The 71,053-nt window shown below is 51.2% G+C and overlaps 1 protein-coding gene across 2 annotated transcripts; it reads right to left on the minus strand.

The window, feature by feature from the left end:
- Positions 1-1,774: 1,774 nt before the first annotated feature.
- On the minus strand, positions 1,775-31,747 carry SMAD7 (SMAD family member 7). Of its 2 annotated transcripts, none has more exons than XM_043889095.1 (4): positions 29,529-31,747; positions 28,127-28,180; positions 22,413-22,484; positions 1,775-3,785 (listed from the first exon to the last, which is right to left on the minus strand). In XM_043889095.1, the coding sequence occupies exons 1-4, from the start codon at positions 30,142-30,144 to the stop codon at positions 3,247-3,249; spliced, it is 1,281 nt and encodes a 426-aa protein (XP_043745030.1). In that variant the 5' UTR covers positions 30,145-31,747; the 3' UTR covers positions 1,775-3,246. The 2 variants fall into 2 exon arrangements, with proteins under 2 accessions (XP_043745030.1, XP_043745029.1); XM_043889094.1 differs by having other exon boundaries at positions 22,413-22,487; positions 29,529-31,744.
- Positions 31,748-71,053: the final 39,306 nt, after the last annotated feature.

Consider the following 71,053-nt stretch of genomic DNA (forward strand, 5'->3'; position numbering starts at 1 on the left):
TGCCACAGCTCCTTCCTCTGGACTCAGAGGCCTTGCCCATGCAGCTCACCCGGCCCACAGCAAGGGGCCCACCTCCGCCTGCTTTGAGACACCCCAAATAACATCTCTACAGAATATAGACTAAAAAGTAGGGCCAGAATTGGGCCCTGCCCCCCACCCCAAGCTCTTCCTCACCAGGTGAACTTGGACAAGTCCTTTAACCTCAGAGCCTTCAGTTTTGCAGGGGGTCCTAGTGAGGATTAAATAATTCTCTTAAATGCTTAACATCATGCCTGGCAACCAGCTAAGCATTCAATAAATGGTAGCTATTATTATTATTAAAGAGCTTCCCGGCATGCTGATGCAAGTTAAGAGCAAACAAAAATGCCTTTGACAGCTCCCTAATGTAACACCTTCCACCCCACCCCTCCTCCACCACTACCACCCGGGAGTTAATTAGAGCCCTCCTTGGGTGTTTTCCAGACATGGGATTTTACACTTATTCCAGGTTGCAGAACAAGAATAAACGGAGGCAGGTTTCAGTTCAACTGATAAAGAGCTGCCATGAGTGGTGGTGAGTTCCCCATCACCTCATGGAACAAGCTGGCCCGATGACCATCTGGCTTCCCTGGTGACTCAGACGGTAAAAAATCTGCCTGCAATGCTGGAGACCCGGGTTCGATCCTTGGGTCGGAAAGATCCCCTGGAGAAGGGACTGGCTACCCACTCCAGTATTCTTGCCTGGAGAAACCCACTGGATAGAGAAGCCTGGTGGGTTACAGTCCATGAGGTCGCAAAGAATCTGACATGTCTGAGTTATTAAGCACGCACACACACATCTCTCGCTGCACAATTGTAGAATTCCCTTGAATTAAAGTAGCAGTGCCAGTAGGCTGTAACGCTTTGCATCATTTGGCAAAATGAAAAATTGGCCATCCTACTTTGGGCCCCCAAAAACTTTTTTCTGAAATTGTATCAGTTTGTGATATCCAAAATCTTAAGGTTCAAGACTCTCAGAGACATGAAAACAGCCTTGCTTGGTGCCTGATTTGGACCTATTTCTCGTGCGAGAGGCCTTGACTCCAAAATGTAGCTCAGCTCTAGCAGTGGAAATCCCAGGGGCAGTCCTGAAGGGGCAGTTTACCAGCAGATGCCACTACGGCTAAGCTGGGCCAGGCCGAGGGATTAGAGATCTGGAAGAGTGTTCACAGAGGCACTCCTTCCAGCCAACTCCAGCTCCCCAAGTGCCCAGTACAGAACTTGGCAGACCTTGGAGAGACCTCCGCCCACCACCAACACTCAGCCCCCGCCTCATCTCTACCCCAGGGCCTCAGCCCTCAGGGAATCTGTCCTGGAACCCAGGGTGGCAGTGACCTTCCTCTGGGAAAGTTGCAGTATTCTCAGGATTTAATGTAAATCGAGGAGTTAACAAGCCCAAGTGCTTGGGGCTTTACCTCGTTTCTCAGGGCAAGCTGATCCCCATCATTTGAGATGACATCCCCTTTTCTCAACTCTTCAGGCTTTGAAAAATCAGCTGCCTTTGCAACTCAGGGCTCCCCAAGGTTGACCCATTACAAATTGAGGACACCCACCAGCTATACCCTAGGGTGACTGCCTAAGGATCTGAGGAAGACCAAGCAGTTTTGGATGTCTCTCCCTTCTCTGGTTCCCCCGACCAAGCTTCCTCCCCCACCAAACTCTGGGAGACCCCCAAGTGTCCTGCATTCTGATGGCTGCATCCTACCCTCCTCCCGTCAGAAGAAAAAGGAGCTGGAGGACAACATGGAATCAAGTATACATTTTAAAAATTGTTTAATGGAACATAAACTCCTTTAGAAAAACATTCAGCCAGGTGATAACACCCATAGAAAAAAACACCAATCTTGTGTTTATCTTTTTTAATTTGGCATTTGTTATTTGCATTTATATTAAAGCAAAGTGCATCTTTTCTTTATTTTGTTTATACACATTGCACAATACATAAATAATGATGCTTATAAAACGTCTTTATATTTACAAGTAATAATATATTTATATATAACATAAAATACATTTTTCTTTAATAAATCTCAGGTTTTGTTTTTTTTCAGGAGTCCTTTCTCTCTCAAAGCACTACAATGCTAAATTTCCAATGAGAATGCTTCTCTTGTTCATTTAAACCTTTGTAGTTAGAAAAATAGCTTATGTTAAAGTCTAAACATGCTCATTGAGCTAAGAGCAGTGTCAACGTATCATACGAGTGTATGAGTTGTAGAAGAAATGAAAAGGGTTAGGTGTCAGCTCAGGATGGTACCTTGGGTTAAGATGGACCGAATCCTTCTTGGTGGGAAGGGGTGGGGGGTGGGGGGCTGCTCCCCTCGCTGGTCTAACAGCAGAGCTCAACACACAGGCTGCGGAGGGGAGGAAAGTGCTGAGCTGGCTTTGTGAGTCCAGGAAAAACCTGATGTAACCAGGGCAGGGGAGAGGCGGAGGGGCCTGAGAGGGCGCTTGGGTGAGCAATACTGTGAGGGGGCTGCCCCGGCAGCCCTTGGGAAGCCCATCTCAGAGACGTCCAGGAGCAAATGGCCAAGACAGACAGCTATGAAGATGGCAGTGGGGTGGCCAGAGGGGAGCGGGGCAGCATGGGGAAACGGGTTCTGGTCCGGCCTCTGGCGGGGCGACTTAACCGAGAAGCCTGCGGACAGGCCAACGTCCAAGAAGGGGAGAGACGGGGTGGGGGCTTCCCCAGACTCTGGGGACAGAGCCTTCTGCTGGGGCACCCGCTGCCCCACTGAGCGTGTCCAAAGGGCAAAAGAGACACAAACCTCTCAGCGGGAAACACAGCACACCACTTCCCCTTGTCTACATGCACGCATGCACTCATGTGCGCGTGTGCGCGTACACACACACACACACACACACACACACACACACACACAAGGGCAGTGATGACCCCAAAGGTGGGGCCTGCTCCCCATTTACATGGTGTTCGGTGGTACTGATTTTTTGCTTCCCCTTTTTTGTATCGAAGTGTTCTGCCAACCATACCACTCTCCCCCACCTCCAAACCCCAACAATTCTTTTCATAAGCTATTTCTCAAAGAACAAAACAGAACATAAACAAGGACGACGAGAAGAAGGAGGGTGGGCGGTGGGGGGGGGGGGGGTGGGTGGGAAATAATGACCAAAGAGTTTGCATGAAAAGCAAGCACTCAGGAGGGAAATATTAGCAGCAAAGTAGTTTGGACTGGGCCCGCTCGGCTCCCGCTCTGTCCTCTCCCCACGTGGCTACCGGCTGTTGAAGATGACCTCCAGCCAGCACGGGCAGCTGCTAATGAACTGGCGAGTGTAGCACTGGCCCCAGCCCTTCACGAAGCTGATCTGCACGGTGAAGCCAGTCCACGGCTGCTGCATGAACTCGTGGTCGTTGGGCCGCTGCAGGCTGTACGCCTTCTCGTAGTCAAAAGCCTTGATGGAGAAACCGGGGAACACTTTGTGTACCAACAGCGTCCTGGAGTCCGGATTGTCCAGTGTGGCCGACTTGATGAAGATGGGGTAACTGCTGCGGTTGTACACCCACACGCCGTCCACTTCCCGCGTGAGCTGGATGCCACAGCCGATTTTGCTCCGTACTTTCTGCACCAGCTGACTCTTGTTGTCCGAATTGAGCTGTCCGAGGCAAAAGCCATTCCCCTGAGGTAGATCATAGAAGATGTCCAGGGAGGGCTCCTGGACACAGTAGAGCCTCCCCACTCTCGTCTTCTCCTCCCAGTATGCCACCACGCACCAGTGTGACCGATCCCCAGGCTCCAGAAGAAGTTGGGAATCTGGAAGACAAAAGGCGCACATGGTCAGTGGTGATGGAGACTGGCCTTTTCCTCTTCCTCCCGAAACCAAGACACATACACACATACCCCCACAATTGGTCTGTCTCTTGGTGCAAGACAGAAGGAGGTATGAGGTGGCTGGCTGTGATGCAGGCTGGACACTCCTCCTATGGGGAGTCTGGAAAGCTTGACCCAGTGATGGAAAAGCCTTGCCTCTAAGCATGGGGCTCGGCTGGGGAGTCTCTTCCCTCCATTCCCCCCGACTCTACCAAGAACACAGGACGTGTGCCCACCTGGCCAAAGGCAAAGCCCCATCCTTGCAGAGCTCAGAAGCCAAGACCACTCAGTAACTTGGCTGGCCCTGGTTTTAGGGCTAGAGAAGGTGTTACACACGGATGGTCCAGAATTTCAGTTCTTTTAAACGGGATGGAAACTTGAAGGCCAGTGGCTCCAGCCTCAAGTCATCCTCATGAGAAAACCTAGACTCAGAAAGCTTTTTTCCCCCTCAGGCTCCAGAGACGAAAGAGCCAGACCTGGACCCCAGAACCTGCTAGACAGTCTCTGAGCTTGTCACCCAGTTCCAGATCAGTGCTTTGGTCATAAGGGATCACTGTCCAGAAAAACCTTAATGGAGGTGGTTTGGGGTAAAAAAACAAAACAAAATTAAAAAAAAAAAAAAAACACCTGTTTTCTTAATAGAAAAGCAACTCTCGGCGTGCCCATCAGCAGCAGATCTGTATACAAAGGGTGGGTTCATGTCTCAACGCCAAATCACCGCATGCACCCTGGTGTCAGAGCCCAGACAGAAGACAGCACGTCTACAGTGGGTTCGGCCACGCTTGCAGGCCCTTCTCTTTCCCCCTCCCTCCCAGAAGCAACTCAACCCTGTGCCCTGCCCCCTCCCGTAGCCCTCCTCCCCTGGAGGCCCCACCCCTGCCTTCCTAGACTGTGCTTCTACCCACAGGCAGCAGGGGAGACTGGGGTGATTCTGGTAAGGTGATTTTTCCTGAACAGGCGCTGGGGGTGGGGGTGGGGGTCTTTAAAAGGGGGATCCAGGGAAGGGAAGGGGGGCCTCCAGCGGCTGGCATTCCAACTCCTCCTTCCTCCTTAAGCTGGAGCCGGCGGGGCAGGCCTCAGACTGGGAACCATAAATCTCCCCCAGCCCGGCCAGGCTGCAGGAACGCTGTGGTTTGTGGTGGCAGGGCGGAGACCGGAAGTCTTGTATTTGTTAACAAAAATGGGGAAAGGCCGGGCAGGCGGCCTCCTCCTCCTGTCCTCCCTGCAGTCCTTGCCTCTCACTTACTGGGGTGGGGGGCTTGGGACACCACGGTTGGGGGTGGTGTGAGACATCTCTGGTTGGTTTGGGCCTCTTTGACTGTGGAAGCCCTGGGTTTTAGGGCCTGGGTGATGCTGGGGTCGCAGCACAGAGGCCAGGGCTGGAGCAGGGATGGGGCCCGGTGTCCTGCTGCCCCGGCAGGCTGGGTAACCAGCGCAGCGCAGTACACCAACTCCTTCCAACGTTCACAGGCATGTCAGGACCTGGGAACCAGTCAGCTCCATTAACTTTTTTTTTTTTTTTAAAAAGCAGCAGCCTGCTTGCATGCTGTCCCGTGAATAAGCCTGTACAAATGTGTTTGGTGACCCCCTGGGACAGCCTGAGCAGTGGTCCCCAAGACGCCCCACCTGGCCTTCTCAAAGGCCCGCCCCACCAGCTACACAAAATGGGGAGACTAAGGGTCCAGCCTCCCCGCAACCCCCACCCCTAAAATCAACACCAGAAACCTGGCCTGTCCACCCCCACCCTCACAGGCCTTTCTGAACTACAAGCATGAGAGAGGCTGTGTGCCTGAATGTGAACGCGCTTCAACTGTGTGTTGTGAGTGTGTGTTTGCGTGCACACACGGGAACATATGGAAAAACAAGAGAGGGACAAGGGCTCCGAGCAGAAGGTGAGTCATCAGGCATTAACTTGTTTCTGCAAAGTATCCATCAACTGCTAATAAACTCGTGAGCGCTGGCAATCTTTGAACCCTCTTGCCGAGGGAGTTGGGCTCTGACGGCTGCTACACCAAAGACCCAGAACAGCCACGTAAATAAAAACTCTCTGGCGTCCAAGTTTGCCGGGGAGGAGAAGGCACTCCTCTGCAAGGCAAGGGGCGCCTGGCCTCCCTTCCTGCTTGTCGGAGCGGGGAGAGTGTTTCAAACTGTAAGAAGTGCTATTATCCCAACTCGGGACAACAAACAAACGGGCCTGGAAAGGAAGGAGTTGCTGGGAGGGAGGCTGAGGAGACCCCTGGCATGGTTCTCCTGAAACCTGGCATCCTCTCTAGCAGAGGGCTTGTTGGGGGGCGGGAGGGAGGAGGAAGAGGACAGGGGGCTAAAGATCAAGTGGCGCCTGTACCAGGCCCCCCGGGGCCAGGGGTAGGGGCCTCTTCTGCCTGCTGGGCCTCAGGGGGGCAGGGGAAGCTGGGTGGGTGGGGGCTGGGGCCTGATGTCCGGACAGTAGAGGGGATCGGGAGGGAGGGAGGGCATTCTGGTGGGTTTCTCTTTCATCTGTGCAGCCTGCCAGTCCACCCAGCAATTTGCTTCCAGACATCCCCTGCAAAGAGTCTCTTTCTGTGGAGGTGAATGGTCCAGCCCAGATAAACGGCAGTGTGCGGGTGTCCCTGGATGTGAACAAGGCCCCCTGAAAGCCCACTGAAAGTGCCCTAAGTGGGGGGTAGAAGGACCCCCACACAGCCCTCCCTTGTCACTCTGCACTCCCCTAACACCCTGATACCTCTTCTCCTTGCTGCTCCTGAACTATAGCTCTGAGCACAAAAACAAGCTCTCACGCAAACCCTTCGCCAGAGGGTACACAGCACACCTCTTAGGGGCGCAGTGCAATGCCCCAAATTGCTACTTCGGATTCCCCTCCTTAGCCCTGGACTCCCGGCATCTGGGCTCATTTCTGGGAAGTCCTCAGCAGCATCTTCAGAGAAACACAGTTCCCTGAACCAGGCCCACAGCCCACAAGCATCTCCCCACAAAGGTCTCTGCAGACTCTCAGCTCCTGGGGCTTCCCAGGTCTCGAGGTGAAGAGTCAGAAGGGCCGTGCACAGAAAAACAAGTCCCCCCACCTCGTCAGAAGGACCGAGGAAAGGTCTTCGTATCCTGGGGGCTGATACTTAACCTCCATAGGCACAACTCAGCGTCCCTTGTTAATTTCCCTCAGCTTTTATAACCTTTTCCGGTATTTTCAACAACTTCTCCCTCCTCAGAAAACTGTACAGGGGCTTGTCTTAAAACCGTATTTGTGCATTTTAAAGCATCCAAAAGAAAAGCTGTGTTGTAAAAAGCGAACTAATCAGATGCCTGCTCACAATTTTTTCTTTTTATTACAGTGCAGGGAATTTCTGGAGCAACCCCAGAAAAGTGCTGAATCGGCCTAAAATTCCTTTAAGGTTGTCCCCACCCCCCTTCCCAATTTCCCTTTAAGCATAAAAATCTACCCTTTAAGAGGAAAAGGGGGGAGGCGGTGAGGAGAAGGGGAAGGACTTTGCCTCGTGTTTGCACTTGCATTAGGGAAGACCACTTAACAAGGAGCTCCCTGCCTCGCACAAAGAGTTATTTAATTACCTTGGTCATGAATGAACAGACCAGACCCTTCTAGAAGACCAGAGGCTCATGAATGAACCTCACGCCTGGAATGGCAATGGCACAGGGTGACCAGACCTCAAGGCCACACGGTAGGTAAGAGAGGAATTTTTTATTTGAAGATGTGAGGAGATGAAGAAAAGAAAAAACTGGAGGGGCAGAGAAAAGGCCAAGTTCAATGGTACCATGTCCAGTCTCCAGCTTAGGAAGGTGACCATAACGCCAGAGAGGCAGAGCTGTTCCAAAGCACCCAGGGGGATTCTGCGAGCATCTGAAGTGAGGCCACCGCACCCGAGCTGGGTCCACACACAGAAGGGGTGCTGATGCGGGCGGGGAGGGGGGGTCTGAATTTTCACAACAAGGATGCTCTTGGGAAACTGAGACAGCAGAGTCACGGCAGCAGGCACCCACTGAGCCTGACGTGCCCACTGCCAGGGGCCGCAGGGGGCTGGAATGCTCCTCTCTGAGAGGCACTTGAGTTATAAAGAAATTAACCTCTCTTATCCAACATTCTCGTTACCCAACAGTGGGATGGGTCTGCGAGCCACCACTGCCCCCCCGCCCCATCCCGCCCCTGCAGTGGTCCAGCGGAGCAGGCAGCTGGGGATGGAACCCAGGCCGCGGAGGGCAACCCTGGGACGCAAACATGGCCACGCCTCGCCCTCAGGTCCAGGGTCCTCCCTCCTCGGGACTCCCGGCGCCACCGAGGGTTGCCTCATCCTGTCCTCCCCCTAAGCAGTCATCCCAAAGGTTAACAGCTCCCGTCAGCCTGGGTCCCCACCCTGGGCAGGAAACTGGCTGTTCTGAGAGCGGCCAGCCCACTCCAGGGACAAGGACTGAGATAATAGTGCCAACCCATCCAATCTCACCCCCAACACAATTAACGAAAAGTTTCTCACTGGTTTTCCGTTTTCGGGAAGCAAATGGCCCAAAAACTAAAGCAAACACATAAACGCTTGCCGCGCCGTCTGAGCTCAGTCTGGGTTCTGGGGTCAGCTCTAATCAGCCACGTTTACAACCTCATCCGGAACTCGAAAGATGACGTCAGAGCCGCTCCCCTAGACTCTGGGGGCAGCAAAGACAGCTCTGGGGGTTAGCACAAGCTCCCCATGAAGGCTGAAACTAATTCAGGTTAACTCTCAGGTACCTGGCAAACCCTGAGTCCAGACCCATCACCACCACCCCAAGCTCTTACATCAAAGGGATCAAGAATGAATTCTGGCTGGAAGAAGGCAGAAGGAAAAAGTTGGATTTTTTTTTTTCTTCCCAGAGCTCGGCAATGAGGTTCTCCACTGAGGTGGCTGGACTTGGGGATGGGCAGGGGGTCCCAACGGCTCTCCTTCAAGGGCCAGGGAGCTTCTTCAGATCCCTGGGCCCAACCTCCCAGCTATGGAGTCAGACATCTCCCTTCAAATCTGCCTCCCAAGCTTCCCTAAAAGCGGAGCTCCCAGTAGTGGCCTCACTGGTGTTATGACAATTTGCTAGAAGTCAGGAGAGGTCAGGGCCTGGCCAGCAGCCACACTGGAGGTGCTCAACTCTTAGGGGGCGTATCATCTCGGAGGTTTTCCAAGTGCTCAGAAAATGCGGACCACACCTCACCCCACCCCCACCTCACCCCAAATGGGAGAAGGGTTCTGGGGTGACAATTTACACCTAGTGAGCAGCTACTATGTAGAGCCCTGCTGGAAAGGGGCTCACAGAGAGGGGACCCCGCGAGGCTGCATGGTGTTAGCATCCCGATGTTAAGGGAGGGGGAAGGAGGCAGGTGGAGGCACCCATCACCTGGGTTCAAGGCCAGAACACGGCCTTGTGTGAGCTGTGGGTGGGCAGCCACCTCAGGCCTCTAAAGCCACACCAGTCCTCTCCAAACGCCAGAGGGAAAAACAAGTGTCCTTCAGAGCCCACTTTGTTAACGCTATGCCTACTCTGTTCCCAAGTGCGGGGTCCGGCTCCCTCGCACCAAGAAGCCAGGAGTGAAAAGACTTCTTTGCCTACAAGTCGTTGCTCTGTGACCTTGGTCAAGCGGCTTTGCCCCGTCAAGAGTCACAGTCTGACCTGCCCACAGCTAACAAGAAGGTGGGTGAGGGCCCCCCTGTTGGCTCTGCTGGGCTCCGTCTCCACTCGGGGAGATTCAGTATTAAACAACACCGGTTCCATTTATTTTTACTACCTTCCTGAGAGTTAAGAAAATCACTTTGAGGAGTGGGGCACATTTTTGCATTTCATTTGCAACAATAAAACAAAAACAAAACAAAATCGGAAGGAAAAAGAGATGGGAGTCAGATTTGGCCTTGTCCATCTCTAACCCAATTTTTTTTTTTTCTAAGAGTTACAAACTTGAGTTCTTCCTGCCTCTCATCACTCATGGCCCCCAGGAAGAAGTGAGTCCTCAGGGGAGGGTGGCCTGTATCACTGTTTTATTTTCAATGCCCACCAGGCTTGGTGCCCTGAAGTTTTTCACTCATCGTCACCCTCCGTCCTCCTGCAAACTCCCCGAGCTTACACACTTGGCAGATCCTGCTAGTCTCGAAGATTCGTGACTGTGCCTTAAAAATTGTGATGAGTAATCAGTTACTAGAGCTAAAATGTACTTCCTTGCTCCCCCACGATGGGCCCCAACCCCACCCCCCAGAGCCCCTCGGATGGCCCAAGTCAGAGGCCCCGCAGCCCAGGGGTCCCTCCTAAGAGCAGTGTTTTGCCATCAGAGGATATAATTGAGGGTAGCGCCGGGCAGGGGCGGGAAGCCACACATATCAAAAGCTCCCATCTGTCTCGCCAGCCGGCTGACTCGGCTTCCTGTGCCCCAGCCTTCAGCCATGCAAATTATAGCGTGTACCCGGCTGCCTGCCTTCTGAGGAGGCCAGCTCTGCTGGGCTCCCAGAGGCCTCAGAGGAAGGGTGTGGACTCCCAGCCCGGCCAACTCCATTCATAATATTTACAGTAAATGGGCCTCCCTGGCTGTTGGTTAGTGTGCATCCAGCCTCATCCTGCAAGTCTGAATTTCAAGTCTCTTCCACCCCACGGTGCAACGCCCAAGTCCCCACCATCACCCCCCTCCCCACATAACTCAGCAGCTCCCTTCAGAAAGGGTGGTCACACACTTGCACACACAGAGCCCCCCAGACCTGCACAATTGTCACCTGCTCACTGACCTGCTCCCCTAGGGGGAGGATCCTGGCCACTTCCAGGAAGACACAAAAAGGAGGGGAATATCCCACAACTCTTACCCACCCCTATCCCCACCTGCAGCGGGTCCTGAAATCGCCCCCAAATTCAGCAGGAATATTCTCAACTGGGGGTGCGCAGCCACTTGCAAATGTGAATCCAACAAAAAAAGAACCTCCTCTTAAACCACCAGAAAGCCCTGCATTTTCTTCTTGTTACACACCACTTCTAAGTTTGCTGGCTAACACGTTCAAGAATCTTAACAAACACAGATGCAGAATAAGCCAATTTTCTGAAAGGACGCGACCCCCAGAGGTGTAGGGCAGTTTTTTGGTCTGATTCTGCATGTCTGGAGGCTCTGCTGGAGCTGCTTTTGCTGTGGTCCTTGATTTAATAAAGCCTGGGGAGCCCGCAGTGACCCTCCAGGCTCCCTGCAAGGTATTCCAACCCCAGATGCTGGCCCTGCCCCCACCCTGTCCCCCACCCTGCTCCAGCTCAACTCTCAATTTTTTTTTTTTCTACAGGGTAGAGAAACCGTCCGAAGATGTGGAAAAATCCAGCGAGAAACAAAAGTCCTTTTCATCCCTCCCCTCCCCCAGCTCCCCTTGTTCCATAACAATTATGAAAACTGTTGGACGGGATGGCATTTTGAACATTTACTGCATTCCGGCCAATAAATTCCAACGCTGGATCTGATGGAAAAGCCTTCCTCTCCGGCCAGCTCCCTGGCTCCCCGCCCCCTGCTCACTCCCAGCACTCATTCCTTCTTTCTTTACAACCCAACAGCAGGGCCAGGCCAGGGCCGCACTGTACTTGCAGGGAAAAACAACAGTTCGACAGAGAGGAGACAGTGTGCAGACAGGAAAAGTTAATCATTACTTCTGTCTGCCTCCGTAATCTAATCTCCCTGGCTTTGACACACTCACTGCTCAGCGATCTCAGCCCTTTCACCCCCAAAGCACCCAGGACACCTCCCAGGCCTGAGCCCCCCACCCCAACCCCTCGCAAGCCCTCCCACCCTTAGTCTCCAGTCCCCCCACCCTGGACCACCCTTCTCAAGGCCCCCCGCGGCTCTGTGCTGTGCACCCCACATTTCAGAGGACTCCGGGACTCGCATAAATATAGGTCCCAGTCTGGCTTGGATGACTGCAGAGCCAGGCCACCCCTCCTCCTCGACTGCACCCCTCACTCCACCCCCCACCACCCCTGCCCCAGAACTCAGCCTCAAGCCCACCTGGTTGCTCCAAGTGATCTGTGATCCATCTATGCAGACACACAAGTCAGGACGACCCTGCCTCCAAAAACCCTACACAGAAAGACCACATGCCCAGCAATTCCACTTCTCGGGGAAAAGGCCCAGCTTCTCCTAATCCTCTCCGGGTTCACCCTGCCTTCTTGAGTACACGGGATTCCACAGTGGGGGGTGCTGGGGGGAAGGACCCCAGGAAATACCTGCAAATATTGGTATGCATATGCATTTGTTTGGGGAAGATGATCCTTCTGCTTCCACTCATTCTTGAAAGAGTCTGCAAACCAAAAAAACCTGAAGAACTGCAATCTTTTTCTTCAAAGGAAGAGGCCATTAGCTGCCCACCACCTCAGCAACAGGGGTCTCATTCTCACACACCTTCCAATCCAAGAACCAAAAATCACAGATCACAGGATGCAACTCGGTGCTGCAAGGGGCGTGGAGACCAGGTCCACTGGCTTATTTTGTAGAGGAAAAAACTACGGTCCAGGACAAAAATGGCTCCGCAAAGGCCATGCAGCCAGCTGGTGGCTGTGCCTCCAACCTCAGCCCAGAGGATGGAAACCTGGAGGGTGGGCACTTTACCTCCCACTGTAATCTCTCCAAACCCCATCCCGGGCATCTGACTGGGATGAGGGATGGGGGGCTTCTGAATCTCTGAAAGACCCCCAGTGCCAGGTCTCTTCCCCAGGAAACACCCCCAGCGGGGCTTTGACTCTGATCCCACTGAGCTGGAGTTGGGGCCCATCTATTTTTAAGAACTGTACTGTGCACCCAGATCACAGGAAGAACGCATCTCTTGCTTTTCCCTCTGGGTTACTGATTAATGAGGGGGAGGGGCCGTGCTGGCTGGGAGGCTGCCCTGGGGCTGGCAAGGTCCCCAGGCACTTTCTGAGCAGAGCAGTTCTTCCTGGCCCTCTCGAGCCCCAGAAGCTCGCTGAGCCTACCGGAGGAGGAGACCTGCCAACTTCAGAGACCGACCGCAAGGTGGGAAAGGGTGATGAAGATTTAAACTCCAGCTGGCAAAGGCAGAAAGGCGAGTTTACTGACAGCACAGTCCTTTCTGGGCTTAGTACTTTTTTGTTCCTGTTAACCCCAAGTTAAAAAGTTAAAAAACAGCAACACAGAAATGAGTAAACAGGAGAGCCAGCAGTCCAGGCTTGGTGATCGAGTCTAAAAGATAGAAACTCTCCATTTTGTAAGAGGGAAACTGGAGTTGAAATCCACCCTTCCCTTGCTGTCCAGGATCAAACCCCAGGCCAAAACAGCTCTTCCGACTTGACACAGGAGCAAGAACGAATGAATGAAACCAGTGAACTCCCAAGAAGCCATCAGTCGGCCTCGGGAACAGCCAGGGCAGGATGCGTGCGAACATGAAACCCCTTGGTAACTAGGTGTTAGATTACCCCGTGGAAACCCACCCGCAGGTGGGCCAGAGCCTCTCAAACCATCTGGGAACTCAAAAATGGACTTGACCATCAGATTTTAAATTAAAAACCAAGTGTTGCATCCCCAGATGGTCTTCATGAGAATCAAGCCCACCAGAGTTAGAAAACTCAAACTCCCGGGCTTTGGAAATGTCCCACCTCCCCTGTGGCTGTGAAGGCATAAATGCTACCATTCCAGATGTCCCCTGCCCCTATTGCATGCTCAGCTGTGCTCCCAGGTACAGCCAGGGTCTGGACTACAATCCTACCTCCTGCTATTACAGGCTGTTATCTCACCGTCAACAAGATGAGCGGGCAGCAGGGACAGACCCAGGAACAGGGGAGACAGACCTCTGTTTATCAACAAGCTTTGCTTTATCTCGGCTCTCAACAGACTACACAACCAAAGCACAGCCCCAGGCCCGCCCCTGCACCTCAGCTGTGTCTTACAACACCACCTCACCCCACAGCTCGGAAGCTGCCAAATTCTGTTCCAAGGACCCTCCACCTCACTGACCCCCTAACACCTTCAGACGAACCGTTACCCTCTGCAGAGAGTCCAAGAACGGCAGAGCCTGGCACACAGTAGGTGCTCAATAAATCACCGCTCAGTGATTGGACCAAACCAGTTGGTCCCCCACTGACCACCCCCACCACCACCCCAGCTTACAACTAGCAGGAAGCGGCCCGTGTGAACCCACCTATTTGGGAGGGTGCCTTCCAGGCAGGGGTCAGCCAGAAAGGCTGAGGCAGGAAGAGAGCCCCTGTCCTCAGCTCCTTCCCAGCCAGCTGCGGCTGATCCCGCGAGGTGTTTCCAAGCCAGGCGCTGGCCAGGCAACCTCCGTGGGCTCACCACCTGCCCACAGCCTTCTGCCTTGGCATCCTGCTCCATCTGGACACGTGACCCTCACCAAGTGTCCCACAGTGCTCTTACACACCCCCAGGGCCGTTGTTGTGTTATGAAAACAAAACAAGCCCACTAAGAAAAAAAAAAAAGCTGAGGGGGGAAAGGAGCAAGCCAGCCACACACAAACCTCTTTCTTCCTGGTCTCCATCCTAAAGATGGCTCCTTGGCAGCCCGGGTCAGGGTGCTGTCCCATGTCCCGCCCCCGTCAGAGAACAATGACTCTGTCAAAGCGGGGGCTTAGAAACCCAGAGATGAGTAAAATGACAACTGTTTTCACACTCGGCACAACCCCACCTTCTCCACCGCGGGGCTGCACAAGCCCTCTTTCTGGGGGAAGCTACTGGGTGACTCAGGGCCACAATACCCCATGACCCAGGGCAAAGCGCAGCTCCCGGGCACAGCTACACCAGGGGAACTGTCGTCTGCCACCTCTTCTCACCAGAACCCCAGCACTAGACACTCAGGAAGCTAAGGCAGGGACTCCCTGAGCAAAATGAGGCTCCGAGCTTGTAAATAAAGACAGCCCCAGCCTTCCAGGTGTCAGGCACCATGGTCAAGCGAAGCCCACGCTGGGGTGAAAAGGCTATGGGCATCAGTAGATTCCTACCTATCCCCTGCCCCCCAAAATATATTTGTGTGTGTGTGTGTGTGTTTCTTTTTTTTTTCTTTTTTGCAAGTTAAAACTGAGCTAATGACACCGGGTGGGGCTCAGCATCGAAGAAGACTGTGCAGCCAAACCAAAATTCGCTTCCAGCCAAGAGCTGCTCAGCCTCACCACTTGGGGAAGGAAGCTGAAAAAGTCATGAAAGATTCTTTAGTAAACCGGGAAATAGGGCTGCAGTTAACATTTCAACTGAAGGTGACCCTTCTAGTAAAAAAAAATTTTTTTTTAAAATAATAAAAATCACATAAAGTTCTCAAACAGTCTCTTTCTTAAATGAAAATGGCCTAAAGGTTCTCTGGAGAGTGGAAGGAAAAGAAGGGGCTAGGAAAGAAACAAAACAAAACAGAACCCGGCTGGCCTCCTTGCAGCCACTACCTTCCATGAACCACTTTTCTCTGGAGTTCTTCTCATAAAAGGAATGATGCAATTTCCTGTCTTGTCCCAATATTTCCTGTTCACTTCCAAGGTGAAAGTTATCACCCTGGTTTAAACAACTGCCCTAAACTCCATAGAAAGTTCCTATTTCCGTACAGTGCCCCATCCCAGTCACAAAGATCTCCCCATCTTAGAATATAAACCATGATCACTGTCTACACCTCTGAGCCGGCTTTAAGAGAAAGCCTCGTTTCTCTCTATGGCAGCTGCTCAATCTACAGCCCCAGCTCTCCCAGAAAGTGGGCTAGGGTGCAGATCCCCACGGGGAGAAGCGGAAGGGGGCTGGGGGCAGCACCCCGCCATGAGCCAACATGTTTAGGTAGAGCAGCCGCCACCAAGGGAATGTTGCTTTCTTGGTGTGTTAGCCACTAAATTGAGAACTGTGCCTCAGCAGTTAATAATATCTTCCCGCTGAAAATAGCCCGGAGAGGAAGCCTGTCTGTGACAGTAGGCACACAGCCAGACTGGGCTAGCCATTCAGTACTGCGCGAGGAGCGATGGCTGGGCCAGTGGTGACCTCCCAGTGGTCACACTGTACAGTATCCTTTCACAGGGCTCCTGCAAAGCAGGGCTCCCGCGAGCCACTAGCCTCCCCTGCAGCCCTACGGCCTCGGCGGAGGCGTCACATGGACCAGAGGCTCGAGCAGCAGGCCCAGAGGAGGGGTCCAGATTGCCCAGCGGGGGTCAGGAAGACCTCAGGCTTTGGGAGATAGCCCCTGCAGGGCTGCTTACCAGACCCTGGGCCGCCCAGAGGGAAAGAGCGTCTGGGGCAGAGAAAAAAGAAGGGGACTTCCTTCCCCTGCTGAAAGGTCAGCCGTGGAAAATGAGCCACAGGGAACTTTCCTGTCTCTCCTTTCTGCCACCAGCATGGAAAAGGAAAGGTTGAAAAATCACAGAGACAGGCCCTTGATCAATCTCCCCTACTCCCTGCACCCCACACCCCGACCCTGCGAGACCTCAGAGATGCATTGGAAATAAGTGTCTACCTCCAATAGCTCCCAGTGTTTTATCCTCCAGAGCCAGTGTTTCTTAGGCACTAAATACCTGCATGTATATAAAGCCACCGCAGATCACTATTTTTTACGATTGTGGCAAGATTCACATCACATAACATTTACCATTAATGACAATGACAGCACCCGCAGAGCTGAGCATCATCACTACCGAGTTCCAGAACACCTTCAGCATCCTGAAAGGAAACCCTGACTCAGGGTCACTTTTACGATGTCCTTCACTACAAGTAAAGCCACCAGGAGGCAGGGGCAGAGTTAATACATCTTGTCAAATTTCTTGCGGTTGTTTAGTTGCTAAATCAGGACCGACTCTTTGTGACCCCATGGACTGTAGCCCGCCAGACTCCTCTGTCCATGGGATTTTCCAGGCAAGAATACTAGAGTGGTTGCCATTTCCTTCTCCAGGGGTTCTTCCGGACCCAGCGATTGAGCCTACGTCTCCTGCATTGGCAGGCAGATCCTGTACCGCTGAGCCACCAGGGAAACCCCCTACCACCGAGCAAATGTCTTAGCTGAGAAGAGGCTCAACAAGCAAGATACTCGAATTCTTCACCATAGGAGCACAGACAATCTGTGCACAGCCACCAAGAGAGGCCACCAGGGTTAGTCCCCATGGGAACAGAGATCCTTTTACCCCCTACATCAGAGGCTCCCCAACTTGTCTGCACCTTGAAATCACCCGGGAAGCCTCAAAAAACACTTGTTGCTGGGATTGTACCAGCAGACTGTGAGGTGAAAGATCCCAGGGGTCCTAACATGCAGGCAGTACTGGAGACCCCTGCCTGTGTCTTTTTTTCTCCCACTGGGTTAAGACACCGGCTGTGAAGGGAGCGTCAATGCGAGCACTGGATGCAGGAGCAGCGTCTCGGGACAGTAACAGCAGCAAGGAAGAAGCCCAGGGAGCCAAACTGGGTCATGAATCCTTTGACATTTCTTGAGGTCCAGAGGCCGACAGCTGGGCTCTGCTAAGGCAAAGCCTACCTGGGGAGGGGGAGTTAGTGTCCCAGACTGTGGCCAAGAGATACACCGGAACCTGACCCTCACCTGACCCCCTCTCCCTCCACGGGCTGGCCAGGTTCCGTCTGGGTGACAGGATGCATGAGGCAGCGGCCCATCTCGTCTGGCCGGCAGGGCAGCCCGTTTGCTCCAGAGACTTTAAACGCTGTCACCCTGCATTTAACTCCTGCCTGACTGTCTCATTCTTTCCAGGACAAAGGGAGTTTAACAGTGAGCCCTCCCCCAGGGTTGAGTGCATGACCTCAAGCCTTGCAGAAGAGGCCAAGAGTCTGAGCTGCTGTCTGTGACTGGTCTTCACTGGGTGTGCACCAGGTGAGCTGGCCTGGGCCTGAGTCATCAGGTTGGCACTAGGGGACATGTGGGTCCCCAGAGATCCAGACTGTCACTCCTCACAGGGGCGTGAAGGAAAGGGAGTGGGTACATAAGGGGCTTGCTCATGGTCACATGGGCTGCTCCATTTGACAACCCCAAAGCCCATGCTCTTGGCCACTTGGATGAACGCCACCCACCCCCACCCCACTCCCCAAGGCATTAGAGACACCAGAGAAACCACAAGTTGCCTGTTCCCAGGCACAGGAAGGAGACACTGAAACACACACACACACAGGCACCCAGGCCAAATTCCCAGTTTGCCATCACTGTTCCCAACCAGACAACAAATGCAGCTGAATAACGTTCCTTAAAAACAGGATGGAACAGTTTTGCCTGAGCTTCTTGGTTTGGGCCCAAGTTGACGGTGGATGGAGCCAGGACCACGTTTCCATATTATACAGGTGTTCTTGAAGACTCTCCTCTGTGGCTCTCAGAGACGCCAGCAGCCATCAAAGAAGAGGAAAGAACCGTTCCTGGAATGGATGCTGGCCTAAGGGCACTCCCATCACCCAGAACTAGAAGCGATACATGGATCTGAAGATCTTGGCAAAGGAGTGGGCCTCCCCTGGGCTGGTAGAACCCTGTCTCCAATGAGCGTGGCTTTGCCCAGGCAAGAGAGGGCTCGCTCAGCCACCTCCCCCAGACACATCTGTACAAGGTCTCCACTGCCTCCCACCTCCCTCCTCCAAGTCAAAGTTGCTCAGTTGTGTCAGACTTTTTGCGACCCCATGGACTATACAGTCCATGGAATTCTCCAGGCCAGAATACTGGAGTGGGTAGCCTTTCCCTTCTCCAGGGGAATCTTTCCAACCCAGGGATTGAACACAGGTCTCCCACATTGCAGGCAGATTCTTTACCAGCTGAGCCACAAGGGAAGCCCAAGATTACTGGAGTGGGTAGCCTATCCCTTCTCCAGTGGATCTTCCTGACCCAGGAATCGAACCAGGAGTATTCTGCATTGCAGGCAGATTCTTTACCAACTGAGCTATCAGGGAAGCCCTCCTCGAAAGTGGCACCATTTTTGAAATTTTGCTTGCTTGCTAAGATGTTTCAGTCATGTCCAACTCTCTGTGACCCCATGGGCTGTAGCCTGCCAGGTTCCTCAGTCCATGGGATTCTCCAAGCAAGAATACTGGAGTGGGTTGCCATTTCCTCCTCCAGGAATCAAACCAGCATCTCTTACACCTCTTGCATTGGCAGGTGGGTTCTTTTACCACGAGTGCCACCTGGGAAGCCCCATTTTGAAGTTTAAATGATGATGAATGACACTGGCCTCCAATCCCTGCCCTTCACCAGGGAGGCCCAACCTGCTTTAGACATCAATATATGAAGGGTCTTCAGCTGAACAACCTAGAACTCAGAAGTGAGGCGGTATTCCTTCAACACCCCCACCTCCCCTCCCCAAATCAGGACAGCAGACAAGCTGAATGAAAGCTCCCCCGCCCCTCCCAAACTGCAGATGGAGGCTGCAAAGATGACAGTTTCAAACGCATGCTTTCAATTACCAGTGATACAGAGAAAGCTCTGCAAGTAAATCCTCTCCATTTCCACCACCAAGCTGAACCCAGAAGCTTCCCATCGATGTCAGACCTCTCCAAGGTGGGGACACCTAGTCCAGGATGCATGCCAACAACAGGGTTTGTTCTACACGTCTTTCAAGAAGTACCACACCTACGATTGCGATTCAGAACCAGTCCATAAACACTCCCCAGGCCCCAAGCACACATCCTCAAGGAGAAGCTGTCTGTCGTTCACCGACGCCCGTGTGAGAGGGACCCAGGCCTACCCCGAGCCTGCCCACGGGCATCTGCCCGCTCATGTGTGTGTGCACGGGATCGTCTATCTGTACGTCTGCAGCCCGCACACACGCGTGCATGCGCGCACACGCACGCACACACACACACACAACCAGGCACCGAGCAATCCATCTGTCTCGAAGAGCCGGCTGTCAGAAATGAAAGTACAATCTCCTGGAACCGAGTCACAGCCTTCTAAAAATGTGTGCCGTTTTCCCAGACTGAGGAAACTTGCAGGGGTGGGGTCTGTTTCGCTGAGTCCCAGAGGCCCGGGCCTGTGTCTCACCGGCCAGCCCTGCGCTGCGCGGCTGGAATTCCAACCTGCAGCCAGCGGGCTGGCTCCCAGCACTCCTGCCCGCCCACTCCCCTTCCTCGCAGGAAAGGGAAGGGCCAGCCTTGGAGTCACCCCGGCATCTCAGGAGGGGCGTGCCTTCGAGCATACCCCCCACCCCCACCTCCGAGGCACCACGTTTTCACACCACTGTTTTTCCTTTCCCTTCTTCCCCTGCCAAGAGAATCAAGCCCTGGCTCCCGCTGCCGACCTTCCTCCCGCCCTAAACTGAGCCCCATTCATTAAGCCTGCTCTCAGCCAGGGCAGGACAGGAAGGAAAACAGCACATGGGGGCCTGTGAAGGAGACACTCAGAGAGGTGATTTCCAGGGGGAGGTGGGGGCAGGGGCGTGTGGGCGCTTTTCCTGCACCCCACCTTGATGCCCACTTGGCCTGGCCCTCAGCACGGCAGGCACGCCCCCTCCAGCCTTCTTCCCCTGCCTCATTCAGCCAACGCACCCCCTCACCCCGCAACTGGCCTCATCCTGGCCACCCCACCCCTACCACCCCCCATGGAAAGATCAACTTCTTGGAAAGGAGGTTTGGGCATTCTCCATTTGCAAAACCCTCCACCTTGGACCTGGGCCACTACAATCATCTTTTGCAGGGGAGAGTGGGGGGCGGGAGAGGGCATTCTCACTGCAGAGATGGGAGCCCTGGGTTTTCTCAGCACCCATTGCCTCCCCTCCAGATACCCCCAAACCACTGGCAACAACCCAAGAAACAGTTTCTTCAATTTCCCCCCACAGCACATTATTAATAAACCGCTCCAACTCTGAAAGAAGAAAGGGCTCAAACTTTGAAGCCTTGGGAATTAGTAAATCAAGAGCTAAAATTCAAAACAAATGCTCTTTCATGTGGAGCCCCCCCCATCACTTTTTTTTCTTTTTGCAGTTCCCTTGAACCATGCTAGCCCTTCAGAGACAAGCACTCCTTCCTAGCAGCTCCTCATTCATCGAAATGGCTGCAGTTACTATGGGGGCTGGGGGCTGGGGGGTTCATCATTGCTTTACCCCCAGTTTCTTCCCAGGACTAGAAAAACTCTCAGAAGCCCACCCATCTCAGAAGGGGCTGCACTGTGACACTGTTTGGCTCTGGGGCCGGGAAAGGAGGCTGGTGGCCCAGGCTGGTGCCGTCACTTCCTCCAGCAGAGGAGACAGACAAGATGTTATCAAGAAGACAAACCTTCTGAAAAGACCCCTTTCAAAAGCTACCACTTCCCTTGCTTATTTCATGTGGTTCGGAGGGGCTGGGACTCCTCCTGCACATTCAGGATTTAAAAAATAAAACCGTCTAACAACATCCTCAGCGCGCGACTTTGCCCAGACCCTTTCCTCCTCCTTGGCCTTCTTTCTTTCCGGAACCCTCTTAGCCTTAGAAAGCAGAAGAGATGCAACTCATACATCCCTGTATGTTCTCCCCTCCTCCACCCCCACGGTCCACGCTCATCCTCACGCTCCCTAGCCCCCTGCCCTCTCTGGGTTCCTCTTTTTTCCTGCTCCGCTCTCATTAGGAGCTTTGAATAAACAATACCCTCTGTCTCAGATAACAACCAGAGTACATACTGCACTGAAATCAAAACAAACAAGGGTCTCCCTGAAGACATTCTCGGCAAGATCAATTCCTGCAGCGGGAACTGGCTGGGAGGAACCGAGACTGACACCTGACCAGTGAGAAGTCCCCTCTCAGAAGCGTTTTACAGCTTCCATCTGGGCTGCCACGATCCCACCTACGCAGATGTCCCAAAGGCAAATGCCCAGAACCCTACTGGATTCTCTTTTCTCCCCCAGGTTACTTTCCCTCTTGTTTTAGCTAGTTGTTAGAAAATCCTGTGATGGCACGCATACTGGGGTGGGAAAAGCAGGTGGAAACAGGACATCTTTAGAACAAAATGGAAATGTCTCCCACTTACATTGCTAATGAGCATCTCCAAGTTTATCACTCTCTTCTCCTGTCTCTCAGGGATAAGGATGCTCGGGCTACCCAGTGCCCCTCACCCAATTCCATAACCCTCCAACCAGGGCAAATTCCAGGCCCCTTGCTCACACCCGTGGGCCCTGAGGGACACCTTCCCTGCTGGCTCACAGTGTCAGCTCCTACTGTCTGCAGTGACCCATCCATCCACCCCCAACATGCACTATAGACGCCGGCCGGAAGCTCGACCTGGAGGCAGGATGGGCAGGGAAGCCCCGAGGTCGTCTTCTCTAAACGCCCATCCTACACCCGGGATCTGTCCTCTACAAGTTTCCAAACGATGGATCCCCTCCTTTCAAGGCACCTGATGCACTGAGAGAGCAAGAGAAGAGCTTAAACCCAAGAACTAAGAACACCAGAGTCACCAAGCGGAAGCCCCTCCAGCCGGGAGCTGCTTAACAACAACCAAGAAACAGAGCCCACACCCTTGAGGCCCCCATTTCCACATCTATGGAGTGGCCCAGGACCTTGAGCTGAAGGGCGACGGGAGTCAGCGAAGATACATCCAGTTTAATGCACATAAAAGCGCGGATTAACTCCAGACCAGCTGTGGTGGCAGAAGGCCACCTCCGGTCCTCCAAAATCTCCAATCATTTCAAGAGGCCTTGGAATCCCCGGGAAAATAAGAGAAAAGCGTCTCACCTGAAAGCCCCCCAGGGGCCAGATAATTCGTTCCCCCTGTTTCAGCGGAGGAAGGCACAGCATCTGGACAGTCTGCTGTGGATTTGAGAAGAAGAGAGAAATAAATACACAAATAAATAAATAAGTACACCAAGATTAATTTTTAAGCACATTCTAAGCAGCATTAAAGAGAAACCACACATTCCAAACAGCTGACTCCCAGCCACGATGCTGATTATTAATGCGCTGCTCAGGCTTTGCTACCCATCATGAGACAGACCACAGCACCTTGTCACCCGTCTGGGCTCCGGGCAGCCAGTTAATCATTCGTCAAGTCAGACTCGATCACAGACTGGCTGGAATTTTTTCTTTTATTGCAAGTCCCCACATTGAGGAAACCAGGTAGTCCCCAAGGTCAAACAAAGGAGGCCCAGGTTCCCTCCCAGCCACCTTTCTCGGAGAAAGATCAAGGGCATGGCCTCTTTGCTTGGATCCAGTGGCCCTCGCCACCACTCTCACCTGTTTACTGACAGACTTCCCAGTTCCTTAAGAAAGGGGTGTTGGGCTGAAGGGACTGCTTTTCCCTTTCTAATAGCGGTAAAGTGCAAGAAAATCTCAAGTACAACTCAAAGAATCTTATTCATGTACACACCTGGGTGAAGCCCCCTCAAGTCAAGAGAACAGAGAACATTCTCAGCAAGACTCCCAGCTCCTTCCAGACCTAATCCAAAAACTTCCCGTGTGTGGAAACCTTCCCAGGCAACCCCAGACCTGCAAGGTTCCCTGCCCTCCGTCCCTATAAAAATCTTTCTGGCACCCTGCACTTGCGGAGTTGCCTTCCGCTGTCTTTCCTGATCTTTCACCTTCAGATCCTGTCTGCCTGAACTAGTCTATAACCTTCTCTTCAATGTCTCTGTCACCCTCCAGTGCTCAGCATAGTGACCTAAATGTTAATGAGGATAATGATGATTCCAGCTGAGAAATAGACAGACTCCACAACCTCCCTCCAAGCAATTAAAACAAAAAAATAATGGCTACGAACCACAACTAATTAGTCCCATGAAACAAAAATACACAAGACCCCGTAAGTGTATCGGGCATCACTGCCAATGCCAAACTTAGGAAATCCACAGAGAAAAGGCCAGTCAGGAAAGGAGTGTCCTGGCTCCAAAGCAGTCACACGGCGTCAGATGGTGCAAATCCCAGACCCTCCTTCTCCAGGTCACTAGTAGGACGTCCATGGAGTGTGCATTACTAGCTTCCCACTGGAACCGCTTAGCCAAGATGGCAAATAGGAAGCCAAGGGAAAGAGGAGCCCAGAGGTAAGTAGCCATGGAGCTCTCCAGGGACCTAGCAGCTGTCTCCATTCTCTGGGTAAAATGGGGATGGGGCTGGGCCTGCCCCCCTCCCACCCCATCCCAAGTCTCAGGTTCTCTCTCTAATCCCGCTCTTGCATTCTCTCTCAGGTTGGAAGAACAACTTTCCAAGAATTCTTCTCCACAGGGGAAGGGTGGGCCGAGGAGTGGCAGCATCAGGCAGGGGAGACAGAAAAGATCATGTGGGTAATCTCATTGTATCAGGGTAAAGTTTAATTCCTAACAGGAATATACAGTGTTACAGGATACACTTAATCAAATGGAAAACAATAGGGGCAGGCAGGAAATGGAGTTGCTGGTTAAAGAGTGTATACCCTGCACTTTCCAAACTACTCCGATGGCCTTCACCCTGATGGAGAGACAGGCTCCCCCCAAAACGAAAGACACCCCCACACATTTAAACACGATGACTTCTCTGCGGCCAGCCCCCGCTGCCCCCAGCTCTGGCTGGCTAAATCCCAGGGGCAAGGTGTGTTTCAAAGGAAGAGCCCGGCATCTCGGGGTAGAGCTGCGACCGCGATGAGGGCTGTCAGCCGGCCTCAGATCAAAGGTAAGCCAGCTCCACACCGGCAACCACAAGCGTTTCTATGAAATGGTGCTCTGCCCTTTGTGCGCCTTTGATCTCAGGAGGGATTTACAAACATTAATTAGGTCTCCCTACCACCTCAGTGAAGGAGCAAGGTATACCTGTTTGACATGCACCCAGGTAAACTGAGGCGTCACTGAGTAGCCCAAGGGGCCACCCAGTGAGCTGGGCCCTACCCAAGGGTTCAGCCCTCTCCTCCCCAGCAGGCCTCACTCTCTTCCCTGCAGGTAGTTGGGCTGAGACAATCTTCAGCATCATCTAGGTCCTGCCAGGCTAGTAAACGGCCAAGAGGCCACACCTCCGTCTCTCACCCACAAAAAAAAGAGCTTCGCTGCGATAGCTCTCCCAAGTCAGGGTGTCAGCTTCTGCTGCTCCCCAGAAGTGCTGGGTTCTGTGGGAGACTCAATTCCCTCTCTCAGAAGCAAGAGAGCCCTTGAAGACGTGTGCCTGGAATGAGCTGCACAAGGGATACAAGGTGACAAAGCTGGGGACCCCCTCTTCTCTCAAAGAATGGTTTCCCGACAGCCAGCATTGTCTTGTCAACTTAGTTCTGAGCTTCCTAAGTATCATCTGGCACAGAGGAGTCCCCCCACCACCACTATACCCTAAGCTCTGCCCCAACCCACAGCCCTGGTTACAGGACAAACCAGTGCATCGGAATCATCAATGCATTTTAGGCAGGCACATCATTGGGCCTGTAGAGTGACTGAATGAATGAACAAACCAATAAATGAGTGAATGAATGCATCATCTAATTGCTTCGATCATTTCTAGATTTAAAAACAAGCCTGGAAAACAGTGGCCTGAGTTAAAAACTAGGTGCAGGGTAAGGTCTCAGACTAGGCTTTGGAGGCCTGACCTGCAAAGAGGCACTGGTCACCTGGGTCCCTTGCCTAAGCAAGGAGCGTATAGCCAGCAACATCACCCCCGCTCCCACCCCAAGACATTCTTCAAATAGTTCAGACCTTCAGATACAGAGGAAACAGGAAACAGAGCCCACACAGCACCCCTACTCCATAAACTGGGATCTCATCCTAAAAGCCTGCTCTCACCCCTGGTGTGATAACGGTGGAGAGGTGCCATGATTTCTGAAAGCCTCATGTCACAGACACCCTGCTCCTTCATTCAGCCATGGCGACCGCCCCTTCCCAGAAGATCCTGCTGACTTCGAACCACCTAGCACTCAGGTCTACCAAAGCCAGGCCATCCCAGAGGCTGCAGTGGAACAGCTTGAACCATAGCAAACTGGAACTCCCAACTTTTAGCCCTGGCATTCCTCCAAAGGCTTCCCTGGTGGCTCACTCCGTAGAGTTCGCCTGCAATGTAGGAGACCGGGGTTCGATCCCTGGGTCAGGAAGATCCCCTGGAGAAGGAACTGGCAACCCACGCCAGTATGCTTGCCTGGGAAATCCCATGGACAGAAGAGCCTGGCGGGCTACAGTTCATTGGATCGCCAAGAGTTGGACACGACTTAATGACTAAACCACCACCACCAGTTCCTCCAAAGGCCACAGAGGGACCAGGCCCTGACCCCTCCCCACCACCTCTGCCCATGCTGGAGACTTTGCAGAAGAGATTCCCTTAGTTGTGCAACTGGTTAAGATTTTAATAACGTTCCATTGTAAACCTTATGGCTGGTTCTCACCTAGTAACCCAAGGCCAAAAATTCAACCTGGACTCGGAAACTTTACAATGTGAGCAGCTGATCTAAATTCCGCAGCCAAATACTCTCCACAATGTACAAGGCAAAGAGAAAGCTGGGGCAGCATCTCATCTGTGTGGCTGACCTCGGTGCCCCTGGCCACTGCAGCCAGCAAAGCCAGCCCTGGCTGTCCTCCAATGTGCCAGGAGATTCCCATGGGGGCTTTCATTAGCTCCCTCGTGTCCTTATAGCAGGATGGTACTTTTCATTACTCTTTTTTTTTTTTTTTTAAATTTCAGGGTTTGCTGGGTTTGGGGGGGGAGCTACTTTTCTGTTTTTTGTTGTTGTTTTGTTTTACACAAACGTTTTGGGTGAGTAACCAGCTGTCTGAGTTTCCGATTGGCAGGTTAATCACTTCCTATTGGCTGATCCGGACAACTTTTCTCCCCCTTGGAAATGGCGCATTCCTGTCTGTGGCTTCTCTGTTTACACACATTTTGCTACCTAATGTCAACACTTGCTAATGAATAAATATATCACTCCACTCACTGAAAATGAGGTCCTGGCCTAAGACGGTGAGTGCTTGAATCCGGTGGACAGAGCTATCCACAATCTCTGCAGGAAACCCAACAGAACGCGGGCCTTCTTTCCTATGGTTTTAGGAAGTTTCTCTCAGAACAGTTCCCCCAGTCGTCTTTAAGCCTGGGGCCAAGATGACTGGCCTCTCTCTCTCTTTTAAGGAAAACCTCCACATTTGAAGACTACAGAAGGAAAAACAAAAAGCAGGAGAGAGAGGGCCCCTTGGAGAACTAAGCTCATAAAAGAATTCTTGAGTCTTGATGCCAAAAACCCAGTCAAGTTACATTCTTGGAGAAAACAGACCTTGGTAATCTCAGTTAACGTTTGTTACAAATACAGAGCTGGTTTATCTCCTCATTAATGACCATTTATCTGGTGTTTTGTAAATCGAAAGCAAAATATCATATGCTTCGCAGGCCACTTATTAGACAGGCACCAGGCAAGCAGCAACGCCTTCCGACTGGAGGGAGTGTGGAGTCAGGGAGGGCTGGCTGGAGACCATGGGCTTCGCTTACACCATTCATTAAAGTATTTAATTTAGGACAACGCCCCAGCAAAACTTTTAATTAGTGGGGGGAAAGGCCCAACAGCCAAAACTCATGAGGCGGAAGGACCTGTAGAATTCCAAGAGGAAAATGGGGCCCAACCCTTGATTTCTCCTACTCCCAGAACCATGGCAAAATAAGACTGTCACAAGCACTGCATTTCTCAGGCACCGGCAGAGACCACAGTTACAACTCAGACTTGCAGGCACAGGAACCTCCCCGCTGTAAGAAGGGGCTCCAGGAAACAAGGACCCATCGGATCTGCCCCCAGCTTTGCGGTGCCTCCTCCCTCCTCCCCTGCACTGCCAGCCAGAAACTGAATGCAGACAAACGCAACAGGGCTGGTGCCAGCCTCAAGTGGGGCTTCTGCCCTGGCTGAATGCCATCCAGTGACAAAGCGACAGGCAGGCAGAGCTATGCTAAACACTTTTATGGCCCCCACTAGGAATTCTGAGAAAACTAGGGGGGGGAGGGAGTTGTTGCCTTTACTCCTTAAATTTTCTATTCTCTTGCCCCAAACCGAGGTCATCTCTGCACTTTTCTAAACACAGTCTTCCTTTCCATCGGGCTCTCCAATCTCCCCACTGATACTTCTGGCACTCAGAGTCTCCCACGTTTCCCATCACCCTGTCCCATTTGGCTCCCTAGACACTTCTGCACGGACCAGAGTCCACGCGTTGAGTTGAGCCAGCTTGGGTTATGGGATGCAAATGCAAGAAAAAAAGGAACAAAATGGAAAGCATACCTAAGAAACATCTTTGCAAAAAGAAAAATATATATGTACACACACACACACACACACACATTACCTCCAGCTCCAGTCACAACAAAAAAAGAAAAAGAAAAAAAAAAAAAAATCCACCAAACTGCCAACAGAGGAAACCTATAACCACCTCAGGGCAAGTCCAGCGTCTCCCCAAGCCGCTGCCTAGACACACAAATCCGCGTTCTACAGCCTCCATTTCTAACTTAAGACAGGAAGGATATTTTTAAAATCAGCTACTCACCAGTTGGTTTGAGAAAATCCATCGGGTATCTGGAGTAAGGAGGAGGGGGAGACTCTGGAATTAAAAAAGAAAGAGAAAATAAAGGCCGAGCCCTGAGAGAGAGAGATAGAAACTTATGATAACAGAGGCATTCTTTTAGCCCAACTGTTTGTCTTAGCTGTGGGGGTTGGAGGCAGGGCCGCGAGGCGGTGATTGCCTTGATATTTAGCTGTCAGATAAACAAAAGAGGCCGCCTGGCGCCAGCCTCGGCGCGGCGCTCCTCCACGTCTGCGGCCGCCGCCGCCGCGCTCGGCCGGCCCGGCTGCAAACCGCCGGCTCGGCCGCCGCTCGGCCGGGGCCGCCGCACGTCGCAGTTCACGGGGCGGGGGGCGACGAAGCCCCCCTCCCCCTTCGCGTCCCAGAACTTCAGACGCTGCTCCCTCCGCCCCTGCGGCCCCCGCCCCGACCCGTCCCCCCGGGGCGCAGTTCCTCTCCGCCACCGCCGCTGCGCCCCGCACCCGCGCGGAGAACACGGGCTTCCCCCTTGCCCAGCTCCCCCGGAAGGTGCACCCCAAAGGCTCTGGGGAACTTGGATCGGTGGGCGCCCGAGGGGCACTCCGCCCCCGCACAAAGAGGCAGAGAAAAGGGATGCAATGGAGAAGCCTGGAAGCATACAGGAGGACCCCAACTGAGGAGCCCAGGGCCCAGCTCAGTAGTCTGGGGGCAAACCATCCGACGGTCGGTTACAGTGCTCTCTCTCCTGAGCTGATAGAAAGTAGGGGGCACCCAACTTCCCCTGATTGCCGGTTCTCTCTCACACCGGGCTGGCGGAGCTGGGAGCAGGTACCCAGCTCGGCCTCCTATCCTGCTCTCTCTGCCTCAAAACCCAAAGCTGCGCCGGCCAGGGCAGGCTCCTGGCCCCTTGCGCCCGACGTGACGCTCCCCCTCCCTTCCTAAAGGGGAGTCTTCCTCTCCAGCCTTTACTACCGCTTCTCCGAGCCTTCCTTGGCGGGCTTGGACCGAATCCAAATCGGCCACACACCTCAACGCAGTTCTCCTTGAGGGGGAGGCGTGACCCCCACCCCACTTCTCTCGGCACCCCCTTGGCTGATCCGGAAATAACCCCATGTCTGCAGAATGTGGGCATGAACAAGTAGGGCCCCGAGCACCACCCCCCACCCCCCGCCCTTGGGGCCACCGAGGAGAGAAAACTGGAAGGGAACCCCGAGGGAATGCCTTTCCAGTTTCTCCGGGTCCCCTCTCCACCTTTGTCCCCCAAATCTCCTCCCAGGAGGAAATGCACACACAGCCCTCCGGCGAGGTGGCTGCACTAACCCACAGCCCAATCGGGCTTTTCTTCCCCCCACCTGAGTGCCGGGGGGAGGGTGGGGCACGCGCGGGTGGGCGCGGATCAACTTCTTACCTAGTTCGCAGAGTCGGCTAAGGTGATGGGGGTTGCAGCACACCAGCTCGGGGTTGATCTTCCCGTAAGATTCACAGCAACACAGCCTCTTGACTTCCGAGGAATGCCTGAGATCCGGCCACCTGAACACTTTGCACAGTAGGAGGGGGAGCGAGTAGGTGGAGGGCGGCTGCGCCGGCGGCGAGCCGCCGGGAGCCCCCAGGCCCAGCCTGCAGTCCAGGCGGCCGGGCAACAAGAGGCACGCGGTGCGCGTACCGCCGCGGGACTCCACGGCCTGGAGCAGTAGCTCCAGCTGCCGTTCCTTCAGTTTCTTGAGCACCGAGTGCGTGAGCGCTTTCAGATCCGCCTCGCCTCCCCCGGCCGCGCCGGCGCCCGCGGCTGGGGGGTGGGGATGGTGGTGACCTTTGGCACCTCGCACCGCCTTGCCCAGGCAGCAGACAGCCCTGCCTGCGCCGCCGCCGCCGCCGGCCCCATGCGCCCGGCCGTCCGTCGCCCCTTCTCCCCGCAGCTCGCCTCCTCCTCCGCCTCCCCCCGCGCCCTCCTCCTCGTCCTCGCCGCCGGGCGCACGGCTCCTCCAGAGACGCCGGACGAGCGCAGATCGTTTGGTCCTGAACATGCGGGGCGAGGAGGCGAGGAGAAAAGTCGTTGGCCGGCTAAGGAGCGAACATGACCTCCGCACACCATGAAGAAGTCGGGCGCCGAGTTGGGGCAGCAGGCGCAGGCGACAGCAGCAGCAGCAGGGGCCCTGGCAAGAGCGGCGGCGGCCCGAGGGGCGCTCCGTGGCATGCGCCAGTCTCCCGGAGGCCGGAGCGCGCGCGGGGGCCCGGGGGCGCCCGCCGGGGCTCGGGGGCCTGCGCTCCGGCTGCCCCACCCCGCGCGGCCGGCGCCGTGCGCCGCTCTCGGGCCCCGGCGCACCCCGGAGGAACGCGGCCGCCGCTTCCCTGGGGGCGGCGAAGCCTACCCGGGTCGGCGCCTCCCCAAAAAGAGGCCCCCCCGCAGCGGCTCCCGAGTGTCGGGCTCGCCAGCCTCGGCTGCCTACATGGAAGATCCGCGGCGGCAAAAAACGAAAGGCGTTCGGCAGGGCTGCTGGAGGGAGGAAAAAGCCTCTTTCCCCCTTGCTAAGCAACTTAATTCGGGGGTGGGGAGAAGCAGGCAATTAAAAAAAAAAAAGCAGGCACGCGATTTATTTTTTTCTTCTATATCCTTAGTAACCGGATCTCCTTGAATTCCGTGCACACGAAGACTCGGGGGAGGGGGCTGAGTGGACTTCACCCCACATGAGATGTCTGGCGAAATAAGGAGGCTCTCTCAAAATCTAAGAACCAAACATGCAAAGCCCCAAATGAGAAACACCACCTCCTCGCACCCCGGAGGTCTGGGGGCGTCCGGCTGGAGCTGGGGTTTAAAAAAAGAAAATGTTTACAAAGTAGAACGAGACGTTTGAGGGGTGGAAGGAAAAAAAAAAAAAAAAACGTATCCACGAGTTACATCCCCCTTTTTTCCTTGCAGAGCCCCGCTGGTCTTCCTCTCCTTTTCTTCTGCCAAGAAAAAAAAAAAATCCTATATATATATTTTTAATCCACAGAAAGCTTTGGCTAGGCTGCTTCAATCCTTCGCATCTGGGTGGTTTAGGGGAGTCTCTGGCCTTTCCTCTTGCGCTCCCGGGGGCCCCGGTCGTCGGCGGGGACTTCCTTGGGGCTGGCGGGGGCGCAGGGGCAGAAGATGCTGCGGCGGCGGCGGCTGCGCCCCGCGGGGCTGACAGCGCGGGGGAGGGCGGCGCGGCGGCCGCGGCGGGCCCCTGGCGGGCGGCGCGCTCTCGCCCTCTGCTCTCTAGCGCGGGGGCCGCCGGCGCCCCCTCCCCGGGTTGCGGCTGGCCGCCGGGGCTCCCTGTAAAAGGCTGCTCGCCCCGACTCGGCTGCGGCGGCTGGAGGCCCCGGTTGTCCCTCACGCCGCCTTCTCCGAGACTCTCCTCGTCGCGGCCGGGAGCCTCCTCGTCCCCCCGTCCGCCCTCTCCTGGCACTCGGGTCCTTCTGCCGCCGCCGGGGGCTCGCCGCGCCGCACTCAGGGGCTCCTGGGCCGGGCGCTCGGCAGCTCGGCGCCGGCGGGCTGGCTCTCGTCTCGGGCAGCTCTCTCCGGCGCGGCGAGCGGACCGAGCACGGCGCCCGGCTGGCTCGGCTGGCGCGGCTCGGGGACAGGCTCCTCCGTGCGCCGAGCAGGCGAGCGAGTGTGCCCGGGGCTCGCCGCCTCCCGCAAGGCCTCCCGCCCCCGCCCCCTTCCCTCCCCCTTCCTCCCCTTCCCTCCCCCGCCCCCCAGCCGCCGCCGCCTCCTCCCCGCCCCCCCCCCCCCCCCCCGGGCCCTCTGCTCTGCTGGTTCCACTGCGCAGTGGCGCGCCCGGCTCCGGCCTCGTCACGTGGCCGTCTAGACACCCTGTCGCTTTAAAAAAAAAAAAAGCGATTGTGTTTCGCAAACAACAGATCGGGTTTCTAAAAGCTATTTCTCCCCCAACCCCCGCTCACCACCCCCCCGGCACCGCCACCCCCCCCCCCACCCGCCCGGCTCTGCAGAGGGGGGACCGATATGGGGCGGGGGCGGGGGTGGGGGTAAATAAAGGTAGGGAGCAGAGAAGCTCCCGGGATCGACGGAGACCTGGCGGAATCAGAGGAGAAATGGGAAGACCCAAGAGCACCGATCGGGCACCGCCGGCGAGTTTTGGAGCTAAGCGAGCTGGCCAGTGGCCGGATTTAGACCCAGCCCGCGGAGCCTCGCGGGGGCTGTCCCGCGCGCGCTCGCCCTAACGCTTCATTCATTCGTTTTGTTTTAAAGGCCCTGGCGACGGATCCTCTGGCCGCCGCGCGGGAGGGAAGGGGGAGGAGAGCGCTGTCTCTGCGTAAAAGACATTTACACCGGACTGGACCGAGGCCCTGGGAAGTGCGCGCTGAAGGGAACAGCCGGCCCGCGAGGGCCGGGAGGCGGCGCGAATGTGACCTCAGCGGCGGCCGCGCGCTCCCTCCCGCCCTCTCCCGCTCGGGGCTCGGGTTTCTAGGACTGCCTAGAGAAGTGTGTCTTGTGCAAAGCTCTGGAATGCATTTGGCTGCCTGACGAGTTGCGAGGGGCAGCATCTTGCCGGGAGGTGGCGGGGGTGTGTGTGGGGGGGACGGTGCTCCCCCGCCCGCCGCGGGCAGGTTTCCTCCGGAGCCCGGAAGACCTCCGCCACTCCGCCTCCCGGCGCGGGAAGGTTACCTTCCGAGCAGACCTGCATGCATATGCATGCGGGGCCTGTGTCTTCGCCTTCCTCGGCCCCGTAGCTTTCTGCGGTGCTTAGAGTCAGCGAGTTTATCCCCTTACCCCGGGCTTTAGAGAAAGCGTAGACCCACCTGGCCGACTGGTGCATAGACACTGTAAGGCGTTGATGGGGCAAAGCACCAGATAGAGTTTACTTCGTGGAAGCTGTTGGTGCTGAGAAGCGTCATGATTTAAATGTATAAGCGTCAGTATCGAGGAGGCCACTAGTTGGCATGGTGGTCTAACCTCACATCTTATTCAGTGAAATAGTTTTTTTTAAGTCATTTAGAATTGTGAGGTCAGGATGACACTCAAACTCACTGGGGATTTTAATGAATTTTTTTAAATGAATCTTTAAAAAAAGGTGAAATGAACTATTTTCATTTTCTCAGCTAAATTATGCCCATTTAAAAGGAAAAGGCACGAAAAAAAGGAAAAAAGTAATAAAAGGAAAAGGCACTGATGAACCTCAACTCAGCCCCTTCCCTTCCAGCAACTTAAAAGCTGACTGCATGCTATAGATGCTTAATAGCTATTTAGGAATGAACAGAGTTGGATAGATAGGTATTTGGACCTTCTCCCCCTACCCCAACCCACCAAGAGCACCTTTGGAGATATGTGACAATATAATATTATATATTATATAATATATAAGGGAGAAAATCATTATCATCTCTAAGCAAGGGGCCCTGAAGCTCATTGACCTAGAAGAACCAGAAATGCCAAGCAGGGCAGAAAGGTGTGGAACAGGGCAGCAGCTGGGATTCTAAACATTTACTCTGTAAGCCACATAGGCTGCAATTGTATAAGATCATAGTTTTGTTACAATTAAAAATAGTGCTGGGCTTCCCTGGTGGTCCAGTGGCTAAGACTCCATGCCCCAATGCAGGGGGCCTACAATTGATCCCTAGCCCGGGAACTGGATCCAACATGCCTCAACTAAGAGTTTGCCTGCCAGGACAGAACGATCCCACATGCTGCATCTAAGACCCAGTGCATAAATATTTTTTTTTTAAATACATAAATTTAAAAAATATATATATTGCTTATTGAAAAGGGCATTGAGACCTGTGTGTGTGTGTGTGTGTGTGTGTGAAACTTTCTGAACAAGCAACCTACAAAGATAGCAGCAGAGAAAGCCCAGGAGAAAATGGGTTATCCCACTATCATAGGCAAAAGAGGTAGAAATGGGATTTTGGAGGTATCTGAGAAATGATACACTCACCTCAGAAAGGCTTAGAAAGAATACCAAACTAGAAGTCAGAAAACCTGATTCCTGCTTGGGACTCTGCCATGCGTGCATGCTCAGTCGTGCCCGACTCTTTGTGACCCCATGGATTGTAGCCCGCCAGGTTCCTCTGTCCATGGGATTTCCCAAGCAAGAATACTGCAGTGGCTTGCCGTTTCCTTCTCCAGGGTATCTTCCTGACCCAGGGATCGAACCCACATCTCCTGCATCTCCTGCATTGGCAGGTGGATTCTTTACCACTGAGCTCCCTGGGAAGCCCCTGGGTCTCTGCCATTCACTGGTTAAATAACTTGCACTAGAGGTGATCCTCACATTAGAAGAGCACTTGGCAAGATTTAAAAAGGTTTCTGGGTAAATTTCCTACTCTTTCAGGGCCCCATTCCCACTCTCTGCTCTGGGCATCGCTAGAAGATGTTCACTTTCCTAGCGAGGCTACGCCAGGCTGCAGAGTGACAAGGAGGACTTAAATAAGCAGTGAAAGCAAAAGGCATAATTCTGCTTAAGCTTCTTGGCGACATAGAGAACCTGACGATTCTGGGAGATCTGGCCAGTGGTGCTCACAGTCTGGGATGCGAGGCTGGAGCACACACAGGGCAGATAGATTTAGTGGGTGTTTCAGGAGTCAAATCTGACGTCACAACTTGTCTGGGAGGAACATGCATATACTTGCAAAGATATGTTCCCATATAGTGTAATTGTGGGTGCTTTAATTCAGGCGTCACTCCTGTCTTACCCTCTCTGCATGGCTTTCCTCCTCCATTTTACTGCCCTAGGTAGACAGTGGGTGGGTTGCTGGGCAAGTACCTACAGTGGCTGGTGCTGCTTTATAGCTCCTTGGCATCCCCTGAATCAGTTAACGTCCCAAGCTTTCCTGAGAGCCAGCCCCACCCCGTTCACATTCTTATTCTTTTCCTTTCCAAGAAAGAAGCTGGACTGTAGAGGAACTCCTGGCTGGCTAGTGTGCCTAGAAAGGGAGTTCCTTTCCTTTCCTTTCCATGGGCACAAATGAAACCAACAAGCACCCAGTTTCAAACTGTTCTAATCCTTAAAAAAAAAAAAAGTTTAGGAGTTCACCAAACTATTGTGAATGAGTTTGATTCTAATCACTTGCTGGCAGGGAATATGGAATAAAATATCTCATTTGCAGTTGTTTATTTCCTGTTGTGGCTTCTATTTTCATCTTTTAGTCACTTTGGTGATAGTAATCAAACCCTAATCATGGTGCGGCCACAAGTCACAGAGACCAAAATAACTTGCAGCGGAGTTAGGACAAACAAGGATGGAGTCAGCTAAAGACCTGGCTACTTAATCACTGGCCCCTGGCACCCAAAGGACTGCGGGGGCCGCATTTGACCGACCGCTGGCTAAGCATCTAGAGGAGAGAGGAAGCTGGAGAGAAATTGCTCCAAGGTCCGTGGTCTTCAACAGTCAGGGCCCGGGTGCGAGAGGAAGGAGAGCAGCAGAGTATATACAGGAAGTGGAGGAGAAACAGGTGAACTGTCCACAACTGCTGGGGGGAAACTGAGAAAGAGAAAGAGGAGAACAGAAAAAGAGAACTGGCAAACCCTCTACAGCCGCAAGCAACTAAGCAAACACTGAAATAAACAAATAAACACCTCGGGGAAGGCAGGATTCCTCCTTTCTGAACTTTTCTCATGTTCAGTGGTTCCTGGAAAAGAAAGGTCAAGAGAGGCCCCAGCGGGCAGGTGGGTGTGTTGGTGTTGGGGCCAAGGACCAAGGCAGGGATGAGGATTTTTCCTTGCAGAAACCAAAGAAGAAACAATTGAAGAGGCAAAAAAAAAAAGTGTTGAAAATTATCGACATTTCTTGTGCAACCGTCCCCTGAAAAATGTGTGCGCCCTCAACCATCCTGAACTGGCAGCAAGACAACTGGACGTGATGCTCATGAAAGAAAGATGGCTTGAGTGAGGCTGATGTGACAATCAGCACTTCTTGGCTTATCTTAGGAGAACGAGAAGGTAAGTGAATGAAATGCATCTAATTCACAATCAAATAAAGATGCTATAAGTCCTGACTCATCAAATATGCTTGTGTTAAAGGCATGCTGTCAACTGATCCATAACATTGGCCAGGTGAATCTCCAGGGCTCTTGGCTAGGTCCTGGAGGCCAGAGGGGGAGGGGCAGGGTGAAATGAATGTTCTTATGAAGGAGTCAAGAGAAACGTCCAGGAGAAGCAAAGACCTAGGACAACAGAGACATTCAAATATGCAGTCACAGATTCCTCCAGGGATGGCCATTGGATGGCTGAAGAAAACGGCTGGGAGGGAAACTTAACTGCATGTAACTTTCTGTACCTTTCAACTTTGTACCTTGTGAATGTGCCACTTATTCAAAAATATACTAATTTGAAGGTTTGCTTTTTTTTTTTTTTTAATCTGGGTCTGCTTTTTTCATTTCCTGAAATTCACTGTTCTGATGTCCTTGTAGAGAAGGACAAGTTGGCGGGGTCCCATGTGGAAGTGAGGCTGCAGACAGCGTCTCTCTCTGTGGGGCAGTTCCTACAGGAAGGCTGATGACAACAGAGGCCAATGTGTCATCCCAGACGGCAAGGGCGGAGGCTGCCTTGTCATGACCCTGGCAAGAGTCTGTGAGGAAATACACCAGTCCTAATCAAAAGTCATTCTAGATATCAGTGAGGTGCAAGTCCTAACCCGGGAGAACAGTCTCACAAACACTGGCGTCCCGACCACAGAGCTCTGCACAGGAAGGAGCCTGCCCCACCTGAGGAGAGGAGAGCGGCACCTTTTGGAAACAGAAAGGGATTCTCGTGATTCTCGATCCATTTCACCAGCACTCGTTCAAGAGGTGGTGCCAGGTACCAGGTGTGACCTCTGAGACATCGAAAGGTGTATTAAACAGCCTCTGCCCTCAAGAAGTGTGTAATTTAAGAGAGGGCTAGAAATAGGAAAATAGTCAGCCTTCAAGAATGGAGCAAGAAAAAAAAAAAAAGAATGCAGCAAGAACAGTGCGAGCAAGAACTGAAGCCCTGGGCTTCGCTGCTGGCTCAGTGGTAAAGAATCCACCAGCCAATGCAGGAGACACGGGTCTGATCCCTGATTTGGGAAGATCCCACATGTTGTGGAGCAACTAATCCTGTGCGCAGCAACCATGGAGCCTGTGCTCTGGAGCCGGGGACCCCAACTACTGAAGCCCTTGCGCCTAGACCCTGCAACAAGAGAAGCCGCCACAATGAGAAGCCCACAACTAGAGAAAGCAGCCCCTACTCGCTGCAACTGGAGAAAGCCTGTGTGCAGTAATGGAAGACCCAGAACAGTCAAAAAGAAAAAGAATGAAAAAAAAAGAGAAAAAGAATGGAGGCCCCTGCTCCGGAGAACAGAAAATCAAGGGATTTATTCTTTCTGGGGGTGTGGGGTGTGGGGGGTGTTGTCTCAGAAATTTTCCTAAAGGTACAAATATTTGGAACTAGATTGGGTGAGTTGACAGTCAGGCAGAGGTGCATGTGAGATGAACGACTCTATTCAAGAGGAAAGCATGATACAGAAACAACTGGTTTTTTCTGTCCACTTTGAGTTAAGTCTTCAAAACTCAAGCCGTGCTTGTCACTTTGAGTCTATCACTTCATTTATAAACACCCCTAAGCCTCGAGGGGCTTTCCTGGTGGCTCAGATGGTAAAGCGTCTGCCTGAAACGTGGGAAACCCAGGTTCTATCCCTGGGTCGGGAAGATCCCCTGGAGAAGGAAATGGCGATCCACTCCAGAACTCTTGCCTGGAAAATCCCATGGACAGAGGAGCCTGATAGGCTATAGTCCATGGGGTTGCAAAGAGTCACGACTGCGACTTCACTCACTGAAGCCTCAAGGGGGTCAGGGATGGAGGTATGGCCCCTGCAAGGGATGTTCAGGAAGTTCACCTTCCTCAGAGTGAAGTTTTTCCTTGTAGAAAGAATTTGCAGGCACAACACGACATCATCTATAACTACAGAAGTTTCTTCTCAAATAACTGGGGAAATCTCCATCATCTCCACTCCTCAAATCAACAGTCAGGCCTCACTTGAAGCAAACTGCTTCATGTCAGGAGGCAATGCCAGTTTTTAACACAAGGAGAAGGGAAGTGCCTCCAGCATGAAACTGGCCTGTGATGGCTCAGTAATGGACCTGCTTAGATAATGGCCTCAAATGCCGACAATGAAAAATTAGGATTCGCCATTGCAGTATAGACAGAGACATAAAATTTGGCTGATTTCCACAGGCAGTAAAAAAATTGATTTTAAAGACAGCAAAACAAGAAAATAAATGTTGAGCTTTGCTCAGAGGCACCCCAGGAGCCCTGCTGATATTCCTCATTATCCAGGCTGCATTTGAACTTCAAGACACCAACAAATGGACTTCAAGCTCCTGGTCATATTGGGCTACCAAATTAGCTTTCACTCTTTTCTGATTTTCCCCCATATTTTTTCTTTCCCATTCCCCTAAGTCATTAAAGGATGACTTTGGAACTAAATTTTGCGTAGTAAGTGCCAGATAGCTTCATAGCGACGAGACATCCTGTTAATGGTGAATCAGAACTGGGCAGCATGCAGAAGGAGTGATGTTTTGTCTGTAGTAGAGCGGAGAGTCATAGGTGACCACACACGCTGCTCCTGGCACATCTTGGGACCCACCAAAGAAGCCCAGCCCCGTGAGTGATGGCCAAGGTATTTCCACTCTGAGGACCCAAGGGAACAGACAGGACCCTCAGCCCAGTTTTCGGATCAAATAGATTCTTCTGCCATTACTAGCCTCAAGGCTTTAGGAAAGCTGTTTCCGTTGTCTGTCTGCCTTCCTTATACAACAAACACTGAATTAACAACGTCTTGTGTGTGCCAGACCCGGCGAGAGGCTCCAGGAACAAAGCCTTCACCCCGGGGGTTGCTGGGACGTGGAGCGGGCACCCGGACACGCCGCCAACACAAGTGCTATGTAAACTAGCTGGCATACAGATGCTAATCGTCACGATTATCATGGATTTGGCGGCAGGAGCCACCCAATAAGCTAATTTTGCCTAACCTTCCAAGCCTAGGAAATGAATTTTTGCTGGGATAAATGTCCGAGTGATAGGGTAATGAAGAAGGAAGCCACTCTAGTGTCTGGGACTTTCTGTGGGTTTTACCAGGACCAATTGAGATACTGTCAAAGGAACATGGCCAGCATCAGAGTTTAAAAGCAAACTAATAAGGCTGGGACATCTTTTTCTTAGAATGAAAAAGAGGGGTACATGAGAACATGATCTAGTGTTCCTAGTTCTTTGCTAGTTTTACTGAGTCATATTTTCTTAAGTCCTAGAAATAATTTTGCTGCTGCTGATGACAAGCGAGGAGGAAGGTGACAGGGGGAAGGAGCTGCCCAGTGAAGTCCCCATCCCACCTTTCTCCATAAACATTGATTTTGAAGGCTTTCAAAGTCTGTGGAATACGATGTTATTCAGCCTTGCTCACATCTAGTAGACCCATAAAGAAAAACTGCAGTAACACGCAGTGAGAGCTAGAAGGGATTTTAAAGTCGTCCTCAGCAGTTCAGGCCTCAGAACCTGTGATCCGTGGTCAAGTTTCCATAACGCAATATATTTTCTCAAATGCTAAATTATTAGATAATTTTGCTTTTTAAATTTTATTGATTTTTGAATATGTAGTACATGCACAGTGCTACACAGCTTAAAGAGGACAAAAGGGCATGCAGAGAAAAGTAAGGCTTTCACTCAGGCCACCGACTTCTCTCTCCAGAGACGGCCCCATCATAGCCAAACAGAGAGAAGGTGAGTCAAGTGAAAAGACTGGCCTCTGCTTTGAACTCCAGCCCACAGCCACCTGCCTTTTTGACACCTCCCCTTGGATGGCTCAAAGGCACCTTGAACTCATTATGTTCCAAACAGGGCATTTCTCAGTATCTTCCTCCCAGAACCTACTTCTCCACATCTCTACCCTCAGAAAGCTTGCCCAGGGACATCCCTGGTGGTCCAGTGGTTAAGACTCTGCACTAGGGTTCAATTCCTAGTTGGGGAACTGAACATATGCTGCACAATGTGGCCAAAAAATAAATAAAAAGAAAGCTTGCCTATCTCCATCCAGTGGTGGGAATCAGAAGACCAGCCCAGACAGCAACCTCCTTCTTCTTCATCCCGCATCCAAACCAGGCTCAACGTCCTGTCAGTTTTACCTTTGAGATGCCTCTCAGTCTGTCCGTTCTTCTGCAGGTCCCTTCGCCACAGCCAGCAGGACACACACCATCAGCATCTCCCCGGGGACCACTACCAACAGTACTTTCTTCACTGGTGCATCTGGCTCACTGAGACCCACCAGTCCCCTTCTGCTGAGGCTGACTGCACCACCACCCAGCAGTCTTCCTACAGCCCTTGGAACAAGGTCAGCCCTTCCTTGACCTGTAAGCCCTGAGTGGTCACCTTGGGACCTTCCTTCCACCCCCAGGGATGCTCCTTTCTTTGAGTTAGGTCACTCCGCCCCCATTATTATGCACTCTCACAGCCTCAGGCATCTCCTTGCCTTAGCATTTACTACACTGGAAATTTTGCCTTTAATTCCAAGTCCTTGCTTCATGTTTATCCCCCCACCTACCCAGGGCTTTCCAGGCGACACTAGGGGTAAAGAACCTGCCTGCCAATGCAGGTTAGACAGAAGAGACACAGATTCCATCCCTGAGTCAGGAAGATCCCCGGAGGAGGGCCCGGCAACCCGCTCTAGTATTCTTGGCTGGAGAATCCCGTGGACAGAGGAGCTTGGCAGGCTACAGTCCATAGGGTCACACAGAGTTGGACATGACTGAAGCAACATAGCAGGCACGCCCACCTACCCAGATGACTGCTCGAGGGCAGAAGCCCCGTATTACAGCACGTCAAACACTGGCACAGAGCAAGCACTCAACTAATACTGGCTGAACAAAAGACTGACCGATAAGGAAAGAATAAATCATTTCATTTTTAAAATTTTGGTTGCATTGAGTCTTCCTTGCTTTGCATGGGCTAGTTGCGGGGAACAGGGTCTACTCTCCAGTTGCGGTGTGCTGGCTTCTCTTGTTGTGGAGCACAGGCTCTAGATGAGCAGGCTCTGCAGTTGGGGCTCATGGCTTAGTTGCTCTGTAGTCGGGGCTCACGGGCTTAGTTGCCCCACAGAAGGTGAAATCTTCTCGGACCAGGGATGGAATTTGTATCCCCTGCATAAACAGGCAGATTTTTAACCACCTTCCCACCAGGGAAGTCCATAAACCATTTCTTTTGAGATACTGTCCTTCCTAGTTCGAGGAATCAACGTGCCCTATCTTTTTATAAAAGGTGATGATAATAGTGTTTACTTAAAGACTTATTTTAAAAAATTAAATGTTGACAATTGAAGGGAGGGTCTCTCGATGCAAAACCCTAAAGCTGACAAACTACTGCTTAAAGCCCAAGGATAGAATCTCAGATCCAGAAATCCTGGAGGAGTGTAAATACCTTCCTGAGGAATAAGTTGCCCTAAAGTCAAGGGGAGCATAGTTAAAACTCTCAGTTACTTCCAATTCTGTGTCCCTCCTTCCCTCCCTTTCCTGTCTGAGGCTCATTACATGCATTCTAAGCCGGAGTTCCATGAAGATGGAGAGAAGATCCCCTAAGATTGTGCATCTGGTTAGTAACACCTTCAGGTCCAGAACTCACCTATCCCTCCATCAACGTGCCTCTACACCCAGCAGTGTGTAGCAGTCCCAGCTGTCTAAAAGACAACATAGCAAATGCACAGGTAAGAAAACAAACAGAAAGAAGCAGTCGGCTCTTCTTGGCTGGCTGACCCTGGCTGTTTGCACAGTCAGTGCTCTATGAGTGAATGAATGAATGCATGAATGACTGGAGTGCTGACTTTCTTCTGGGACTCGTTGTCTGAATCTACAGTCACAGGATCATGTTTCCCAGTCCCCCAGAGCCCTGTCCCCAGCTATACCATGGGCTGGGTGAACAGGGACCACTCTTGGCTCTCCTTCATACCAACTATGGGCCAAGCATCGCTCAGGTACATGGTCTCTCCCATGGGGAGTTTGCACTCTGGGAGGAGACAGAGAAGAACTAAGTACACATATACACACAAAAATATGATTTTATATAGTTACCAGAGCTTTGGAAAACATAGAGTGAGCAACTAGGGCTGGTGTGGGCTGAGGATGGCTGTTTCAGCTCCGTGATCAGGGAAGGCCTATCTGGATAGGAGGAAAGATCAGGTAAGACCCTTCCAGGAAAGGGAGGGAGCCAGGACCTGGAACTGAGACAGGTGAGCTGGCAAGTTACAGGAACAGCTGGGAGGCCAGCCTGGCCGGCATGGTGACAACATGGGCAGAGTGACCAGAATTGTGGAAAAGAGAGCTACTGGATGGGGTCGGGAGGCGGGATTGATCATGCAGAGCCCCCGAGGTATTCATGCTTATTAAGTGAATATGCCAGCAAACACAGGATAATGGAGACAATTATAGTTTCAGGGGAAGCACACAGCACCCAGCACAGGAGCCAGAAATGCCATGTTCAAATATCAACTCTATTACCATTAGCAGTGTTACCTAAGACCTTGATTTCCCTATGGATAAATGGGGATAATAATGATACTCACCAGTGCAGAGCTGTCTTGAGATTAAATGAGATGATAAAATATTCAGTGGAATATTGTGCTGCGCTGTGCTTAGTCACTCAGTCATGTCCGACTCTTTGTGACCCCATGGACTGAAGCCTGCCAGGCTCCTCTATCCATGGGAATTCTCTAGGCAAGAATACTGGAGGGGGTTGTCATGCCCTCCGCCAGGGGATCTTGCCAACCCAGGGATCAAAGTCATGTCTCCTGCATCGCAGGCAGATTCTTCACCATCTGAGTCACCACAGAAGCCCACAGTGGAATATTACTCAGTCATAAAAAAAAAGAATGAAATAATGCCATTTGTAGCAACATGAATGGACTCAGAGGACATTTTACCAAATGAAGTGATTCAGACAAAGACAAACATGTTATTATTTATATATGTACTCTAAAAATGATACAAATGAACTTATTTACAAAACAGAAGCACTCACAGACTTAGAGAATAGACTTGTGGCTACAAAAGGGGTAAGGGGAATAAATTATGAGGTTGGGATTAACATATACACACAACTATATATAAAATAGATCATCAACGAGGACCTACTATATAGCACAGGAAACTCTACCCAGTAGTCTGTGATACCCTGTAAGGGAAAAGAATCTGAAAAAAAATTTATATGTATATACTTATAACTGAATCATTTTTCTGTACCCCTGAAACCAACACAACATTGTAAATCAACTATAATCCAATATAAAATAAAAACTAAAAAATAAGACGATGTACATCAAAGAATGTGGTAGAGATGAATCTACAGAATTGTGATATAAGAAGAAATCCCAACCAGGCATTTCTAAACCCAGCATAGAGCAATTCTGTGGTACCCAAGCTCTAAGAGTGTCCACTTACACAGGCTGGTTGACCAGTAGACCTTCCATTTGTGGAACTGCTGCTGAAAGCATTTGTGTATTAAGTTTGTTATTATGTCATGCTGCTGCTGCTGCTGCTAAGTCACTTCAGTCGTGTCCGACTCTGTGTGACCCCATAGACGGCAGCCCGCCAGGCTCCCCCGTCCCTGGGATTCTCCAGGCAAGAACACTGGAGTGGGTTGCCATTTCCTCCTCCAGCGGGTTTTCCTGACCCTGGGATCAAACCTGCTTCTTTTGAGTCTCCTGCATTGGCAGGCAGATTCACACACACACACACACACACACACACACACAGGGCTCATGTCCATTCCTCTTGTTCTCCTTAATTAACAGGAGTATATTAAGTACAATTTGTTGATGAAGATGCCGAGGAAGCTCTCTGATACCAAAATCATCTGAAATTGATCATTTGTCTAAAATTGCACAAACTCACAAATCTTGCTTCTGAAAAAACTAAAGAAAAACCAGCCAAAGAGGCCAAGGAAAGCAGAAACACTGGTAAACACCCCTGGGTCCTAAACCATGAGTTGGGTGCTTGCATTTCCAGATGAGCCCCAAGTTCCATGCAGGTGCTTTTGCATCTAACAGATTCGAAGCCAAGAGAGGGTGGTCACAGGCACTGTGTGTGGTTAGAGGTCCGCATCTCCCTTACTGTCCCCCCAGGATGAGGAAGGAGGCCTTCCCTTGGCACATCAGCCATCTGGGCCACAGCCCTCCCTGAGTGGCTCCTCATGACCCAGGCCTCTGCCTCACTCCTTCCCAGCCCAGCTGTCTTCTCTCCCAGACCCTGGGCTTCAGGGAACACCAGCTCGGCCTTCTGGGAGCCACAGTGGGCTCAGACCCGGGGAGAGGCTCCAACAATGGCCTGTGTGTGCCCAGAACTGCTGATCCAAATAGACTCCTGCCGCTTCTCTGCCAGGCCAGAGACGCTCAACAGGCACTGCATCCCCTCAGAATGCCAAAGGAGGGGGGCGCACACCATTCCATTTCTCCCCTATACCCCCACCCCCCTCAAGTCATACTTGTCCTTTACCCAGCCAGCTGTCTCCCAGGATCTCCCACTGGCTTGAGACAGACATAGAAGTAGACGACTCTTTGCGACCCTATGGACCATACCCAACCAGGCTCCTCTGTCCATGGGATTCTCCAGGCAAGAATACTGGAGTGGGTTACCATGCCCTCCTCCAGGGAATCTTCCCGACCCAAGGATCAAACCCGAGTCTCATGCCTCCTGCTTTGGCAGGCAGGTTCTTTACCACTAGCGCCACCTGGAAGGGGCAGGGTATATCCCACCCAGCTAGACAAAGACAGGTCCCAGGAGGCTCTGAACAAACGTTGGGTTTCCTTCCTCCTTCTCTCTAGGTGATAGACAGAGGCCGCCAGGGAGTGTTTTCATCTTCCAAGAGAACATGCTCCATTAGTCCAGAACATCACTGTCCTCTCCGCCTCCAGTTTTCTAGGCCAACACTCAATCCCTCATGGAGTATTCTTGACACTTTAAAGGATCTGGCCGGCATGAACGCCACTGTGACTGCATTCTTTAATTAATATTTATTGAGTGTCCCTATTAGGTGCCTGGCAAGCACACTGTGTTGTGTGTGGCAAAAATATCTATTCCCTTTCCTTTCCAAGAAAGTACATTCCTGGACAACCCAAGAATGTTGACATGCCAAGGAAAGGAAAAACATACTCTAGCAACAGCAAGAGTGAGCTGGAAATGCGTGAAAGGACAGAGGCAGTTTACAGTAGTCAGGAAATGGGGGCTTGAGTCCTGGGGTCCCAAACTGGCTGTGCAAGTTGCAGCAGGTAGCAACACTTCTCTGAATCTGCGTCTGCACAAATGTGAACAAAAGTATCATTCTGCCTGCCTCCTGGGGCTGAGGATGCTGTGGAAACCAGATGATCACGTAAGTGACACTCTGAAAAGTTTCATATGCCATACAAATGCCAGGTATTTCCTCCCAAATAAAATCTTTAGTGCCTTTCTTGGTAGGCACAAAAAATTGAATGAGATTTGAAAAAATAGAGCTCTGGGAGGTCAAAATCTGCCAAATGCCATAGGGCATGAGTTTAGATTTTGAGGCTCTGACCCAAACTGTGGACAAGCTCCTCTACCCTTTGATAAATACTAAATACATTCATCTTCAGCTATATGTATGTATATGTGTATTACACACAGATACACTAGGAAGGTGTGTAGGAAGGACCACACTTTGAGGGTCCTTTTGCAACAACTTGGGGTTGTATATCTGCAAATACAGAAAACCTTATGCAAACATGATATGAATAATTAGACTATGGTGGCCTGAAGAATTCCATGGACCGTATAGTCCATGGGGTCGCAAAGAGTTGGACACAACTGAACGACTTTCACAATTTCATTTCATGGCTATAATATGGCTTCTCAGGTGGCACAGTGGTAAAGAATCTGCCTGCCAATGCAGGAGATGTGAGAGACGCAGGTTTGATCCCTGGGTCGGGAAGATCCCCTGGAGTAGGAAATGGCAACCCACTCCTGTATTCTTGCCTGGAAAATCCCATGGACAGAGGAGCCCAGTGGGCTACAGTCTATGGGACTGCAAAGAGTTGAACATGTCTGAGCATGCGCCTTTACATTTACCTTTTCTTTTCTTTTTTTAACTATAATAACACTGTCACCTGTGCAAACTCCAGAATTTTAATTTTACGCATTTCTGGCATAAATTGGTGTGATCTTTCTGGACAGCAGTAGAGAGTTTGACCAAGAGCCTTAAAAATATTTCTGTGGATAAACAAACCGTGGTATGGAATACCATAATGGAATACAATGGAATATTATTCAGCCTTGAAAAGGAAGGAAATTCTGACATATACTACAACATGGATGAAACTTGAGGACATGCTAAGTGAAATAAACTGTCACAAAAGGACAAATACTGTATGATTTCACTTACACGAAGTACCTAGAGTAGTCAAATTCATAGAGACAGAAAGAACAGAGGTTACAACAGGCTCAGGGGGCAGCGGGAATGAGGAGTTAGTGTTTAATGGATATGTAGTTTCAATTCTGCAAGATGAAAAAAATTCTGGAGGTGGATGGTGGTGATGGTTGCACAACAATGTGAATGTACTTAATGCCACTAAACAGTACATGTAAAAATAGTTTAAATGGTGAGTTTTATGTAATGTATATTTTACCACAAGTTTTAAAAAGTGTTTCCATTTCTGAACCAGTAATCCATCTAGGAACGTATTCAAAGGACATAATAAGAGAAGAGGGCAAAGATGTTTGTATAAGGGTGTTGACTTAAGTCTTATTTTGGAACAACTGGAGACAGTCCAAGGGCAAAATAATAGCAGAATGAGCAAACAGATTATAAAATATCTGTGTTAGGAAACACCATGCCGCCAATAAAAAGCTTGCTTTTGAAGAATATATAATGACATGGCAAAATATTCATGAGAAACAGGACTCAAAACCATCTGCTCAAAGTGATCGCAATCTTGGAATATGATACCACTATATGAAAAAGGAAAAAGGTCATAAGGAAGCAAACCATTGGTTACCTCTGGGTGGTAGGGATTATAGACACATTTTTATGTTCTTCTTCATGTTTCCTAATGTTCTTTGATGAGCATGTATTAATTACTTTTATATTTCGGAAAAATGGTAATTCAATATTAAAAGGACTATGGCGCTTGCAGACGTGTCTCTAGACCCCTCATGGATCTGGGTACGCTCAGGCAGAGTGGCTCACACAGTGTTTCATAGAGGAGACTTCCAAAAGCTCTCCTGGAAGATGAATCAGGTCTGTAATGTACATTGTCTACAAAATACTTACGGCACAGTGGAGATACTTGTGATAAATATCTGTGATTATATAACCAAGGTCAAAAATACTTTATTGCTTCGGGGTATCGGTAGCAGTTTTGTTGAAATTTGGGGGATTATACAAAACAGTTGCCTAAAGATGATATGTCAGAAATACGAAACATAAGGTCAAATGTATATTTCATGTTTGAGAAGGATGTGGTTGACAAGTACGATTCACATGGCTTTAGCCAAAATGTCCAAAATATAATCTTCATTATATATGAAATAGAAGTATTAGAAGTTGATAACCTAAAGGACAACATATAATGGAAGAAAAGCTCCCATTTTTCAATGCAAACAAAACAAACAAACAAACAAACAAAAAATACTTAGGGAAAGCATTCCACAAATAATGCATGATCTAAAGGAAGGCATTTTTCAAACGCTAAAGAAGACTTGCATGAATGAAAACATACACCCTGTTCTTGGATAGGAAGGCAGTGTTACAAAGATGTCAATCCTTTTCAGATTAATGTATAATTTAACTTAATCCCAATAGAAATGTCAATGGGTTTAAGCTAAAGATGTGCAGGGGAACTGGCCAAGCTAATAAAACTAAGAGTGAAGTTCAAATGAAAAGCAAATGCTAGGTAAAATTTGAAAAAGAAGAGGGATCGGGACTAGCCCAACTAAATATTAAAAAGATACTATAAAGCTTTAGTAATTAAACAGGTTTTTACTGACACATGCATAAATAGATCCACACAACAGAATGGAGAGGTCAGAAAGCAGTTTAAATATATTTCTTTTCAAAGAATCTACTTATGGCTTTGATAAGTTTTTATATTATATATTTGTTTTCTATTTTGTTAATTTCTGGGTTCTGAGTTCTGTTGTCCTTTTCTCTTTGGACTTCAGATGTGTTTCTTTCCCCCTAACTGAATTAGATACTTAGATCATTGATTTTTTAGCCTTCCTTCTTTTATAACACACACATAAAAACTATACATTTCTTTCAGTATAATTTTAGCTATAGCTTATAAGCTTTGATGTATTTTCATTGTCATTTAGTTAAAAATACTTTCTACTTTCCATTTGACCCATAGTTTATTTTAGAAGTGTGTTGCCTAGTTTCCAAACATTTGGGGGACTTTCTAGCTCCCTTTTTGCAACTTAGTTTCATAGCAGTCAGAAAACATTCTCTGAATGATTTCAAATATATATATATGGGATTTAGTTAAATATAAAGATAGTACTTCAAATCACTTGAAAGAAAATGAATATCCAATAAATAACATTGGGACAACTCAATAGGGACATGGAAAACAAAAAACACCAGTTACTCACTTCACATAATAAAGGAAATTCCAGATGGATCAAAGATTTCAACATAAAAACTAAAGCCATAATATTAGAAAAATATAAGAGGAAACTTTTAAAACATTTCAGAGTAGGGAAAAGTCTTCTAAATCTAACCTTAAAAGATTGATAAATTTACTCAACATAAAAATACTCAAATCTTTGCTGGCCCAAACTACCATGAACTCGCTCTTACAGGTGAGAGGGCATGTTCTGGGAGGAATATGAGCAGAAGTTAAGTACTGGTAGAGTTTAGGACTCGGCAAGTTTCATGGTCAATAACTAGGTCTTGAACGGTCGGAATTCTATAGATAGGGAGGAAGTGGGGCAAGTACTTCAGATCCTGGGAAGTAAGGACAGGCAAGCACTTCACCATGTTAGCAAAACATTTGCTTCAGTCTTCAAGGCAGACTCATCTCATTTAGTGTAATACATTGTCCAGGACTCTAATCAGATGTGTGGGTCATAGGTGATAAAATCCTTCCACACTGAGCACTCTGGGGTTCCTTCCAGATCCACCACATAGCCCTGCGACCGTGAGCCCATCACTAAATCCCACTGGGTACCATCTCCTCAGCTGTCAAAACGGACAGCATACATATACATACCTATGGCTGATTCATGCTGATGTCTGGCAGAAAAGTGAAAGTCCCTCAGTTGTGTCCGACTCTTTGCGACCCCATGGACTACACAGTCCATGGAATTCTCCAGGCCAGAATACTGGAAGTGGGTAGCCTTTCCCTTCTCCAGGGGATCTTCCCAACCCAGGGATCAAACCCAGGTCTCTCGCATTGCAGGCAGATTCTTTACCAGCTGAGTCACAAGGGAAGCCCGATGTTTGGCAGAAACCAACACAATTCTGTAAAGCAATTATTCTTCAATTAAAAAACAAAAAACGTATGGCATGAGAAGTAGTGGTTAGAAGCACAAACTTGGGACTCCCCTGGTGGTCCAGTGGCTAGGCCTCTGTGCTCCCAATGCAGGGGGCGGGAGGGTCCATCCCTATCAGGGAACTAGGTCTCACGTGCAACAACGAAGACTGAAGATCCTAAGTGTGCAGTCAAATAAATAAATAAATTAGAAGCACAAAATCTGGAATTGAACCACCTGGGTTCAAATCTTGGCTTTGCCCCTTGCTAGCAATGTGCCTCAGTGTTCACATCTGTAAAATAGGGAGGATGATCATGGTACCTTCATCGAGGATCATTCTGAATTTAATAAATTAACACTTTCATTAGTATATGTAGCAAAACATTTAGAAAATCTCTGACATATAGCTCTATGTTAGCTGTAAAATAATCATCAGTGTTACTATTATTTAAGTTGACTCATAAATGAAAAAGACCTCCTATACTAAGAGGTAGATGACTTCGTTTGTAGTTAAAGACGGAATTTTACATCCTGAAATAAGAGATGCTGGGAAGGAAATCTCTTTCCTATTATTCCTCAGGAATTATAGACTCAGGATTAGGAAGAACATTAGAAATGATTAATAGGAGATCAGATCATCCGGCCTGTGTGAAGAAGTTCAAGCCTGTGAATTTCGTTTTCAAGGAAACCTGCTCTTCTCTTGGTGAACTTTTTAGTTAAAAGGCTGACGCCAAACTGAACTGGTTTGCCTTCTTATAACTTCCCCTCATCCATGCAACTCCTAGCTTTAGCAGTCACGTAACAAATGTAACCTCCCTCTACTCTCCAGCTCTTCTTGACAATTTTACCAAGTCTTCCTTCACCTCCTTTCCTAGTAACTAAACATGCCCTGTTCTTTTGGGCTATTGACCCAGAATAGGATTTCTGGTCCCTCACCGTCACTGTAGCACTGCTCTGGAGGCTCTCAGTTGGTTAACATTCCTATTGAAAGTTGGTACCCAGATCACAGCATTTTGGGTCTGGAAAGTCCCACACATGAGTGCTGAGTGAATGAATGAATGGGACAAAGTTCTCCAATTAGCACCATAATATGCCAGAACTATCATCTCCCTTTTATTATCACAAAAGTGAAAGTGTTAGTCGCTCAGTCATGTCTGACTCTTAGTGAAGAGCCCGCCAGGCTCTTCTGTTCATGGGATTCTCCAGGCAAGAATACTGGAGTGGGTTGCCATTTCCTTCTACAGGGGATTTTTCCAACCCAGGGATTGAACCCAGGTCTCCCATATTGCAGGCGGATTCCTTACTGAGCCACCGGGGAAGCCCAGAAGTTTTTTATCACAACCTCAGATTATATTAACTTTTCCAAGCGGAGCATTCAGCTCTGGTCCAGCCTTTCTCCCCTTTGTCATCCTGAGATACAGCTACGGTCATCACCAGCATTTCTACCATGCCCCTATTTTCCCGGCACAAAATTTCCAGGCACCTAAGTACACAGTGGGATCTGAGGAAACTGATGGACCAAGACTAGTCTAACTTAGTGACAGGGCACAATTTTTTTTTTTTTTTTTTGCCATGCCCCAGGGCATGGGGGATCCTAGTTTTCCAACTGGGGACGAACCTGTGCCCCCTGCAGTGGAAGAGCAGAGTTCCAACCCCTAGACTGTCAGGGAAGTTCCAACAGGGCAACATTTTTGACTGATCTACAGACACAGTAGAGGGAGATCCTCTTGGACAGTAGGTTAGCTGAGGCACAGAAGAATAAAAGTTTGATCAAGGTCACCCAGGGTTGGTGCTGGGGCTGCCCTTCCTCACAGTGCCCTCCCCACAGATGTGCATGTGCCCAGCCCCATGCTCTGGTTAAAGGGTTCACGCTGCCCCGCAGAGCAGTCCAGCAGGAAAGCCCTGGTTAGCAGGCATCCACACACCAGGGCTCTGGGAGGGCATGCTGCGTCTGCCCTTCAGCAAACTACTTCACTTTCTAGATTGTGCTTCCTGGAGGGCGGCGAGAGGGGTGTTGGTCTCTCCCAGCATTAAAGTTTAAAGCTTGAGGCTTCCCTGGTGGCTCAGTGGTAAAGAATCCCCCTGCTAACGCAGGGGACACGGGCTCAATCCCTGGTCTGGGAAGATCCCACCTGCCGTGGAGCAACTAAGCCTGTGCGCCAGAACTGTTTGTGCTCTAGAGCCCAGGAACCACAATGGCTGAACCCACCTGCCGCAACTAGAGAGGAGCCCCTGCTCTCCACAGCTAGAGACGAGCCCTCATAGCAATGATGACTCAGTACAGACAAAAGTAAATAAATAAAATAGTAATTAAAAAAAGTTTAATGCTTAAAATCAACTTACTTTATGATTTATTAACCTTTTCTTGACATATAACCTACATACAGAAAAGTGCATGCATCTTAAGCATACAGCTTGATCAACTATCACCAACTGAATACACCCAACTCCCAGGTCGAAAACAAGAGCATCACTGGTACTTAGAAACTCCCTTCCTCTTTCCCTCCCAATCACCCCCAACCATGGTAACTAACCATTTTCATGCTTCCTCACACCTGGGATTACTTTTGCCTGCTTTTGAACTTTCTGTAAAAGGGATCACCACATTTTTAAATGCACTTTTTTCGAAGCAACTAAAAATTTACACAACAAGGAATTTGGGGATGCCATTGTTTTTGATTTGGGCAACCCGCAAGCTGTTTTAAATTCATTCTATATGGACCACGAAGAGATCTGAAAAAAAGTATTTTACTTGGCCTGATCAACTCACCAAATGAATCTCAGCAGCCTCTCTGGAGGCCCCTGGGGCTCCTTTGCTAGTGTCCTTTCCCCTGTTCAGAAGCACCTAAATCCTGTGATTCTAAGACCCAAGTCAGACTAACTTAAAAAACCAAACAAAAACCCCTTCCTTTCAGGATAGTTTTACATTTTAGTCAAGTTACAATACAGTGCAGCCCGTTCCCACATACCCTGCACTCAATTTCCCCTACTGTTAACATCTCGCATTACTATGATACCATTTTGTCACAACTCAGAAACTGGATTGGTTTATTACGATTAACTCAACCTCACACTTGATTCTAATTCCATAGTTTTTCCCTAATGCCCTTTTTATTTATTTTGAACAAATGACTGATTCTAAGGTGTGGGCAGGAACTGCTCAAAGTAAGTCTAGAGAACCGTGTAGTGCCAGAGAGCAGGAAAGTGCTCAAAGATCAAAAGGATGGGGCCTGCGTTACATTTAATCCTCATGTCTTCCTAGGCTCTCTGAACTGTGACAATTTCTCAAGATTTTGCTTGTTTTTGATGTCCTTGACAGTTTTGAGAAATATTGGTCAGGTATTTTGTAGACTGCAACTCAACTGGGTTTGTCCGATGTTTTCCTCGTGGTGATGGGTTTGGGGGAGGAAGATTATAGAGATGAAGTGTTGCTCTCACCACAGCAATCAGGAGGCCACGACATTGACATAACTTCCCCTGGTGACCTTGATCCTGATCATCCGACTGAGGCTGTGTCTGCCGTTTCTGCCCTGCAGAGTACCTCTCCTACTGTCCTGCCCACTCTGTACCCTCGGAAGCGAGTCACGAAGCGCAGCTCACATTCAATGGGAAGGGTTTTAAGCTCCACTTCTTTGAGGGGAAAATGGCTACATAAATTAATTGGAGTTATCTGTGTGGGAGATTTGACTCCTCCCTTATTCATTCATTCCTTAGATCAATCATTTCTTTGTGTCAGTATGGATTCATTCACGGATATTTACTTTACACTTTGTATTAAAATCCTCTATGTCGGTGCTTACTCTTTTGCTCAAATTGTTTCAGCCTTGGCCATCAGGAGCGCTTTCAGGTGGCTCCTGTGTCCCTTTCGCAGGCCCCATCCTTTTGATCTTTGAGCACTTTCCTGCTTTCTGGCACTACAAGGTTCTCTAGACTTATTCTGAGCATTTCCTGCCCACGCCTTAGAATCAGCCATTTGTTCAAAGAGAAGATTGGCCAGTTTTGACTCCCTTTCCCCTCAAGATGCTGGGAAATAGCCCAGCTTTATTATGCGGCACAAACTAGCCATTTGCAAATAATTTTAAATCCAGTTTGATGTTTTGTGGAGTTTTCCTCTGATTTCGGTTTGTTGCCACAGTTCGGGTATATACTCAACCTCTTTGCCTACCAGCTCTTCTCCCAAATGGTTTCCAATTTGCTTGAAGCTACTTTCCTCACTCACTTGACAGACTGTGATGTTGACCCGCCCCAAGTGAGTCAGGATGCAGAGCTGAGAGAATAAATTAGAGAGGTCTTCCTCTTGCCAGGCCTACACACACACACGCACACACACACACACACTGAGGACACACACACACTGAGGGGACACACATACTCACCCTGAGGACACACACCACACATACACACACACAGACACACACACACCTGCCCACCCACCCAAGAAGGGAGAAGGCACCAGAGGGAGGGCAATAGAGGCCTTCGCTCAGACAGCCGTGTTCAAAGGGAAGGAACAGGGAGGCGCTTGGGCAATCCAGCATGCAGGTCTGAGCTGGCCTGGGGTTTTAGCACAGGAGGAGTGAGTTCTTCTGAACAGGACCAATTAAAACCTTTTAAAGTAATTGTTCCCCTGCCTTCTTTCAAAGTGGAGCACTAATCGTCTTTCACTCTTCCCACCATTCCATCTTTTAAAATTAAACCCTTTGCTTCCCTCCCAGGGCTGCCTGTGGCCCATCAGAGAAGTGACACTACCCGGGTTTACAGCTGGGGGGCTGTGGAAGGCGGCCCTGAGGCTAACTTTGCTTAACACAGAATGAACAAGGACTCTATCTGGCTCTCATCACCGCCCCCACCCCTCCCGCAGAGCAGAGAGGAGAGGGGGAAAGAGTCAGACAGGTTCCCAGAGCACATGACCAGGTAGAGAAGCCTCCTGGCAGGGCTGCCCAGGATGCTCACAAACATTACCCAGCCATGGTGGTGGGATGGGCAGGGCCTCCCCTGGACGTGGCCATGTACCTTTTGCGGCTCCTGGAAATGAGATCCATCAAGGGGACATCACCTGTCCACCTTCACTCTTCTCTCCCCCTAGCCAAAGTCCCTCCTTTAGGGGAGGATTGTACAAATGTCCCAAGGCTCTGAAGCCATGTGGCAAGCAAAGTTCTCAGGGGAAGGTTTCCCTGTGGAAGTAGGGTAATATATAATTAATGGTACTGCACAGACCTGTGAAGGTTACCTTGACCTTGACTGAGTGATAAATATAACTGGACTTAGACAGAGAGCACCCCATTCAGAAAAGCAAAGTGCTGTCTCCTTTTTTACTTTAAATCTCATCTCTGTTTCGCCTCTCTACAGTATCAGAGCATTTTAAGGAAGGAAAACCCACGGGCTCTGTCTCTGAACGGTCAAGACCTCCAGTCACTCTAGTCGGGGTGAGGGGTGTTGGCCTTTCCCACCGTGTCCACTTTCCTAACCCTGGCCGGGTGGGGTGGCGAAGTGACCCAGTCACTCAGCCAGTTGGTGGCAAGGCTGTGACGGGAAATGAGGCCTGGAGACGCCTCTCGCGTCTAGGCGCTTCCCATAATGGAAGCCTTCGCTCCATTAAAAGTTATTTTCAGGATTCCACAAGCCCACCATCATCTCCCCACCGCCCCCCCCCCACGGAAAATTTATGTAAACCAGTCAAAATAAAGCAACAGTTTCTTAATAAGTATGTTTGGAGTTTCTCTCTGCACCCAGGCGAGAGGAGGAGGACTTAAAGGTTCCAGTGTTCTTCTCTATACAGCCAGGCTATTTTTAACCAGTTAAGGACGCATTCAGGCCCACACCCCTCAGGTTAAGCAGGGCACCGGTTCCGCCTGACCCGGCGCCACCGTCCTCACGGTCCACACACACACACACACACACACACACACACACACACCCGGCTAGACACAGGCACACACACAGAGACACAGACACACCCCAGCTAGACACAGGCACGCGCGCGCACACACACACACACACACACACACACACACACACCCGGCTAGACACAGGCACACACACAGAGACACAGACACACCCCAGCTAGACACAGGCACGCACACACACACACACACACACACACACACACACACACACACACACACACACACACACACACACACACACACACACACACACACACACACACACCCCCCTAGACATAGGCCCGGGGCCGGGTCCCCTCACCAACTACATCCGCCCCTCTCCCCGCCTGCCCCAAGTCCCACCGGAGGCCAGGCATGGGGGAGGAGTCAAGGGCCAGGTCGGTGGCGCCGGAGTCCCAGCTGGCGAGGAGACCGGGTTAAAAGACGGGATCCAGAGGAGGCGGGGAGAACGCAAAGGGGGGTACATCGTTCCCAGCGGGGTTCAGAGGAGGCTGAGCCGTCCGGGCTGGGGGATTCTCCCGTGGGACGGGGGGAGATGCTCGGTGCGCCTCTGAAAGAGCTGCACGGGGACATCCCCGGGGACTTCCAGCCCCCTTCCGGGCTGCGGGGGTCCAAGGCTCGAGTCACCCGTGACTCAGCCGGTGCTGGCGGCGGGGAGGCCCGGGGAGCCCTGAGGACTCGCTCGGCGCGCGCCCGAAAACACCGGGTTGTGCGGCGGGGGTGTGGGGGTGTGGGGCGGGGGTGACGGGGTGTGGAGCGGAGAGTGGGGCGGCGAGAGCGCGCGCGCAGCGGAGGCGCCGGGCGGAGACCGGGGCCCGGCCGTGCGCCGTCAGCCCGGCGCCGCGCTCCGAGTGCCCGCGCCGCCTCCCGGGGCGCCGCGCGGGTGGCACAGGTAGAAGCCGGGGCGGGGGCGGGGGCCACCCCGGGGCTCAGGTTCCAGCCGCCTGGCTCGGCCCGCAGCCGCGCGCTGCCAGCGGGCGGGCCCGGGGGGAGTCGGAGGCGCAGCGGGGCGGGGCCGGCGCGGGGCGGGCCCCCCACCGGCAGCACCCCGCCCCGCTGCCCGCGGGCGGCCGAGCTCCCGCGGCTGCGCTCTGGGCGTCGCTGGGGGCCGTGGGGGCGCCCCCGCCGGGCGCCGAGGCGTGGCGGCCCGATCGGGGCGCGGGGAGGCGCGCCCGCGGCGGGGACCCGGGCGGGGCGCGGGCCGCACAGCCGCGGCGGCGGCGGCGGCGAACCCGTAAACCTTAATGACAGCAATCTCGCCTGTCTGCGCCGCTGACTCACGCGGTGACCCAGCCTCCAGTCACCCGGCGGCCTCGCTCTGGCCTCAGTTTCCCCGGCCGCCGAACAGTGAGGCCACTGTGTCGCTATTCATTCCTTAGAGCCCATTCACTCCCGGAGCATCGCCCGCCTCCCCGGGGAAGCGACCGAGGCGACGAACTTTTAATTATCTCCCTGGTGGGGTCGGGGTTGGGGAGTGGCGGGGAAGGCCGAGCCGGGCTGGGTAATTGAACTCAGGGCTTATTCCCAGGTCGGTTTCAGCTTTTTATTTTAGATCTTCCTTCCCGCACTTCATCCTGCTCTTGTTTTACCCCTTTTTCTCCACTCTGGTGGAGCTGCTTGAAAAGCCACGAAGTGACTCACCGCCTAGGCCCTGGCGGTTTAGACTTTTCACAAATATTGCATGTTTAATTAATCTCCTCGCTATGAACTTCAGCGCCTACCGAGGGCCAGGCCCTGCGTGGTGAGTGTTAAAGATGAGACTGGCAGTTCTTAAGCCCGGCCTGTCAGAGGAGCCACCTTGTTAGATCCTTGTGTAGGAATGAAATGGATCAAATTACTGATGCAAGCAACAGCGGATGAATCTAAGCCAAACACAAAAGAGTACATACTGTGTGGACCCCCGCCCCCCCCAACCCCCCGGAAAATGACAAATCTGATCCACAGACCACCATTGGTTGTTGGGGGGGCGGGGGCAAGGGAGGTGGCTGTGATGAGGACAGAGCAATTCAGGGATGATGGAAATGGGGCATATCTTGATCAAGGTGGATATGTGGGTGTATGTATATAGCTGTCAAAACTCACCAAACTCTAAGATGGGTGCATTTTATTGTGTGTAAATTATATCTCAATAAACTAACCGAGGCCATTAGTCTCAGGAGTCTGGGAACTTTGTCAGCCTCCGGCATCATTCTGAACATTTGAGAATGCATTGAGAGAAATAACTTAAAATACTATAAAACTGGCGAGAGAAGGGATTGAGGAAGGAGCAATGTTATTTGTTGAAGGCTCCAAAGAGAAGTAATTGCATATGTTAATTACTGAAATAGTACAAGTCCCAAATATTGCTGTTACTACCCCCATTTTACAATGAAGGAAGCAAACTCAAAAGAGATAAAATGACTCACCAGCCTCACTAGACTTATCCTGGCAGTCATCACTGAGAAGGACTGTCTGCATTGCTCAGTGGACGTCCCTGATTTTATCGCTGTGTGTGGGACACTGAGGTATGAGGTTCAGGTCACCAGCAAGGGCTTTGGAAGCAGAGGGGACCTGTTAGAACCCTGCCCCTCCTCTTTCTAGTGGTAGGACCTGGGGCAAATGACCCTCCCTTGGTCTGGGTAAATTGGAGACAAGACCCTCAGGAGTTGTAGTGAGAAGCTGGGAAGTGCTCAGCTGGGCGCCTGGTTCAACAAGTGCCCATGAATGTTGGCACCACCGTGACCTTGAGCAAGTTCCTTTTCTGTAAGGGCCTCGGTTTCCTCACCTGTCACATGGGAGGGTGGGCTCTAAGTTCCCCTCCATTCCCTGATTGCCTGGAGGGTTTGGAGGATTAGCTGGGGAGAAAGGGACTAAATCATGTCCAGGGCTGAGGGCAAGTGCAGTTCCTGGAAGGGAGGCATCCCAAGAGGCCCTGCCTCCCTCTCAGAGCCTCAGAATGGAAGGAATCTCTTCGTGTTTTTGCTAATCCACGCCCTGCCCTGCAAATGGGAGCATCTTCCGACACCCCCTGTGAGTGTGGACCCTGGCTTCTGCTGGTTTGTGTCCTGGGGTGGGGGGCTCAGTCCCTCATGAGGCAGCCTCGTCCACTACTGGGCATCTCTGGTTTCCGAAGCATTCTGCTTCCTCATGTGGACCCCCAGTCTGTCCTTCTGGGTCTCTCTCTCTCTGACCACAGTTTTGGTGACCAGACCCCGTGACCCCCTGGGGAAAATTTTCTTCCTTTCCCCCTGGGTTTCCTCTTTCCTCTGTCCAGACCCTTTCCCTTCAACAACTAAGGACTAAACTGAGGGAAGGAAGGCCAGCGTGTGTGCCCACGGGGGACCGACAGACAGCCTGTTCTCAGTATCTTTTGGGATCTGTGTCAGCCCCATTCCCAGAAAGCGGGGTGAAAGCCACGGTGACCTCCTCTGAAAGACACCCCGTGTCTCTGGTTCTGGGAGGCAGGACCCCCACACCTCTGCTTCCCACCCCTCCTTGCTCAGAGGCCAGCCAGCCAGGGAGATTTAGAGACTGCAGAGCAGATTCAGACACATCAGAAACACATCACACACACACACACACACACACACACACACACACACACTCTGTGCATACACCTCACACACCCCAGAGACTCTCAGAGCAGTGCACAGCTGTGGCCTCCCCTACGGGCCTAGTTGAGGGGTCCGAGCAGGGTCCTGGGCAGGGCTGGGTGCCCCTGAAGGAGGAAGGGCACTGTCTCATTTGCACAGAGGCTGGGGCTGTGCTCCCCGGGCCTCTGGCCTGCCCACCACGGCACAGCAGTCCCCCCACCTGCAGCCCTCTCTGCACGGTTAGACCTCAGGGCCCTGGGGCACCCCCGGCCTCCCCACTGGAAGTCCCCGTCCCGTGTGGGGACCCCATTGCTCTGCGTACCCCTCCTCCAGGACCTGGCTTAGGCACAGCTCAGCTCTTCCCTCCCTGTGCCCCTCTGTCACTTATCACCTGGACCACTCTGTCACGGTTCACCTGTTTAGCCCCCATAAGCTTGTTCTGCACCAGCTTGAGCCAGGCCCTGGGCTTGGGGCTGGAGACGCAGAGTGGACGAGGTCAAGCTCACAGTCCGTGGACATCAGCCCCCTGCAGGCTGGTGGTCACACACAGCGAGCTGGGTCACGGTCGAAGCATCTGTGGGAGCTGCAGGAACCCAGAGGGGGCACCTGGAACCCTGAGCAGGGGAGCAGTCATGGAGAACTTCTTGGAGGAGGTGCACACCCTAAACGCCATTCACTGTGACTCATAGCATGCTGAGCTGTGTTCTCTGTCACTGTAAAGGAAGGCCTTGGCTTGAGTCCCCAGCCTTGGGAAAGGGGGTCTGACGCAGCCTCAGTGTCCTTGTCCTTGCGAAGTAAGAATGTCAACCTTGTCCTCGTTGAGGCGATGTGGTGAGGTGGGTATGGACGCCGCACAGCCTGCCTTCAAATCCTGGCCTCGTCACTGCGAGCTGTTCTGTTCAGCCTTGGGCAAGCTAGCTCACTCCTGAGTCAGTGTCCTCGTGTGAAACAGGGGGGTCGGAACAGCAAGTCCTCACAGGGGTGTTGGGAGGGTTTAAAGCGTTTCGGTCAGGCAAGGGTTCCGCACGGTGCCTGGCCTCTGGTGAGCCCTGTGTGCAGAGGGTATATGTACATGGTTAGCAGGCCCTGGTACATAGGAGGCGTTCAACCCGTGTGCCGGCACGGACATGCCCTCAAACCAGTCTCTTCATCCTGCCGGACCTTTAACTGTGTCTGAAGGGAGTGATGCCGGGTTGGACGCAGAGGTGTTTTCTGAGCTCCTTCGGGACGCAGGCTGGGCCTCGGTTAGTGGAGGGTGGGGCGGTGGCAGGGAGGCTCCTTCGGTCACTAGGTGGATGGCCACAGGTGCTGGCCCGGTGCCGGGCTCCTCCCAGTTGGCACGGTCGCTGGGAGAGCGGCAGTGGCACTCACAGTGATCTGACTGCTTTCCTAACCTCTCCCTTCTCCAAACATGGGCTCACCTTGGCTTTGGGCAAATTTCCGTGATCACTGCCATTCCCTCGTCTGTTTCTCTCTCCTCAAAATAAATATGTAAATATCAAACATCTGCCCATTCCTCAAACAACTAGAGCTACATTAGGACCCAGCAGTACCACTCCTAGGTATATACCCGAGAGAAATGAAAACATATGTCCTCATCTGTAACATGGGAGTCATAACAGGAAGGACTTGTATGGAAACTTGTATGGGAATATTTACAGCAGGATTATTCTCAACAGCCAAAGGGGTGGAAACAACTGGAATGTCCCTGAGAGGACCAATGAATAAGTAACAGATGGTATATCCACACAACCAGAGTATTATTTAGCAGTAAAAAGGAATAAAGTACTCATACATGCTAAAGTGTGGATGGATCTTGAAAACATTAAACTAAATGAAAGTGTTTGTGTGAACACTCAGTGAGGTCTGACTCTGCAAACCTGTGGACTGGGGTCTGCCAGGCTCCTCTGTCCGTGGAATTCTCCAGGCAAGAATACTGGAGTGGGTTGCTGTTTCCTTCTGCAGGGGATCTTCCTGACCCAGAGATTGAATCTGGGTCTCCTGCATTGGCAGGTGGATTCTTTACCACTGTACCATCTGTTGTTGTTCAGTCACTCAGTCGTGTCCGACTCTTTGTGATCCCATGGATTGCAGCACACCAGGCTTCCCTGTCCTTCACCATCTCCTGAAGCTTACTCAAACTCATGTCCATTGAGTTGGTGATGCCATTCAACCATCTCATCCTCTGTCATCGCCTTCTCCTCCTGCCTTCAGTCTTTCCCAGCATCAGGGTCTTTTCCAATGAGTCAGTTCTTCACATCAGGTGGCCAAAGTATTGGAGTTTCAGCTTCAGCATCAGTCCTTCCAATGAATATTCAGGACTGATTTCCTTTAGGATGGACTGGTTTGATCTCCTTGCAGTCCAGAGGATTCTCAAGAGTCTTCTCTAAGAAGACTCTTTGTTTGAACACCACAGTTCAAAAGCATCACTCCCGCGATCAGCTTTCTTTATGGTCCAACTCTCACATCCGTGCATGATGAAGACCCTAAATGAAAGAAGCCAGATGTAAAAAGTCACCTATTATATGAATCCATTTATTTGAAATGTTCAGAGTAAGGAAGTCTATACAAACAGAAAGTAGGTGAGTGGCTGTGTCATTGAACCCAAATTTACCTGCCCAACACATAGTGAGGCCAAACAAACGGAAGCGTAGGAGTTTGGAGTGGAGAAAGGTATATTACAAGGACCAAGCACGAGGGGCTTCCCTCCTGACTCAGTCGGTAAAGAATCTGCCTGCAGTGCAGGAGACCTGGGTTCAAGTCCTGGATCGGGAAGACCCCCTGGAGAAGGAAATGACAACCCACTCCAGTATTCTCGCCTGGAAAATCCCATGGACAGAGGAACCTGGCAGGCTACAGACCATGGGATTGCAAGAGTTGGACACGACTTATCGACTAAACCATAAGGACCAAGCAAGGAGAACAGGGTGCCTCATGCTCCAAGGATCCAATCTCCCTGATGAATTTTGGGGAAGAGTTTTTATAGGCAAGATTTTGGAGGAGATCTGCAGGGTGTGTGACCTTCCTATGGTTGGTTGGTGATGAGGTTAACAGGGTTGTTCTAGGAATCTCAATCATCAGCCTTCTAGTTCCAACCAGAAGGGGTCCATGCTCTTGTGTTCAACCTGAAGATACCATCCTCTACCTGGGTGGGGGCCTTAGTTTTTGGGGAAGAACTCAGAGATCTGTATCAGATTGTTTTACATGCCCCTCATCCCCACCCCAAAGGAACCAGGCCCTCCTTGTCCTGCACTATTGTTTCTGCATTCCCTCACTCTCTTAATTAGTAAGTGTTTGAGACTTCCCTTTGAACCTCAGGGAACGTCTACGAGGCTGAAACATTTACCCTCCAAACAAGAAATGGGGCACATGGGAAAGCTTTTGTCATAGTAGGGTCCCACAGCATCCTACTTGGTTTCAATCCCCCTCTTCTTTGATACTTCTTAATCTTGAGGGGAACAGATATTGGACAAGAAAATGAAAAACATTTTGGATAGAAAGGTAATCATAAACTTGGCAGAGGAACCTGGTTTTAGGAGGGGACTCTGTCTCAGTAAAGAAGACTGAGTGCCAAAGAATTGATGCTTTCGAACTGTGGTGTTGGAGAAGACTCTTGAGAGTCCCTTGGACTGCAAGGAGATCCAGCCAGTCCATCCTAAAGGAAATCAATCCTGAATTAGAAGGACTGATGCTGAAGCTGAAGCTCCAATACTTTGGCCACCTGCTGCGAAGAGCTGACTCACTGGAAAAGACCCTGATGCTGGGAAAGATTGAAGGCAGGAGGAGAAGGGGATGACAGAGGATGCGGTGGTTGGATGGCATCACCCACTCAATGGACATGACTTTGAGCAAACTCCAGGAGATAGTGAAGGATAGAGAAGCCTGGTGTGCTGCAGTCCTTGGGGTCACAAAGAGTCAGACTCGACTTAGCGACTGAACAATAACAGTTTTGGTTGCTTAGGGCTAGGTTGGAAGGGGGTCTGTGGTTGGGGAATTGGAGAGTAATAGCTAGACATGAAAGGCCTTGAGGTGATGAAAATATCCTAAAATTGACAGTGGGGATGGTTACACTTGTCTGTGAATATTCTGAGACCCACTTCATTGTATACTTTGAATGAATGGGTTGTACAGTATGTCTATTATATCTCAATAAAGCTGTTAAATAAGTACGTGGATAAATGCAGCACTGTTTCCTCTTGGGGGATTTATGGTCCTGACGCAGCTCCCACACCTTGGAGGGGGACAGTGTCGCGTGCAGAGATCCTGCGTGGAGTCCCCGTGGTGTCCTCCCGGCACCTCTCCAAGCCCATGGCCCCCACAGACCAAAGTGCCCCCTTCGGCTCTTCTGGGGCTGCATGCACCCCACAGCATCGTGACCTTCCTGCTTCCTCTTCTCATCACCACAGCCTGGGAAACCCCTCCTCACTGACGGTTCGGTGCCCAAACCCGCCTCACCCCTCCACGACCAGCCTCACCCTGAACTGGTCGCTCCCTGTCAGGGTTCCTGGGTGTTTTGCTGCGAGGAAGTGAGATTGTTTACCTGTCTCCTTCCCCGGCTAAGCAGAATCTCCTTGAGACTGTCCCACACCCATTCCTGGAAGAAACCGGGTGCTGAATAAATGCTCTTGAGTTGATCTGAACAACAAGGGACTTGAGGTGAACCAGTGAATCAAAGCCTTCCACCTGAAATGTTCAACCCTTTACTCAGATTCTTTTTTTTTTTTTTTACTGACTCATTACTTAAATCCATTTTTTGAAAGTTACATAATTTTTAAAGTAAACATTTATAATTTACTTTGACTTTTTAATCTAAAACTTAGAAAATAAAAGTATAATAAAAGCACATACGGAATAAGACATGATTGTGTCTTGACTGTGTCTGTTAACACAGTTTGTGGACACACGTGATCCATACATTAGCAAAATACATCTGCTCCCTTGGTTGCACCCTTGACCTTAGTGAAAACAGTCAGAATAATACATATCTAAGAATAAGGAGAGTATTAATTTGAAGGATAATTGCTTTACAAAATCCATTTTTTAAAAAAACATAGAAAGTACCCAGTGAACTTGAGTTAGAAGCACATCTATGCATTTTCTGAATGCCTTCCAGCTGAACTGGAATACAATAAGAACAATGTTTCCCAAGCTGAAATTCCCCTAGTGTGCAGAAAGTTCTACCTATCCTTTGTTTAGGGGTTCCTCACCCCCTCTGCAGGTGAGAACTCCCCAACTCAAGGTTCCTTGCAGCTTGGTGAGAGATTGGGGAGAGGGTAAGGCCTCTCTCAAGGTCACACAGGCAGGCCTGCAGGCTGGATCTTCCCTGGAAGCTGTTTACCTCCTGGGTAGGAAAAACATCTGCCCAACAAATTCCCTTAAGATGTCACCATAAAAAGTCTTCTGGTATTGGTCCTCTCTCGGGTATTTGCAGACAGTCCCTGGGAAAGAGTTGTTTGTATAAAGAGCTCACTATTTACAGGCCTGTTTTTTTTTTTCAATTGCACCTTCTAAGTTCTAAACTTTTGGCAGAAAAGTACCTGTCATTGTTTTGTATTCTTAGCAAGGAGCTTCAGATGTAGGACTTGCCTGAAGGTTTGGATTCAGTAGACCTAAAGTTTGAGGGTGGGGGAGTTTTGCATTTTTAAAGAGTCTCCTTGTGATTCTGGTGCTCACCAGGGTTTTAGAACAATTTTTATGCAGCACCATTTGCTCAGACGAGAATCGCACACAACGCAGGAGACCTGGGTTTGATTCCTGGGTCAGGAAGGTCCCCCGGAGAAGGGAATGTCTACCCACTCCAGTTTATTCTTGCCTGGAGAATTCCATGGACAGAGGAGCCTGGCGGGCTACAGTCCATGGAATCGCAAAGAGTCAGACGTGACTGATCTTCTAAGACTTTCGGGATTTGCTAATGAAAGGAAGGAATAATAAAGAAGAAGGGAGGGGCTGATAGCTCGCCCAAATATTTCACCAGATAATCTTTTTCTGTTGGGTACTCAATAGGTGCTTAACAACTGTGACATGTGCAATGAGTGAATGCTTGTGGTAGTCTGGGCCCACGAGGCCATGAGCAATTTCTCCTTGCAGCCTGAGGGGACCCTAAGGATTCCTTAAGGGTCACTGCTCTTTCAGAAATGGTAGCCACCAGCCTCTCTCGGCTATTATTTAAATTTAAACGAAAGACGAACTTCCGCAGTTGCACCTGCCACAGTGGAGCGCTCAAGCGCTCTAGAGTCCTGGGGGTCTGAGTGCCGATGGGTCGCTGATGCCGGCTTGAGGGGCAGGACCCCCGTTCTCTTCTTGCTTTCAGGGGTGCTTCCGGGGAGCTTACTGGAATCAGAGTTCCGTGTAGTTAAATCACTACTCCCAGCTCAGCTGGAGGAAAAACCTGATGCTCAGTGAGTGTTTATCCCTTCAAAAGCTGTGTTCATTGTGAAACTCTATGTTCAATTTTTAATAGAAATCTTTCTTAAATCTATCACATCCTCCCCTGAGCAGAATGGAATGCTTTCTTTCTTGGTGACTGTGGTCCCCTCTGCGAATCTTGTTATTTCTTTGGGCCATAACTTCAGAGCAAATATGAAGGCAAGCCCCTCATCCTACTCCAAACAGTTCAGATGGCTGAGTCTGGATCACTTTTTTCTTCTGACAGCATTTTCCCCTCCTTTCACCTTTTACTCATCCACAGGTCTGGACACTACTAGTTCATGCAAGCAGTTACAATTGAACATAAAGGTTCAAAGGTTTTGACTAAGGTCTCACCAACCAGTGAAGAGCTTCTGTTTTGGAGCAAGGCTTTTTGACATCTGTTTGGCTGCTCAGAAGTCTTTTCTATTTAAATCCTCCTGTAGGCTTCCCTGATTGATCAAGTTCTTTACGAATCCCCCTGCAATGCAGGAGAAACAGAAGATGCTAGTTCCATCCCTGGGCCAGGAAGATCCCCTGGAGAAGCAAATGGCAACCCACTCCAGTATTCTGGCCTGGAGAATCCCATGGACAGAGGAGCTTGGTGGGCTACAGTCCATGGGATCACAAAGAGTCAGACACAACTGAGCACGCACGCATACATACCTGAGGTATTTTAAATATTAATTAGTTGAGGTTACCACTGATCATAAACACAGATACTAAAAAGGGGAAGCTGCTCCTGTTTCCAAAGCTTATCTTCAGCTCCCCGTGACTACCCTGTGGAAATGGGGAGCAGGCCCTAGACTGTCCTTAGCACCTTCTATTCAGCCTTTTCTTCCCCCCCACCCCCACCCCCGACAAATCACAGACTTTGAGAGTCTCCTTCTGTACAAGGAGCTCCCAGATCCTGACTCTGAGTTCCATCCGGTAGAGCTTTGGGGAACAGCTAACCCAGACCTGAAGGCTTGGGTCAGGACCCTCCCAGCCTCCTGTCTCCAAGGGGCTTGATCAGAGGCACATTCCTGGAATCCAGCTCTTCTCCAGTCTACCTGCATTTTCTCATAAGAACTTGGGGAGGACAGTGTTTCTCAATGGCGTCTCGCTCTGAGGGTGGAATGTCATGCCAGGAGACACACTTGTTGGCTGGGTCCAGAGCCCTCCAGCAGCCCCGTCAGAAATTCAGAGGTGGCAGCGCTAAAGGAGGGGGACCCGGATCCCCAATCTCAGGCTGCCCCCGACAGAACCCAGGCCCAGAGCCCTCCCGCCCTCTGCCTTGTCCTTCCCTTGGAAGAGGAGAGCTGTCACTGTTTTTTTACTGGAGGTGGAACAAGGATGCAGTTGGAGAGAGGAGGGGGAGAAACGGGGGAGGAAGCCGTGTGAATTCACCCCCCACCCCACCACCCCCTCTGGAGCCTATGAGGCACTCCAGTTTGAGGGAAGGTCTAGGAAATGCCAAAAGTGGAAAGAGGTCGCATTCTCTCGGCCTTACTTTGGGGTTAGTTAGGACTTTTCACACCCCAAGATGACTGTCCAGACCCTTCAGCCTGTAATCCAGGAAAGCGTTGGGGGATGTTTGCTCCGAGGCTCCGGGGTGGAGTTTAACCGCACTCTCCTGCCATCCTGCCATTGGTTTGGACCATCCACCCAACCATCAGGAACCTCTTACCCTTCCTGGAAAAGCCTCCCTGAAACATCCAATCCTGTACATCCCCTGTTTATAAAAGTCTGTTCCATTTTGACCAGTGCGGTTGGTTCAGCTCGTCACTGTTTGTGGTCAAAGTCTTTTTCTCTCTTGGTTTTCCCTGGCTCTTTTTGCCCTGACTTTCTCAGTGGTCAGCCAGAAGGGCACACAGCCTGCAAAGCCCCCCGGCCCTGGCTGGAGCCCCAGGGCACTGGCCTCTCAGTCCCTGTCCTTCCCCTTCACCCCCGCCCCGCAGAGAGGAGAATTTGTTTAAGGAGACACAGAGGTGGAAGTGTTAGAGCTGAGGGAAGGCCCTTGCCCCAGTATTTTACACAAACAAGACCATCCAATGGCTTTGGGCTCTGATTGAAAATAAATTGGTCTTTCTGCAGTTCTCTTTTTTCTTCCTTCAACCAAAATATGCTCTCTTCTGTTTTTCCCTCTCCACACCGGAAACTCTACTTATGATTTTTAAATGGTCCTAACTGGGGAGAGGAAGTTGATTGGCTGGGGAGAGAATTCCACAACGTCCATATCCCACTGGGCCGAGAGTCAATAGAACGGCCCTCGGGGCTCCAGGCGGCAGGAGACCGGACAAGCCACGAAGTATTTATTTTCTGTGGCTTTGCTCAGGCCTCTGCAGACAGAGTTTTTATTGAATCTGGCCCCAAAACTGCTGGGATTAGGCCTTGCTTGGCTACTCAGAGAGAAGTAAGTGTTCTCAAAAAAAAAAGGCTGCCCTCCCTTGCCCTCTCTTTTCCCTGTTCCACTCTCCCCACGTGGTTTCTTTGTTTAAAAGTTTTCCAAAATTTGCTCATACTGAGGAAGAGAGTCATGTTTTTCTGAAAGCCCGGGACGGCTCCTCTGGACCTGTGGCTGGCGTCAGTCTCGGGAGAAGATGGGGCAGAGATGAAGGAAGGGTCAGCCTCCTTAAAGAGGACTTTGTCTCAGGGCACTGGGGAGCCCTGGGGAGGTGTCAGGCAGAGGAGAGTGGATCCAGGTTCCTGTGCTTCAGACTTCCCAGTGGTGCCCTGCAGAGAAAGGTTTGCAGGGGGACCAGAAGGGAAGCAGGAAAGGCGATTAAGAGATGATTGCAGGGTCTGGGTGAGAAATGCTGGTGGCCTGGACCAGGCGGGTGGAGGGAGGCAAAGAGACATAGATGCCCTCCCAGGCCTTCCCCCTGCAGCTCAGAGCTCAGAGCAGGCCCCAGGCCTCCGGGGAGCCTCACTCACGACACAGGCAGCCTCCCTTGAGGTGGCAGCTAAGGAAGGATGTGAAGAGCCCCGTGCAGGTGGCAGACCTTCCCGAGGTCCCAGGCCCTCGCCTGGCAAGGCCAAGGCCAGAATCAGGCAGAGCGGAGCTCCCCAGCAGGGGTTCTGGGCTTTCCTGTTAGACCCTAGAAAGGAGGCTACTTAGTGCTTCAGGGGGCTCATGATCTGCCTGTCTGAAACAGGCTCTCTGGCTGTGCCCTGTGACTTGGGCCTGGCCCAGATCTCGGTTCCTGAGGAGGAGGCCTGTCACGGCCCCTCTGGGGCCGTGAAAGGGGCTGTGAAAGGGAATGAATTCCATCTAGAAACCTCTGCCATCCTGATGGAGGCCCTGAGGTTCTGGGCAGGTGACCCCCTAGTACCTCCTAGCTGCTCCCCCCGCTTCCTCGCTGTGCTCCCTTCCCATTCTCTCTTCTTTCACAAACTTCTCTGCCGGTGATGTGATCACTCTTAAGGCACCATCTAGCAACCAGGTGTATTAACTCCTGTGACTCATTTATTTATTTATTCATTCAACAAAGAAATAAAATAACTCTGAGAAGGTAGTGCTTTAGGTCCTAGAGGGGAGCAGCCTGGCTGCTGTTCCCTTGGGACTCTTGCACGCTATAGACAAGAGGTACTCAGAGAAAAGCCATAGACTGTTGCAGAGAAGAACCAATTCTGACTCCATGTTGGAACTGTTTCTTTGACTTGCTTTTCCTTGCTGTTGTTATTATAATCATACTTAATGGCCTGCCTCAGCGGACGCTGCCCCTCTGCCTGTTAAAGTGCCTTTGTTCAGCTTGCAAGGGAAATAATCTGATCCTGCCCACCTGTGAAAAGAAGAGCTGAACACACCCCTTCCAAAGGCTTGAAATGCGGGAGACCCAGGTTTGATCCCTGGATCGGGAAGATCCCCTGGAGAAGGAAATGGCAACCCACTCTAGTATTCTTGCCTGAAGAATCCCATGGATGAGGAACCTGGTAGGCTACAGTCCACAGGGTCACAAAGTTAGTCGGACACGACTGAGTGACTTCACTTTCACTTTTTCCAAAGGCTGGCCATTCCTGATGATGTTTTACAAGACTGATGGCCCTTTTTACTTTACTTCCTCACTGCCTCTCCCTGTCTATTCTGCCTTTTGACTTTAGTTCCTCACCGCTTCTCTCTCTGGTTCTATAAAAGAACCTGGCATCCAGACCCCAGAAAGATGGTTACTTTAAGACATTAGTCGGCCATCTTCTCCATCTGCCAGCTTCCCAAATAATGTTGTATTCCTTGTATCAACACCTCGTCTCTCGGATTCATTGGCCTGTTGTGTGGCGAGCAGGGCAAGCTTGGATTTGGTAACAAGACCACCACCCGAAGGCAGGTCTCCGACCAGGGCTGGGTTAGCTCTCTGCCAGCATTGAGAGACAGGAGAACATCACTGGAGAAAGCACAGAGGCTGGACGAACACAGCATCTGTAGATCAGCGAGACTCTCCTGGTGTGTTGGGCGGACCGGCGAACATAAGACCTCTTTGGACACAGGCTGTGGCATCAAGCCAAAGATTTGTTACATGGACAAAACACAGCCATGTTGGGTCTGGCAGTCTGTTCATCTGGTTCCTTGCTCCACGCGCAAAGGACTATCTGTGTTGTGGGAGGAGAAGCTGGTTATCACTGGGGTTTATTGTGGGGCTATTAATAATGAGCGTATCCTTGCTCCAGGATGGGGGAGACAGCTTGGGGCCAGCCGGCCCTGTCCCTGGAGCCCCTTCCCTCCTGTCCTGCCAAATTCCTCAGAGCCCAGTGGATAAGATTAGCAGTTTCTACTTCCCAAAGGCCCAGGCCTCAAATTCTTATCCAGCTCCAGCCTCCCTTAACTTGGGTGGAGACAGAGCTGGTCTGCAAGGGCTGGGAGCTCAGAGTCCCCAGAGAGAAGCCGGTCAGGCAGAGGAAAACCTCAGAGGCGCCTTGAGTCCCGAATTCTTGGTGCCGCTCTGCAGAGCTTTCACCCCTCTCCCCACTTTGAGGCCCCCTATTACTCTCTATAGAGTCACAATCCTAAAGACAATTCTGAAAGTGGATGCCCGGTTGCCTGCCCACCAGTGGGCAGGAAGAAGAAAGGGGTGGGGAAGCCAGGCCTGCACACAGCCTGAGGAGTCCCGCCTGGCCTGGATGCTGGGTCCTGTCTTCTGACCCCATGTCCTGACAGCGGCTCTTGCTCTGGTGTGATGGGCCAGGCCTCAGGGCTGGCCTGTCCGTACCTGTAGCTGGTGCCCCCATCACCGGTCAGCCCTCATCCACCCTTTGCCTGCTTCTCTGCTTACCTGGTCTGTGCAAAACCCCCCACCCCCGCCCCACAAGCTCATGCAGGGCCGAACGGCAGAGCACACACTCTAGGCCATGAGGGACTGCTTCATGGCTTCAGGTTTCAGGCTGATTTGTGTGTATGCAGGAGCTGCTGGTTCCTGGGCTGTGCGGGCACACACACACACACACACACACACACACACACGCCCCTGTCCTCAGTGAGCCTCTAGGAGGAAGGCAGGGCTCCATGTTTCTTGACTGTGAAGATTCATGTGGTTCATTTTAAATTCCCTGGGAACACGTATCAGGAACCTGGACTCTAGAACCCACTTGGCTGCCTTGTGCTGTATGACCCTGACAAAGTCACC

The sequence above is a fragment of the Cervus elaphus genome, chromosome 27 (genome assembly GCF_910594005.1).
Source record: "Cervus elaphus chromosome 27, mCerEla1.1, whole genome shotgun sequence".
NCBI classification, from domain to species: domain Eukaryota; kingdom Metazoa; phylum Chordata; class Mammalia; order Artiodactyla; family Cervidae; genus Cervus; species Cervus elaphus.

What these genes read in the sequence shown, in the direction of transcription:
- SMAD7 (XM_043889094.1), bottom strand. Translation starts at nt 30,144, where the DNA reads ATGTTCAGGACCAAACGATCTGCGCTCGTCCGGCGTCTCTGGAGGAGC. An exon ending in GGATTTTCTCAAACCAACTG is followed by an intron (nt 22,488 to 28,126) that starts GTGAGTAGCTGA and finishes TCAAATCCACAG; the next exon opens with CAGACTGTCCAGATGCTGTG. An exon ending in GGCCCCTGGGGGGCTTTCAG is followed by an intron (nt 3,786 to 22,412) that starts GTGAGACGCTTT and finishes TTTGTCTTCCAG; the next exon opens with ATTCCCAACTTCTTCTGGAG.